We start from the raw sequence: 72089 nt of genomic DNA, 5'->3' as shown, positions 1-72089 counted from the left end.
TCAGACGTCAAGGGCTAATTCTGTTTCCGATGATAAAAACCCATCTGTTTCCACCTAAAAATATTTCAGGGGATCACTTGAAACAGTTTGCCAACATTTTTGAGTGAATTGCAGAACGTCAGATTTGAGCAGAAATTGTGACCGTGCGGCTTAGGGATTTTTTCAAAAAAAGTTGTTCAGACGTCGAGGGCTAATTCTGTTTCCGAAGATAAAAACCCATCTGTTTCCACCGAAAAACATTTCAGGGGATCACTTGCAACAGTTTGCCAACATTTTTGAGTGAATTGCAGAACGTCAGATTTTGAGAAGAAATTGTGACCGCGCGGCTTAGGGATTTTTTCAAAAAAAGTTGTTCAGACGTCGAGGGCTAATTCTGTTTCCGATGATAAAAACCCATCTGTTACCACCTAAAAATATTTCAGCGGATCACTTGAAACAGTTTGCCAACATTTTTGAGTGAATTGCAGAACGTCAGATTTTGAGAAGAAATTGTGACCGCGCGGCTTAGGGATTTTTTCAAAAAAAGTTGTTCAGACGTCAAGGGCTATTTCTGTTTCCGATGATAAAAACCCATCTGTTTCCACCGAAAAACATTTCAGGGGATCACTTGCAACAGTTTGCCAACATTTTTCAGTGAATTGCAGAACGTCAGATTTTGAGAAGAAATTGTGACCGCGCGGCTTAGGGATTTTTTCAAAAAAAGTTGTTCAGACCTCGAGGGCTAATTCTGTTTCCGATGATAAAAACCCATCTGTTTCCACCGAAAAACATTTCAGGGGATCGTTTGCAACAGTTTGGCACCATTTTTGAGTGAATTGCAGAACGTCATATTTTCAGAAGAAATTGTGACCGCGCGGCTTAGGGATTTTTTCAAAAAAAGTTGTTCAGACCTCGAGGGCTAATTCTGTTTCCGATGATAAAAACCCATCTGTTTCCACCGAAAAACATTTCAGGGGATCGTTTGCAACAGTTTGCCAACATTTTTCAGTGGATTGCAGAACGTCATATTTTCAGAAGAAATTGTGACCGCGCGGCTTAGGGATTTTTTCAAAAAAAGTTGTTCAGACGTCGAGGGCTAATTCTGTTTCCGATGATAAAACCCATCTGTTTCCACCGAAAAACATTTCAGGGGATCACTTGCAACAGTTTGCCAACACTTTTGAGTGAATTGCAGGACGTCAGATTTTGAGAAGAAATTGTGAACGCGCGGCTTAGGGATTTTTTCAAAAAAAGTTGTTCAGACGTCGACGGCTAATTCTGTTTCCGATGTTAAAAACCCATCTGTTTCCACCGAAAAACATTTCAGGAGATCACTTGCAACACTTTGCCAACATTTTTGAGTGAATTGCAGAACGTCATATTTTCAGAAGAAATTGTGACCGCGGTGCTTAGGGATTTTTTCAAAAAAAGTTGTTCAGACGTCGCGGGCTAATTCTGTTTCCGATGTTAAAAACCCATCTGTTTCCACCGAAAAAACATTTCAGGGGATCACTTGAAACTGTTTGCCAACATTTTTGAGTGAATTGCAGAACGTCAGATTTTAAGAAGAAATTGTGACCGCGCGGCTTAGGGATTTTTTCAAAAAAAGTTGTTCAGACGTCGCGGGCTAATTCTGTTTCCGATGTTAAAAACCCATCTGTTTCCACCGAAAAACATTTCAGGGGATCGTTTGCAACAGTTTGGCACCATTTTTGAGTGAATTGCAGAACGTCATATTTTTGCTGGAATTGTGACCGCGCGGCTTAGGGATTTTTTCAAAAAAAGTTTTTAAGACGTCGAGGGCTAATTCTGTTCCCGATGATAAAAACCCATCTGTTTCCACCGAAAAACATTTCAGGAGATCACTTGCAACACTTTGCCAACATTTTTCAGTGAATTGCAGAACGTCAGATTTTGAGAAGAAATTGTAACCGCGCGGCTTAGGGATTTTTTCAAAAAAAGTTGTTCAGACCTCGAGGGCTAATTCTGTTTCCGATGATAAAAACCCATCTGTTTCCACCGAAAAACATTTCAGGGGATCACTTGCAACAGTTTGCCAACATTTTTGAGTGAATTGCAGAACGTCAGATTTTTAGCAGAAATTGTGACCGCGCGGCTTAGGGATTTTTTCAAAAAAAGTTGTTCAGACGTCAAGGGCTAATTCTGTTTCCGATGATAAAAACCCATCTGTTTCCACCTAAAAATATTTCAGGGGATCACTTGAAACAGTTTGCCAACATTTTTGAGTGAATTGCAGAACGTCAGATTTGAGCAGAAATTGTGACCGTGCGGCTTAGGGATTTATTCCAAAAAAGTTGTTCTGACGTCGAGGGCTAATTCTGTTTCCGATGATAAAAACCCATCTGTTTCCACCGAAAAACATTTCAGGGGATCACTTGCAACAGTTTGCCAACATTTTTGAGTTAATTGCAGAACGTCAGATTTTGAGAAGAAATTGTATCCGCGCGGCTTAGGGATTTTTTCAAAAAAAGTTGTTCAGACGTCAAGGGCTAATTCTGTTTCCGATGATAAAAACCCATCTGTTTCCACCGAAAAACATTTCAGGGGATCACTTGCAACAGTTTGCCAACATTTTTGAGTCAATTGCAGAACGTCAGATTTTTGCTGAAATTGGGACCGCGCGGCTTAGGGATTTTTTCAAAAAAAGTTGTTAAGACGTCGAGGGCTGATTCTGTTTCCGATGATAAAAACCCATCTGTTTCCACTGAAAAAACATTTAAGGGGATCCCTTGAAACAGTTTGCCAACATTTTTGAGTGAATTGCAGAACGTCAGATTTTTGCTGAAATTGTGACCGCGCGGCTTAGGGATTTTTTCAAAAAAAGTTGTTCAGACGTCAAGGGCTAATTCTGTTTCCGATGGTAAAAACCCATCTGTTTCCACCGAAAAACATTTCAGGGGATCACTTGCAACAGTTTGGCACCATTTTTGAGTGAATTGCAGAACGTCATATTTTTGCTGAAGTTGTGACCGCGCGGCTTAGGGATTTTTTCAAAAAAAGTTGTTCAGACGTCGAGGGCTAATTCTGTTTCCGAAGATAAAAACCCATCTGTTTCCACCGAAAAACATTTCAGGGGATCACTTGCAACAGTTTGCCAACATTTTTGAGTGAATTGCAGAACGTCAGATTTTGAGAAGAAATTGTGACCGCGCGGCTTAGGGATTTTTTCAAAAAAAGTTGTTCAGACGTCGAGGGCTAATTCTGTTTCCGATGATAAAAACCCATCTGTTACCACCTAAAAATATTTCAGCGGATCACTTGAAACAGTTTGCCAACATTTTTGAGTGAATTGCAGAACGTCAGATTTTGAGCAGAAATTGTGACCGCGCGGCTTAGGGATTTTTTCGAAAAAAAGTTGTTCAGATGTCAAGGGCTATTTCTGTTTCCGATGATAAAAACCCATCTGTTTCCACCGAAAAACATTTCAGGGGATCACTTGCAACAGTTTGCCAACATTTTTCAGTGAATTGCAGAACGTCAGATTTTGAGAAGAAATTGTGACCGCGCGGCTTAGGGATTTTTTCAAAAAAAGTTGTTCAGACCTCGAGGGCTAATTCTGTTTCCGATGATAAAAACCCATCTGTTTCCACCGAAAAACATTTCAGGGGATCGTTTGCAACAGTTTGGCACCATTTTTGAGTGAATTGCAGAGCGTCATATTTTTGCTGAAATTGTGACCGCGCGGCTTAGGGATTTTTTCAAAAAAAGTTGTTCAGACGTCAAGGGCTAATTCTGTTTCCGAAGATAAAAACCCATCTGTTTCCACCGAAAAACATTTCAGGGGATCACTTGCAACAGTTTGCCAACATTTTTGAGTGAATTGCAGAACGTCAGATTTTGAGAAGAAATTGTGACCGCGCGGCTTAGGGATTTTTTCAAAAAAAGTTGTTCAGACGTCGCGGGCTAATTCTGTTTCCGATGTTAAAAACCCATCTGTTTCCACCGAAAAACATTTCAGGAGATCACTTGCAACACTTTGCCAACATTTTTCAGTGGATTGCAGAACGTCATATTTTCAGAAGAAATTGTGACCGCGCGGCTTAGGGATTTTTTCAAAAAAAGTTGTTCAGACGTCGCGGGCTAATTCTGTTTCCGATGTTAAAAACCCATCTGTTTCCACCGAAAAAACATTTCAGGGGATCACTTGAAACTGTTTGCCAACATTTTTGAGTGAATTGCAGAACGTCAGATTTTGAGAAGAAATTGTGACCGCGCGGCTTAGGGATTTTTTCAAAAAAAGTTGTTCAGACGTCGCGGGCTAATTCTGTTTCCGATGTTAAAAACCCATCTGTTTCCACCGAAAAACATTTCAGGGGATCGTTTGCAACAGTTTGGCACCATTTTTGAGTGAATTGCAGAACGTCATATTTTTGCTGGAATTGTGACCGCGCGGCTTAGGGATTTTTTCAAAAAAAGTTTTTAAGACGTCGAGGGCTAATTCTGTTCCCGATGATAAAAACCCATCTGTTTCCACCGAAAAACATTTCAGGGGATCACTTGCAACAGTTTGCCAACATTTTTGAGTGAATTGCAGAACGTCAGATTTTTAGCAGAAATTGTGACCGCGCGGCTTAGGGATTTTTTCAAAAAAAGTTGTTCAGACGTCAAGGGCTAATTCTGTTTCCGATGATAAAAACCCATCTGTTTCCACCTAAAAACATTTCAGGGGATCACTTGCAACAGTTTGCCAACATTTTTGAGTCAATTGCAGAACGTCAGATTTTTGCTGAAATTGTGACCGCGCGGCTTAGGGATTTTTTCAAAAAAAGTTGTTAAGACGTCGAGGGCTGATTCTGTTTCCGATGATAAAAACCCATCTGTTTCCACCGAAAAAACATTTCAGGGGATCCCTTGAAACAGTTTGCCAACATTTTTGAGTGAATTGCAGAACGTCAGATTTTTGCTGAAATTGTGACCGCGCGGCTTAGGGATTTTTTCAAAAAAAGTTGTTCAGACGTCAAGGGCTAATTCTGTTTCCGATGGTAAAAACCCATCTGTTTCCACCGAAAAACATTTCAGGGGATCACTTGCAACAGTTTGGCACCATTTTTGAGTGAATTGCAGAACGTCATATTTTTGCTGAAGTTGTGACCGCGCGGCTTAGGGATTTTTTCAAAAAAAGTTGTTCAGACGTCGAGGGCTAATTCTGTTTCCGAAGATAAAAACCCATCTGTTTCCACCGAAAAACATTTCAGGGGATCACTTGCAACAGTTTGCCAACATTTTTGAGTGAATTGCAGAACGTCAGATTTTGAGAAGAAATTGTGACCGCGCGGCTTAGGGATTTTTTCAAAAAAAGTTGTTCAGATGTCGAGGGCTAATTCTGTTTCCGATGATAAAAACCCATCTGTTACCACCTAAAAATATTTCAGCGGATCACTTGAAACAGTTTGCCAACATTTTTGAGTGAATTGCAGAACGTCAGATTTTGAGCAGAAATTGTGACCGCGCGGCTTAGGGATTTTTTCAAAAAAAGTTGTTCAGACGTCAAGGGCTATTTCTGTTTCCGATGATAAAAACCCATCTGTTTCCACCGAAAAACATTTCAGGGGATCACTTGCAACAGTTTGCCAACATTTTTCAGTGAATTGCAGAACGTCAGATTTTGAGAAGAAATTGTGACCGCGCGGCTTAGGGATTTTTTCAAAAAAAGTTGTTCAGACCTCGAGGGCTAATTCTGTTTCCGATGATAAAAACCCATCTGTTTCCACCGAAAAACATTTCAGGGGATCGTTTGCAACAGTTTGCCAACATTTTTGAGTGAATTGCAGAACGTCAGATTTTTGCTGAAATTGTGACCGCGCGGCTTAGGGATTTTTTCAAAAAAAGTTGTTCAGACGTCAAGGGCTAATTCTGTTTCCGATGGTAAAAACCCATCTGTTTCCACCGAAAAACATTTCAGGGGATCACTTGCAACAGTTTGGCACCATTTTTGAGTGAATTGCAGAACGTCATATTTTTGCTGAAGTTGTGACCGCGCGGCTTAGGGATTTTTTCAAAAAAAGTTGTTCAGACGTCGAGGGCTAATTCTGTTTCCGAAGATAAAAACCCATCTGTTTCCACCGAAAAACATTTCAGGGGATCACTTGCAACAGTTTGCCAACATTTTTGAGTGAATTGCAGAACGTCAGATTTTGAGAAGAAATTGTGACCGCGCGGCTTAGGGATTTTTTCAAAAAAAGTTGTTCAGACGTCGAGGGCTAATTCTGTTTCCGATGATAAAAACCCATCTGTTACCACCTAAAAATATTTCAGCGGATCACTTGAAACAGTTTGCCAACATTTTTGAGTGAATTGCAGAACGTCAGATTTTGAGCAGAAATTGTGACCGCGCGGCTTAGGGATTTTTTCAAAAAAAGTTGTTCAGACGTCAAGGGCTATTTCTGTTTCCGATGATAAAAACCCATCTGTTTCCACCGAAAAACATTTCAGGGGATCACTTGCAACAGTTTGCCAACATTTTTCAGTGAATTGCAGAACGTCAGATTTTGAGAAGAAATTGTGACCGCGCGGCTTAGGGATTTTTTCAAAAAAAGTTGTTCAGACCTCGAGGGCTAATTCTGTTTCCGATGATAAAAACCCATCTGTTTCCACCGAAAAACATTTCAGGGGATCGTTTGCAACAGTTTGGCACCATTTTTGAGTGAATTGCAGAACGTCAGATTTTGAGAAGAAATTGTGACCGCGCGGCTTAGGGAATTTTTCAAAAAAAGTTGTTCAGACCTCGAGGGCTAATTCTGTTTCCGATGATAAAAACCCATCTGTTTCCACCGAAAAACATTTCAGGGGATCGTTTGCAACAGTTTGCCAACATTTTTCAGTGGATTGCAGAACGTCATATTTTCAGAAGAAATTGTGACCGCGCGGCTTAGGGATTTTTTCAAAAAAAGTTGTTCAGACGTCGAGGGCTAATTCTGTTTCCGATGATAAAAACCCATCTGTTTCCACCGAAAAACATTTCAGGGGATCACTTGCAACAGTTTGCCAACATTTTTGAGTGAATTGCAGAACGTCAGATTTTGAGAAGAAATTGTGACCGCGCGGCTTAGGGATTTTTTCAAAAAAAGTTGTTCAGACGTCGCGGGCTAATTCTGTTTCCGATGATAAAAACCCATCTGTTTCCACCGAAAAACATTTCAGGGGATCACTTGCAACACTTTGCCAACAATTTTGAGTGAATTGCAGAACGTCAGATTTTTGCTGAAATTGTGACCGCGCGGCTTAGGGATTTTTTCAAAAAAAGTTGTTCAGACGTCAAGGGCTAATTCTGTTTCCGATGATAAAAACCCATCTGTTTCCACCGAAAAACATTTCAGGGGATCGTTTGCAACAGTTTGGCACCATATTTGAGTGAATTGCAGAACGTCATATTTTTGCTGGAATTGTGACCGCGCGGCTTAGGGATTTTTTCAAAAAAAGTTTTTCAGACTTCGAGGGCTAATTCTGTTTCCGATGATAAAAACCCATCTGTTTCCACCTAAAAATATTTCAGGGGATCACTTGAAACAGTTTGCCAACATTTTTGAGTGAATTGCAGAACGTCAGATTTTGAGCTGAAATTGTGACCGCGCGGCTTAGGGATTTTTTCAAAAAAAGTTGTTCTGACGTCGAGGGCTAATTCTGTTTCCGATGATAAAAACCCATCTGTTTCCACCGGAAAACATTTCAGGGGATCACTTGCAACAGTTTGCCAACATTTTTGAGTGAATTGCAGAACGTCAGATTTTGAGAAGAAATTGTGACCGCGCGGCTTAGGGATTTTTTCAAAAAAAGTTGTTCAGACGTCGCGGGCTAATTCTGTTTCCGATGTTAAAAACCCATCTGTTTCCACCGAAAAACATTTCAGGGGATCACTTGCAACACTTTGCCAACATTTTTCAGTGGATTGCAGAACGTCATATTTTCAGAAGAAATTGTGACCGCGCGGCTTAGGGATTTTTTCAAAAAAAGTTGTTCAGACGTCGCGGGCTAATTCTGTTTCCGATGTTAAAAACCCATCTGTTTCCACCGAAAAAACATTTCAGGGGATCACTTGAAACTGTTTGCCAACATTTTTGAGTGAATTGCAGAACGTCAGATTTTGAGAAGAAATTGTGACCGCGCGGCTTAGGGATTTTTTCAAAAAAAGTTGTTCAGACGTCGCGGGCTAATTCTGTTTCCGATGTTAAAAACCCATCTGTTTCCACCGAAAAACATTTCAGGGGATCGTTTGCAACAGTTTGGCACCATTTTTGAGTGAATTGCAGAACGTCATATTGTTGCTGGAATTGTGACCGCGCGGCTTAGGGATTTTTTCAAAAAAAGTTTTTAAGACGTCGAGGGCTAATTCTGTTCCCGATGATAAAAACCCATCTGTTTCCACCGAAAAACATTTCAGGAGATCACTTGCAACACTTTGCCAACATTTTTCAGTGAATTGCAGAACGTCAGATTTTGAGAAGAAATTGTGACCGCGCGGCTTAGGGATTTTTTCAAAAAAAGTTGTTCAGACCTCGAGGGCTAATTCTGTTTCCGATGATAAAAACCCATCTGTTTCCACCGAAAAACATTTCAGGGGATCACTTGCAACAGTTTGCCAACATTTTTGAGTGAATTGCAGAACGTCAGATTTTTAGCAGAAATTGTGACCGCCCGGCTTAGGGATTTTTTCAAAAAAAGTTGTTCAGACGTCAAGGGCTAATTCTGTTTCCGATGATAAAAACCCATCTGTTTCCACCGAAAAACATTTCAGGGGATCACTTGCAACAGTTTGCCAACATTTTTGAGTCAATTGCAGAATGTCAGATTTTTGCTGAAATTGTGACCGCGCGGCTTAGGGATTTTTTCAAAAAAAGTTGTTCAGACGTCGAGGGCTAATTCTGTTTCCGAAGATAAAAACCCATCTGTTTCCACCGAAAAACATTTCAGGGGATCACTTGCAACAGTTTGCCAACATTTTTGAGTGAATTGCAGAACGTCAGATTTTGAGAAGAAAATGTGACCGCGCGGCTTAGGGATTTTTTCAAAAAAAGTTGTTCAGACGTCGAGGGCTAATTCTGTTTCTGATGATAAAAACCCATCTGTTACCACCTAAAAATATTTCAGCGGTTCACTTGAAACAGTTTGCCAACATTTTTGAGTGAATTGCAGAACGTCAGATTTTGAGCAGAAATTGTGACCGCGCGGCTTAGGGATTTTTTCGAAAAAAAGTTGTTCAGACGTCAAGGGCTATTTCTGTTTCCGATGATAAAAACCCATCTGTTTCCACTGAAAAACATTTCAGGGGATCACTTGCAACAGTTTGCCAACATTTTTCAGTGAATTGCAGAACGTCAGATTTTGAGAAGAAATTGTGACCGCGCGGCTTAGGGATTTTTTCAAAAAAAGTTGTTCAGACCTCGAGGGCTAATTCTGTTTCCGATGATAAAAACCCATCTTTTTCCACCGAAAAACATTTCAGGGGATCGTTTGCAACAGTTTGGCACCATTTTTGAGTGAATTGCAGAACGTCATATTTTCAGAAGAAATTGTGACCGCGCGGCTTAGGGATTTTTTCAAAAAAAGTTGTTCAGACCTCGAGGGCTAATTCTGTTTCCGATGATAAAAACCCATCTGTTTCCACCGGAAAAAATTTCAGGGGATCGTTTTCAACAGTTTGCCAACATTTTTCAGTGGATTGCAGAACGTCATATTTTCAGAAGAAATTGTGACCGCGCGGCTTAGGGATTTTTTCAAAAAAAGTTGTTCAGACGTCGCGGGCTAATTCTGTTTCCGATGTTAAAAACCCATCTGTTTCCACCGAAAAAACATTTCAGGGGATCACTTGAAACTGTTTGCCAACATTTTTGAGTGAATTGCAGAACGTCAGATTTTGAGAAGAAATTGTGACCGCGCGGCTTAGGGATTTTTTCAAAAAAAGTTTTTAAGACTTCGAGGGCTAATTCTGTTTCCGATGATAAAAACCCATCTGTTTCCACCTAAAAATATTTCAGGGGATCACTTGAAACAGTTTGCCAACATTTTTGAGTGAATTGCAGAACGTCAGATTTTGAGCAGAAATTGTGACCGCGCGGCTTAGGGATTTTTTCAAAAAAAGTTGTTCAGACGTCAAGGGCTAATTCTGTTTCCGATGATAAAAACCCATCTGTTTCCACCGAAAAACATTTCAGGGGATCACTTGCAACAGTTTGCCAACATTTTTGAGTGAATTGCAGAACGTCAGATTTTGAGAAGAAATTGTGACCGCGCGGCTTAGGGATTTTTTCAAAAAAAGTTGTTCAGACGTCGCGGGCTAATTCTGTTTCCGATGTTAAAAACCCATCTGTTTCCACCGAAAAACATTTCAGGAGATCACTTGCAACACTTTGCCAACATTTTTCAGTGGATTGCAGAACGTCATATTTTCAGAAGAAATTGTGACCGCGCGGCTTAGGGATTTTTTCAAAAAAAGTTGTTCAGACGTCGCGGGCTAATTCTGTTTCCGATGATAAAAACCCATCTGTTTCCACCGAAAAACATTTCAGGGGATCACTTGCAACAGTTTGCCAACATTTTTGAGTCAATTGCAGAACGTCAGATTTTTGCTGAAATTGTGACCGCGCGGCTTAGGGATTTTTTCAAAAAAAGTTGTTAAGACGTCGAGGGCTGATTCTGTTTCCGATGATAAAAACCCATCTGTTTCCACCGAAAAAACATTTCAGGGGATCCCTTGAAACAGTTTGCCAACATTTTTGAGTGAATTGCAGAACGTCAGATTTTTGCTGAAATTGTGACCGCGCGGCTTAGGGATTTTTTCAAAAAAAGTTGTTCAGACGTCAAGGGCTAATTCTGTTTCCGATGGTAAAAACCCATCTGTTTCCACTGAAAAACATTTCAGGGGATCACTTGCAACAGTTTGGCACCATTTTTGAGTGAATTGCAGAACGTCATATTTTTGCTGAAGTTGTGACCGCGCGGCTTAGGGATTTTTTCAAAAAAAGTTGTTCAGACGTCGAGGGCTAATTCTTTTTCCGAAGATAAAAACCCATCTGTTTCCACCGAAAAACATTTCAGGGGATCACTTGCAACAGTTTGCCAACATTTTTGAGTGAATTGCAGAACGTCAGATTTTGAGAAGAAATTGTGACCGCGCGGCTTAGGGATTTTTTCAAAAAAAGTTATTCAGACGTTGAGGGCTAATTCTGTTTCCGATGATAAAAACCCATCTGTTACCACCTAAAAATATTTCAGCGGATCACTTGAAACAGTTTGCCAACATTTTTGAGTGAATTGCAGAACGTCAGATTTTGAGCAGAAATTGTGACCGCGCGGCTTAGGGATTTTTTCGAAAAAAAGTTGTTCAGACGTCAAGGGCTATTTCTGTTTCCGATGATAAAAACCCATCTGTTTCCACCGAAAAACATTTCAGGGGATCACTTGCAACAGTTTGCCAACATTTTTCAGTGTATTGCAGAACGTCAGATTTTGAGAAGAAATTGTGACCGCGCGGCTTAGGGATTTTTTCAAAAAAAGTTGTTCAGACCTCGAGGGCTAATTCTGTTTCCGATGATAAAAACCCATCTGTTTCCACCGAAAAACATTTCAGGGGATCGTTTGCAACAGTTTGGCACCATTTTTGAGTGAATTGCAGAACGTCATATTTTTGCTGAAATTGTGACCGCGCGGCTTAGGGATTTTTTCAAAAAAAGTTGTTCAGACGTCAAGGGCTAATTCTGTTTCCGAAGATAAAAACCCATCTGTTTCCACCGAAAAACATTTCAGGGGATCACTTGCAACAGTTTGCCAACATTTTTGAGTCAATTGCAGAACGTCAGATTTTTGCTGAAATTGTGACCGCGCGGCTTAGGGATTTTTTCAAAAAAAGTTGTTCAGACGTCGAGGGCTAATTCTGTTTCCGAAGATAAAAACCCATCTGTTTCCACCGAAAAACATTTCAGGGGATCACTTGCAACAGTTTGCCAACATTTTTGAGTGAATTGCAGAACGTCAGATTTTGAGAAGAAATTGTGACCGCGCGGCTTAGGGATTTTTTCAAAAAAAGTTGTTCAGACGTCGAGGGCTAATTCTGTTTCTGATGATAAAAACCCATCTGTTACCACCTAAAAATATTTCAGCGGATCACTTGAAACAGTTTGCCAACATTTTTGAGTGAATTGCAGAACGTCAGATTTTGAGCAGAAATTGTGACCGCGCGGCTTAGGGATTTTTTCGAAAAAAAGTTGTTCAGACGTCAAGGGCTATTTCTGTTTCCGATGATAAAAACCCATCTGTTTCCACCGAAAAACATTTCAGGGGATCACTTGCAACAGTTTGCCAACATTTTTCAGTGAATTGCAGAACGTCAGATTTTGAGAAGAAATTGTGACCGCGCGGCTTAGGGATTTTTTCAAAAAAAGTTGTTCAGACCTCGAGGGCTAATTCTGTTTCCGATGATAAAAACCCATCTGTTTCCACCGAAAAACATTTCAGGGGATCGTTTGCAACAGTTTGGCACCATTTTTGAGTGAATTGCAGAACGTCATATTTTCAGAAGAAATTGTGACCGCGCGGCTTAGGGATTTTTTCAAAAAAAGTTGTTCAGACCTCGAGGGCTAATTCTGTTTCCGATGATAAAAACCCATCTGTTTCCACCGAAAAACATTTCAGGGGATCGTTTTCAACAGTTTGCCAACATTTTTCAGTGGATTGCAGAACGTCATATTTTCAGAAGAAATTGTGACCGCGCGGCTTAGGGATTTTTTCAAAAAAAGTTGTTCAGACGTCGCGGGCTAATTCTGTTTCCGATGGTAAAAACCCATCTGTTTCCACCGAAAAAACATTTCAGGGGATCACTTGAAACTGTTTGCCAACATTTTTGAGTGAATTGCAGAACGTCAGATTTTGAGAAGAAATTGTGACCGCGCGGCTTAGGGATTTTTTCAAAAAAAGTTTTTAAGACTTCGAGGGCTAATTCTGTTTCCGAAGATAAAAACCCATCTGTTTCCACCTAAAAATATTTCAGCGGATCACTTGAAACAGTTTGCCAACATTTTTGAGTGAATTGCAGAACGTCAGATTTTGAGCAGAAATTGTGACCGCGCGGCTTAGGGATTTTTTCGAAAAAAAGTTGTTCAGACGTCAAGGGCTATTTCTGTTTCCGATGATAAAAACCCATCTGTTTCCACCGAAAAACATTTCAGGGGATCGTTTGCAACAGTTTGGCACCATTTTTCAGTGAATTGCAGAACGTCAGATTTTGAGAAGAAATTGTGACCGCGCGGCTTAGGGATTTTTTCAAAAAAAGTTGTTCAGACGTCGACAGCTAATTCTGTTTCCGATAATAAAAACCCATCTGTTTCCACCGAAAAACATTTCAGGGGATCGTTTGCAACAGTTTGCCAACATTTTTCAGTGGATTGCAGAACGTCATATTTTCAGAAGAAATTGTGACCGCGCGGCTTAGGGATTTTTTCAAAAAAAGTTGTTCAGACGTCGCGGGCTAATTCTGTTTCCGATGTTAAAAACCCATCTGTTTCCACCGAAAAAACATTTCAGGGGATCACTTGAAACTGTTTGCCAACATTTTTGAGTGAATTGCAGAACGTCAGATTTTGAGAAGAAATTGTGACCGCGCGGCTTAGGGATTTTTTCAAAAAAAGTTGTTCAGACGTCGAGGGCTAATTCTGTTTCCGAAGATAAAAACCCATCTGTTTCCACCGAAAAACATTTCAGGGGATCACTTGCAACAGTTTGCCAACATTTTTGAGTGAATTGCAGAACGTCAGATTTTGAGAAGAAATTGTGACCGCGCGGCTTAGGGATTTTTTCAAAAAAAGTTGTTCAGACGTTGAGGGCTAATTCTGTTTCCGATGATAAAAACCCATCTGTTACCACCTAAAAATATTTCAGCGGATCACTTGAAACAGTTTGCCAACATTTTTGAGTGAATTGCAGAACGTCAGATTTTGAGCAGAAATTGTGACCGCGCGGCTTAGGGATTTTTTCGAAAAAAAGTTGTTCAGACGTCAAGGGCTATTTCTGTTTCCGATGATAAAAACCCATCTGTTTCCACCGAAAAACATTTCAGGGGATCACTTGCAACAGTTTGCCAACATTTTTCAGTGTATTGCAGAACGTCAGATTTTGAGAAGAAATTGTGACCGCGCGGCTTAGGGATTTTTTCAAAAAAAGTTGTTCAGACCTCGAGGGCTAATTCTGTTTCCGATGATAAAAACCCATCTGTTTCCACCGAAAAACATTTCAGGGGATCGTTTGCAACAGTTTGGCACCATTTTTGAAAGAATTGCAGAACGTCATATTTTTGCTGAAATTGTGACCGCGCGGCTTAGGGATTTTTTCAAAAAAAGTTGTTCAGACGTCAAGGGCTAATTCTGTTTCCGAAGATAAAAACCCATCTGTTTCCACCGAAAAACATTTCAGGGGATCACTTGCAACAGTTTGCCAACATTTTTGAGTGAATTGCAGAACGTCAGATTTTGAGAAGAAATTGTGACCGCGCGGCTTAGGGATTTTTTCAAAAAAAGTTGTTCAGACGTCGAGGGCTAATTCTGTTTCCGATGATAAAAACCCATCTGTTACCACCTAAAAATATTTCAGCGGATCACTTGAAACAGTTTGCCAACATTTTTGAGTGAATTGCAGAACGTCAGATTTTGAGCAGAAATTGTGACCGCGCGGCTTAGGGATTTTTTCGAAAAAAAGTTGTTCAGACGTCAAGGGCTATTTCTGTTTCCGATGATAAAAACCCATCTGTTTCCACCGAAAAACATTTCAGGGGATCACTTGCAACAGTTTGCCAACATTTTTCAGTGAATTGCAGAACGTCAGATTTTGAGAAGAAATTGTGACCGCGCGGCTTAGGGATTTTTTCAAAAAAAGTTGTTCAGACGTCGACGGCTAATTCTGTTTCCGATAATAAAAACCCATCTGTTTCCACCGAAAAACATTTCAGGGGATCGTTTGCAACAGTTTGCCAACATTTTTCAGTGGATTGCAGAACGTCATATTTTCAGAAGAAATTGTGACCGCGCGGCTTAGGGATTTTTTCAAAAAAAGTTGTTCAGACGTCGCGGGCTAATTCTGTTTCCGATGTTAAAAACCCATCTGTTTCCACCGAAAAAACATTTCAGGGGATCACTTGAAACTGTTTGCCAACATTTTTGAGTGAATTGCAGAACGTCAGATTTTGAGAAGAAATTGTGACCGCGCGGCTTAGGGATTTTTTCAAAAAAAGTTGTTCAGACGTCGAGGGCTAATTCTGTTTCCGAAGATAAAAACCCATCTGTTTCCACCGAAAAACATTTCAGGGGATCACTTGCAACAGTTTGCCAACATTTTTGAGTGAATTGCAGAACGTCAGATTTTGAGAAGAAATTGTGACCGCGCGGCTTAGGGATTTTTTCAAAAAAAGTTGTTCAGACGTCGAGGGCTAATTCTGTTTCCGATGATAAAAACCCATCTGTTACCACCTAAAAATATTTCAGCGGATCACTTGAAACAGTTTGCCAACATTTTTGAGTGAATTGCAGAACGTCAGATTTTGAGCAGAAATTGTGACCGCGCGGCTTAGGGATTTTTTCGAAAAAAAGTTGTTCAGACGTCAAGGGCTATTTCTGTTTCCGATGATAAAAACCCATCTGTTTCCACCGAAAAACATTTCAGGGGATCACTTGCAACAGTTTGCCAACATTTTTCAGTGAATTGCAGAACGTCAGATTTTGAGAAGAAATTGTGACCGCGCGGCGTAGGGATTTTTTCAAAAAAAGTTGTTCAAACGTCGACGGCTAATTCTGTTTCCGATAATAAAAACCCATCTGTTTCCACCGAAAAACATTTCAGGGGATCGTTTGCAACAGTTTGCCAACATTTTTCAGTGGATTGCAGAACGTCATATTTTCAGAAGAAATTGTGACCGCGCGGCTTAGGGATTTTTTCAAAAAAAGTTGTTCAGACGTCGCGGGCTAATTCGGTTTCCGATGTTAAAAACCCATCTGTTTCCACCGAAAAAACATTTCAGGGGATCACTTGAAACTGTTTGCCAACATTTTTGAGTGAATTGCAGAACGTCAGATTTTGAGAAGAAATTGTGACCGCGCGGCTTAGGGATTTTTTCAAAAAAAGTTGTTCAGACGTCGAGGGCTAATTCTGTTTCCGAAGATAAAAACCCATCTGTTTCCACCGAAAAACATTTCAGGGGATCACTTGCAACAGTTTGCCAACATTTTTGAGTGAATTGCAGAACGTCAGATTTTGAGAAGAAATTGTGACCGCGCGGCTTAGGGATTTTTTCAAAAAAAGTTGTTCAGACGTTGAGGGCTAATTCTGTTTCCGATGATAAAAACCCATCTGTTACCACCTAAAAATATTTCAGCGGATCACTTGAAACAGTTTGCCAACATTTTTGAGTGAATTGCAGAACGTCAGATTTTGAGCAGAAATTGTGACCGCGCGGCTTAGGGATTTTTTCGAAAAAAAGTTGTTCAGACGTCAAGGGCTATTTCTGTTTCCGATGATAAAAACCCATCTGTTTCCACCGAAAAACATTTCAGGGGATCACTTGCAACAGTTTGCCAACATTTTTCAGTGTATTGCAGAACGTCAGATTTTGAGAAGAAATTGTGACCGCCCTGCTTAGGGATTTTTTCAAAAAAAGTTGTTCAGACCTCGAGGGCTAATTCTGTTTCCGATGATAAAAACCCATCTGTTTCCACCGAAAAACATTTCAGGGGATCGTTTGCAACAGTTTGGCACCATTTTTGAGTGAATTGCAGAACGTCATATTTTTGCTGAAATTGTGACCGCGCGGCTTAGGGATTTTTTCAAAAAAAGTTGTTCAGACGTCAAGGGCTAATTCTGTTTCCGAAGATAAAAACCCATCTGTTTCCACCGAAAAACATTTCAGGGGATCACTTGCAACAGTTTGCCAACATTTTTGAGTGAATTGCAGAACGTCAGATTTTGAGAAGCAATTGTGACAGCGCGGCTTAGGGATTTTTTCAAAAAAAGTTGTTCAGACGTCGAGGGCTATTTCTGTTTCCGATGATAAAAACCCATCTGTTTCCACCGAAAAAACATTTCAGGGGATCCCTTGAAACTGTTTGCCAACATTTTTGAGTGAATTGCAGAACGTCAGATTTTTGCTGAAATTGTGACCGCGCGGCTTAGGGATTTTTTCAAAAAAAGTTGTTCAGACGTCAAGGGCTAATTCTGTTTCCGATGGTAAAAACCCATCTGTTTCCACCGAAAAACATTTCAGGGGATCACTTGCAACAGTTTGGCACCATTTTTGAGTGAATTGCAGAACGTCATATTTTTGCTGAAATTGTGACCGCGCGGCTTAGGGATTTTTTCAAAAAAAGTTGTTCAGACGTCGAGGGCTAATTCTGTTTCCGAAGATAAAAACCCATCTGTTTCCACCGAAAAACATTTCAGGGGATCACTTGCAACAGTTTGCCAACATTTTTGAGTGAATTGCAGAACGTCAGATTTTGAGAAGAAAATGTGACCGCGCGGCTTAGGGATTTTTTCAAAAAAAGTTGTTCAGACGTCGAGGGCTAATTCTGTTTCTGATGATAAAAACCCATCTGTTACCACCTAAAAATATTTCAGCGGTTCACTTGAAACAGTTTGCCAACATTTTTGAGTGAATTGCAGAACGTCAGATTTTGAGCAGAAATTGTGACCGCGCGGCTTAGGGATTTTTTCGAAAAAAAGTTGTTCAGACGTCAAGGGCTATTTCTGTTTCCGATGATAAAAACCCATCTGTTTCCACTGAAAAACATTTCAGGGGATCACTTGCAACAGTTTGCCAACATTTTTCAGTGAATTGCAGAACGTCAGATTTTGAGAAGAAATTGTGACCGCGCGGCTTAGGGATTTTTTCAAAAAAAGTTGTTCAGACCTCGAGGGCTAATTCTGTTTCCGATGATAAAAACCCATCTGTTTCCACCGAAAAACATTTCAGGGGATCGTTTGCAACAGTTTGGCACCATTTTTGAGTGAATTGCAGAACGTCATATTTTCAGAAGAAATTGTGACCGCGCGGCTTAGGGATTTTTTCAAAAAAAGTTGTTCAGACCTCGAGGGCTAATTCTGTTTCCGATGATAAAAACCCATCTGTTTCCACCGAAAAAAATTTCAGGGGATCGTTTTCAACAGTTTGCCAACATTTTTCAGTGGATTGCAGAACGTCATATTTTCAGAAGAAATTGTGACCGCGCGGCTTAGGGATTTTTTCAAAAAAAGTTGTTCAGACGTCGCGGGCTAATTCTGTTTCCGATGTTAAAAACCCATCTGTTTCCACCGAAAAAACATTTCAGGGGATCACTTGAAACTGTTTGCCAACATTTTTGAGTGAATTGCAGAACGTCAGATTTTGAGAAGAAATTGTGACCGCGCGGCTTAGGGATTTTTTCAAAAAAAGTTTTTAAGACTTCGAGGGCTAATTCTGTTTCCGATGATAAAAACCCATCTGTTTCCACCTAAAAATATTTCAGGGGATCACTTGAAACAGTTTGCCAACATTTTTGAGTGAATTGCAGAACGTCAGATTTTGAGCAGAAATTGTGACCGCGCGGCTTAGGGATTTTTTCAAAAAAAGTTGTTCAGACGTCAAGGGCTAATTCTGTTTCCGATGATAAAAACCCATCTGTTTCCACCGAAAAACATTTCAGGGGATCACTTGCAACAGTTTGCCAACATTTTTGAGTGAATTGCAGAACGTCAGATTTTGAGAAGAAATTGTGACCGCGCGGCTTAGGGATTTTTTCAAAAAAAGTTGTTCAGACGTCGCGGGCTAATTCTGTTTCCGATGTTAAAAACCCATCTGTTTCCACCGAAAAACATTTCAGGAGATCACTTGCAACACTTTGCCAACATTTTTCAGTGGATTGCAGAACGTCATATTTTCAGAAGAAATTGTGACCGCGCGGCTTAGGGATTTTTTCAAAAAAAGTTGTTCAGACGTCGCGGGCTAATTCTGTTTCCGATGATAAAAACCCATCTGTTTCCACCGAAAAACATTTCAGGGGATCACTTGCAACAGTTTGCCAACATTTTTGAGTCAATTGCAGAACGTCAGATTTTTGCTGAAATTGTGACCGCGCGGCTTAGGGATTTTTTCAAAAAAGTTGTTAAGACGTCGAGGGCTGATTCTGTTTCCGATGATAAAAACCCATCTGTTTCCACCGAAAAAACATTTCAGGGGATCCCTTGAAACAGTTTGCCAACATTTTTGAGTGAATTGCAGAACGTCAGATTTTTGCTGAAATTGTGACCGCGCGGCTTAGGGATTTTTTCAAAAAAAGTTGTTCAGACGTCGCGGGCTAATTCTGTTTCCGATGGTAAAAACCCATCTGTTTCCACCGAAAAAACATTTCAGGGGATCACTTGAAACTGTTTGCCAACATTTTTGAGTGAATTGCAGAACGTCAGATTTTGAGAAGAAATTGTGACCGCGCGGCTTAGGGATTTTTTCAAAAAAAGTTTTTAAGACTTCGAGGGCTAATTCTGTTTCCGATGATAAAAACCCATCTGTTTCCACCTAAAAATATTTCAGGGGATCACTTGAAACAGTTTGCCAACATTTTTGAGTGAATTGCAGAACGTCAGATTTTGAGCAGAAATTGTGACCGCGCGGCTTAGGGATTTTTTCAAAAAAAGTTGTTCAGACGTCAAGGGCTAATTCTGTTTCCGATGATAAAAACCCATCTGTTTCCACCGAAAAACATTTCAGGGGATCACTTGCAACAGTTTGCCAACATTTTTGAGTGAATTGCAGAACGTCAGATTTTGAGAAGAAATTGTGACCGCGCGGCTTAGGGATTTTTTCAAAAAAAGTTGTTCAGACGTCGCGGGCTAATTCTGTTTCCGATGTTAAAAACCCATCTGTTTCCACCGAAAAACATTTCAGGAGATCACTTGCAACACTTTGCCAACATTTTTCAGTGGATTGCAGAACGTCATATTTTCAGAAGAAATTGTGACCGCGCGGCTTAGGGATTTTTTCAAAAAAAGTTGTTCAGACGTCGCGGGCTAATTCTGTTTCCGATGATAAAAACCCATCTGTTTCCACCGAAAAACATTTCAGGGGATCACTTGCAACAGTTTGCCAACATTTTTGAGTCAATTGCAGAACGTCAGATTTTTGCTGAAATTGTGACCGCGCGGCTTAGGGATTTTTTCAAAAAAAGTTGTTAAGACGTCGAGGGCTGATTCTGTTTCCGATGATAAAAACCCATCTGTTTCCACCGAAAAAACATTTCAGGGGATCCCTTGAAACAGTTTGCCAACATTTTTGAGTGAATTGCAGAACGTCAGATTTTTGCTGAAATTGTGACCGCGCGGCTTAGGGATTTTTTCAAAAAAAGTTGTTCAGACGTCAAGGGCTAATTCTGTTTCCGATGGTAAAAACCCATCTGTTTCCACTGAAAAACATTTCAGGGGATCACTTGCAACAGTTTGGCACCATTTTTGAGTGAATTGCAGAACGTCATATTTTTGCTGAAGTTGTGACCGCGCGGCTTAGGGATTTTTTCAAAAAAAGTTGTTCAGACGTCGAGGGCTAATTCTTTTTCCGAAGATAAAAACCCATCTGTTTCCACCGAAAAACATTTCAGGGGATCACTTGCAACAGTTTGCCAACATTTTTGAGTGAATTGCAGAACGTCAGATTTTGAGAAGAAATTGTGACCGCGCGGCTTAGGGATTTTTTCAAAAAAAGTTATTCAGACGTTGAGGGCTAATTCTGTTTCCGATGATAAAAACCCATCTGTTACCACCTAAAAATATTTCAGCGGATCACTTGAAACAGTTTGCCAACATTTTTGAGTGAATTGCAGAACGTCAGATTTTGAGCAGAAATTGTGACCGCGCGGCTTAGGGATTTTTTCGAAAAAAAGTTGTTCAGACGTCAAGGGCTATTTCTGTTTCCGATGATAAAAACCCATCTGTTTCCACCGAAAAACATTTCAGGGGATCACTTGCAACAGTTTGCCAACATTTTTCAGTGTATTGCAGAACGTCAGATTTTGAGAAGAAATTGTGACCGCGCGGCTTAGGGATTTTTTCAAAAAAAGTTGTTCAGACCTCGAGGGCTAATTCTGTTTCCGATGATAAAAACCCATCTGTTTCCACCGAAAAACATTTCAGGGGATCGTTTGCAACAGTTTGGCACCATTTTTGAGTGAATTGCAGAACGTCATATTTTTGCTGAAATTGTGACCGCGCGGCTTAGGGATTTTTTCAAAAAAAGTTGTTCAGACGTCAAGGGCTAATTCTGTTTCCGAAGATAAAAACCCATCTGTTTCCACCGAAAAACATTTCAGGGGATCACTTGCAACAGTTTGCCAACATTTTTGAGTCAATTGCAGAACGTCAGATTTTTGCTGAAATTGTGACCGCGCGGCTTAGGGATTTTTTCAAAAAAAGTTGTTCAGACGTCGAGGGCTAATTCTGTTTCCGAAGATAAAAACCCATCTGTTTCCACCGAAAAACATTTCAGGGGATCACTTGCAACAGTTTGCCAACATTTTTGTGTGAATTGCAGAACGTCAGATTTTGAGAAGAAATTGTGACCGCGCGGCTTAGGGATTTTTTCAAAAAAAGTTGTTCAGACGTCGAGGGCTAATTCTGTTTCTGATGATAAAAACCCATCTGTTACCACCTAAAAATATTTCAGCGGATCACTTGAAACAGTTTGCCAACATTTTTGAGTGAATTGCAGAACGTCAGATTTTGAGCAGAAATTGTGACCGCGCGGCTTAGGGATTTTTTCGAAAAAAAGTTGTTCAGACGTCAAGGGCTATTTCTGTTTCCGATGATAAAAACCCATCTGTTTCCACCGAAAAACATTTCAGGGGATCACTTGCAACAGTTTGCCAACATTTTTCAGTGAATTGCAGAACGTCAGATTTTGAGAAGAAATTGTGACCGCGCGGCTTAGGGATTTTTTCAAAAAAAGTTGTTCAGACCTCGAGGGCTAATTCTGTTTCCGATGATAAAAACCCATCTGTTTCCACCGAAAAACATTTCAGGGGATCGTTTGCAACAGTTTGGCACCATTTTTGAGTGAATTGCAGAACGTCATATTTTCAGAAGAAATTGTGACCGCGCGGCTTAGGGATTTTTTCAAAAAAAGTTGTTCAGACCTCGAGGGCTAATTCTGTTTCCGATGATAAAAACCCATCTGTTTCCACCGAAAAACATTTCAGGGGATCGTTTTCAACAGTTTGCCAACATTTTTCAGTGGATTGCAGAACGTCATATTTTCAGAAGAAATTGTGACCGCGCGGCTTAGGGATTTTTTCAAAAAAAGTTGTTCAGACGTCGCGGGCTAATTCTGTTTCCGATGGTAAAAACCCATCTGTTTCCACCGAAAAAACATTTCAGGGGATCACTTGAAACTGTTTGCCAACATTTTTGAGTGAATTGCAGAACGTCAGATTTTGAGAAGAAATTGTGACCGCGCGGCTTAGGGATTTTTTCAAAAAAAGTTTTTAAGACTTCGAGGGCTAATTCTGTTTCCGAAGATAAAAACCCATCTGTTTCCACCTAAAAATATTTCAGCGGATCACTTGAAACAGTTTGCCAACATTTTTGAGTGAATTGCAGAACGTCAGATTTTGAGCAGAAATTGTGACCGCGCGGCTTAGGGATTTTTTCGAAAAAAAGTTGTTCAGACGTCAAGGGCTATTTCTGTTTCCGATGATAAAAACCCATCTGTTTCCACCGAAAAACATTTCAGGGGATCGTTTGCAACAGTTTGGCACCATTTTTCAGTGAATTGCAGAACGTCAGATTTTGAGAAGAAATTGTGACCGCGCGGCTTAGGGATTTTTTCAAAAAAAGTTGTTCAGACGTCGACAGCTAATTCTGTTTCCGATAATAAAAACCCATCTGTTTCCACCGAAAAACATTTCAGGGGATCGTTTGCAACAGTTTGCCAACATTTTTCAGTGGATTGCAGAACGTCATATTTTCAGAAGAAATTGTGACCGCGCGGCTTAGGGATTTTTTCAAAAAAAGTTGTTCAGACGTCGCGGGCTAATTCTGTTTCCGATGTTAAAAACCCATCTGTTTCCACCGAAAAAACATTTCAGGGGATCACTTGAAACTGTTTGCCAACATTTTTGAGTGAATTGCAGAACGTCAGATTTTGAGAAGAAATTGTGACCGCGCGGCTTAGGGATTTTTTCAAAAAAAGTTGTTCAGACGTCGAGGGCTAATTCTGTTTCCGAAGATAAAAACCCATCTGTTTCCACCGAAAAACATTTCAGGGGATCACTTGCAACAGTTTGCCAACATTTTTGAGTGAATTGCAGAACGTCAGATTTTGAGAAGAAATTGTGACCGCGCGGCTTAGGGATTTTTTCAAAAAAAGTTGTTCAGACGTTGAGGGCTAATTCTGTTTCCGATGATAAAAACCCATCTGTTACCACCTAAAAATATTTCAGCGGATCACTTGAAACAGTTTGCCAACATTTTTGAGTGAATTGCAGAACGTCAGATTTTGAGCAGAAATTGTGACCGCGCGGCTTAGGGATTTTTTCGAAAAAAAGTTGTTCAGACGTCAAGGGCTATTTCTGTTTCCGATGATAAAAACCCATCTGTTTCCACCGAAAAACATTTCAGGGGATCACTTGCAACAGTTTGCCAACATTTTTCAGTGTATTGCAGAACGTCAGATTTTGAGAAGAAATTGTGACCGCGCGGCTTAGGGATTTTTTCAAAAAAAGTTGTTCAGACCTCGAGGGCTAATTCTGTTTCCGATGATAAAAACCCATCTGTTTCCACCGAAAAACATTTCAGGGGATCGTTTGCAACAGTTTGGCACCATTTTTGAAAGAATTGCAGAACGTCATATTTTTGCTGAAATTGTGACCGCGCGGCTTAGGGATTTTTTCAAAAAAAGTTGTTCAGACGTCAAGGGCTAATTCTGTTTCCGAAGATAAAAACCCATCTGTTTCCACCGAAAAACATTTCAGGGGATCACTTGCAACAGTTTGCCAACATTTTTGAGTGAATTGCAGAACGTCAGATTTTGAGAAGCAATTGTGACCGCGCGGCTTAGGGATTTTTTCAAAAAAAGTTGTTCAGACGTCGAGGGCTATTTCTGTTTCCGATGATAAAAACCCATCTGTTTCCACCGAAAAAACATTTCAGGGGATCCCTTGAAACTGTTTGCCAACATTTTTGAGTGAATTGCAGAACGTCAGATTTTTGCTGAAATTGTGACCGCGCGGCTTAGGGATTTTTTCAAAAAAAGTTGTTCAGACGTCGAGGGCTAATTCTGTTTCCGAAGATAAAAACCCATCTGTTTCCACCGAAAAACATTTCAGGGGATCACTTGCAACAGTTTGCCAACATTTTTGAGTGAATTGCAGAACGTCAGATTTTGAGAAGAAATTGTGACCGCGCGGCTTAGGGATTTTTTCAAAAAAAGTTGTTCAGACGTCGAGGGCTAATTCTGTTTCCGATGATAAAAACCCATCTGTTACCACCTAAAAATATTTCAGCGGATCACTTGAAACAGTTTGCCAACATTTTTGAGTGAATTGCAGAACGTCAGATTTTGAGCAGAAATTGTGACCGCGCGGCTTAGGGATTTTTTCGAAAAAAAGTTGTTCAGACGTCAAGGGCTATTTCTGTTTCCGATGATAAAAACCCATCTGTTTCCACCGAAAAACATTTCAGGGGATCACTTGCAACAGTTTGCCAACATTTTTCAGTGAATTGCAGAACGTCAGATTTTGAGAAGAAATTGTGACCGCGCGGCTTAGGGATTTTTTCAAAAAAAGTTGTTCAGACGTCGACGGCTAATTCTGTTTCCGATAATAAAAACCCATCTGTTTCCACCGAAAAACATTTCAGGGGATCGTTTGCAACAGTTTGCCAACATTTTTCAGTGGATTGCAGAACGTCATATTTTCAGAAGAAATTGTGACCGCGCGGCTTAGGGATTTTTTCAAAAAAAGTTGTTCAGACGTCGCGGGCTAATTCTGTTTCCGATGTTAAAAACCCATCTGTTTCCACCGAAAAAACATTTCAGGGGATCACTTGAAACTGTTTGCCAACATTTTTGAGTGAATTGCAGAACGTCAGATTTTGAGAAGAAATTGTGACCGCGCGGCTTAGGGATTTTTTCAAAAAAAGTTGTTCAGACGTCGAGGGCTAATTCTGTTTCCGAAGATAAAAACCCATCTGTTTCCACCGAAAAACATTTCAGGGGATCACTTGCAACAGTTTGCCAACATTTTTGAGTGAATTGCAGAACGTCAGATTTTGAGAAGAAATTGTGACCGCGCGGCTTAGGGATTTTTTCAAAAAAAGTTGTTCAGACGTCGAGGGCTAATTCTGTTTCCGATGATAAAAACCCATCTGTTACCACCTAAAAATATTTCAGCGGATCACTTGAAACAGTTTGCCAACATTTTTGAGTGAATTGCAGAACGTCAGATTTTGAGCAGAAATTGTGACCGCGCGGCTTAGGGATTTTTTCGAAAAAAAGTTGTTCAGACGTCAAGGGCTATTTCTGTTTCCGATGATAAAAACCCATCTGTTTCCACCGAAAAACATTTCAGGGGATCACTTGCAACAGTTTGCCAACATTTTTGAGTGAATTGCAGAACGTCAGATTTTGAGAAGAAATTGTGACCGCGCGGCGTAGGGATTTTTTCAAAAAAAGTTGTTCAGACGTCGACGGCTAATTCTGTTTCCGATAATAAAAACCCATCTGTTTCCACCGAAAAACATTTCAGGGGATCGTTTGCAACAGTTTGCCAACATTTTTCAGTGGATTGCAGAACGTCATATTTTCAGAAGAAATTGTGACCGCGCGGCTTAGGGATTTTTTCAAAAAAAGTTGTTCAGACGTCGCGGGCTAATTCTGTTTCCGATGTTAAAAACCCATCTGTTTCCACCGAAAAAACATTTCAGGGGATCACTTGAAACTGTTTGCCAACATTTTTGAGTGAATTGCAGAACGTCAGATTTTGAGAAGAAATTGTGACCGCGCGGCTTAGGGATTTTTTCAAAAAAAGTTGTTCAGACGTCGAGGGCTAATTCTGTTTCCGAAGATAAAAACCCATCTGTTTCCACCGAAAAACATTTCAGGGGATCACTTGCAACAGTTTGCCAACATTTTTGAGTGAATTGCAGAACGTCAGATTTTGAGAAGAAATTGTGACCGCGCGGCTTAGGGATTTTTTCAAAAAAAGTTGTTCAGACGTTGAGGGCTAATTCTGTTTCCGATGATAAAAACCCATCTGTTACCACCTAAAAATATTTCAGCGGATCACTTGAAACAGTTTGCCAACATTTTTGAGTGAATTGCAGAACGTCAGATTTTGAGCAGAAATTGTGACCGCGCGGCTTAGGGATTTTTTCGAAAAAAAGTTGTTCAGACGTCAAGGGCTATTTCTGTTTCCGATGATAAAAACCCATCTGTTTCCACCGAAAAACATTTCAGGGGATCACTTGCAACAGTTTGCCAACATTTTTCAGTGTATTGCAGAACGTCAGATTTTGAGAAGAAATTGTGACCGCCCTGCTTAGGGATTTTTTCAAAAAAAGTTGTTCAGACCTCGAGGGCTAATTCTGTTTCCGATGATAAAAACCCATCTGTTTCCACCGAAAAACATTTCAGGGGATCGTTTGCAACAGTTTGGCACCATTTTTGAGTGAATTGCAGAACGTCATATTTTTGCTGAAATTGTGACCGCGCGGCTTAGGGATTTTTTCAAAAAAAGTTGTTCAGACGTCAAGGGCTAATTCTGTTTCCGAAGATAAAAACCCATCTGTTTCCACCGAAAAACATTTCAGGGGATCACTTGCAACAGTTTGCCAACATTTTTGAGTGAATTGCAGAACGTCAGATTTTGAGAAGCAATTGTGACAGCGCGGCTTAGGGATTTTTTCAAAAAAAGTTGTTCAGACGTCGAGGGCTATTTCTGTTTCCGATGATAAAAACCCATCTGTTTCCACCGAAAAAACATTTCAGGGGATCCCTTGAAACTGTTTGCCAACATTTTTGAGTGAATTGCAGAACGTCAGATTTTTGCTGAAATTGTGACCGCGCGGCTTAGGGATTTTTTCAAAAAAAGTTGTTCAGACGTCAAGGGCTAATTCTGTTTCCGATGGTAAAAACCCATCTGTTTCCACCGAAAAACATTTCAGGGGATCACTTGCAACAGTTTGGCACCATTTTTGAGTGAATTGCAGAACGTCATATTTTTGCTGAAATTGTGACCGCGCGGCTTAGGGATTTTTTCAAAAAAAGTTGTTCAGACGTCGAGGGCTAATTCTGTTTCCGAAGATAAAAACCCATCTGTTTCCACCGAAAAACATTTCAGGGGATCACTTGCAACAGTTTGCCAACATTTTTGAGTGAATTGCAGAACGTCAGATTTTGAGAAGAAATTGTGACCGCGCGGCTTAGGGATTTTTTCAAAAAGAGTTGTTCAGACGTCGAGGGCTAATTCTGTTTCCGATGATAAAAACCCATCTGTTACCACCTAAAAATATTTCAGCGGATCACTTGAAACAGTTTGCCAACATTTTTGAGTGAATTGCAGAACGTCAGATTTTGAGCAGAAATTGTGACCGCGCGGCTTAGGGATTTTTTCGAAAAAAAGTTGTTCAGACGTCAAGGGCTATTTCTGTTTCCGATGATAAAAACCCATCTGTTTCCACCGAAAAACATTTCAGGGGATCACTTGCAACAGTTTGCCAACATTTTTCAGTGAATTGCAGAACGTCAGATTTTGAGAAGAAATTGTGACCGCGCGGCTTAGGGATTTTTTCAAAAAAAGTTGTTCAGACGTCGACGGCTAATTCTGTTTCCGATGATAAAAACCCATCTGTTTCCACCGAAAAACATTTCAGGGGATCGTTTGCAACAGTTTGCCAACATTTTTCAGTGGATTGCAGAACGTCATATTTTCAGAAGAAATTGTGACCGCGCGGCTTAGGGATTTTTTCAAAAAAAGTTGTTCAGACGTCGCGGGCTAATTCTGTTTCCGATGTTAAAAACCCATCTGTTTCCACCGAAAAAACATTTCAGGGGATCACTTGAAACTGTTTGCCAACATTTTTGAGTGAATTGCAGAACGTCAGATTTTGAGAAGAAATTGTGACCGCGCGGCTTAGGGATTTTTTCAAAAAAAGTTTTTAAGACTTCGAGGGCTAATTCTGTTTCCGATGATAAAAACCCATCTGTTTCCACCTAAAAATATTTCAGGGGATCACTTGAAACAGTTTGCCAACATTTTTGAGTGAATTGCAGAACGTCAGATTTTGAGCTGAAATTGTGACCGCGCGGCTTAGGGATTTTTTCAAAAAAAGTTGTTCAGACGTCGACGGCTAATTCTGTTTCCGATGATAAAAACCCATCTGTTTCCACCGAAAAACATTTCAGGGGATCACTTGCAACAGTTTGCCAACATTTTTGAGTGAATTGCAGAACGTCAGATTTTGAGAAGAAATTGTGACCGCGCGGCTTAGGGATTTTTTCAAAAAAAGTTGTTCAGACGTCGCGGGCTAATTCTGTTTCCGATGTTAAAAACCCATCTGTTTCCACCGAAAAACATTTCAGGAGATCACTTGCAACACTTTGCCAACATTTTTCAGTGGATTGCAGAAAGTCATATTTTCAGAAGAAATTGTGACCGCGCGGCTTAGGGATTTTTTCAAAAAAAGTTGTTCAGACGTCGCGGGCTAATTCTGTTTCCGATGTTAAAAACCCATCTGTTTCCACCGAAAAAACATTTCAGGAGATCACTTGAAACTGTTTGCCAACATTTTTGAGTGAATTGCAGAACGTCAGATTTTGAGAAGAAATTGTGACCGCGCGGCTTAGGGATTTTTTCAAAAAAAGTTGTTCAGACGTCGCGGGCTAATTCTGTTTCCGATGTTAAAAACCCATCTGTTTCCACCGAAAAACATTTCAGGGGATCGTTTGCAACAGTTTGGCACCATTTTTGAGTGAATTGCAGAACGTCATATTTTTGCTGGAATTGTGACCGCGCGGCTTAGGGATTTTTTCAAAAAAAGTTTTTAAGACGTCGAGGGCTAATTCTGTTCCCGATGATAAAAACCCATCTGTTTCCACCGAAAAACATTTCAGGAGATCACTTGCAACACTTTGCCAACATTTTTCAGTGAATTGCAGAACGTCAGATTTTGAGAAGAAATTGTGACCGCGCGGCTTAGGGATTTTTTCAAAAAAAGTTGTTCAGACCTCGAGGGCTAATTCTGTTTCCGATGATAAAAACCCATCTGTTTCCACCGAAAAACATTTCAGGGGATCACTTGCAACAGTTTGCCAACATTTTTCAGTGGATTGCAGAACGTCAGATTTTGAGAAGAAATTGTGACCGCGCGGCTTAGGGATTTTTTCAAAAAAAGTTGTTCAGACGTCGCGGGCTAATTCTGTTTCCGATGTTAAAAACCCATCTGTTTCCACCGAAAAACATTTCAGGAGATCACTTGCAACACTTTGCCAACATTTTTCAGTGGATTGCAGAACGTCATATTTTCAGAAGAAATTGTGACCGCGCGGCTTAGGGATTTTTTCAAAAAAAGTTGTTCAGACGTCGCGGGCTAATTCTGTTTCCGATGTTAAAAACCCATCTGTTTCCACCGAAAAAACATTTCAGGAGATCACTTGAAACTGTTTGCCAACATTTTTGAGTGAATTGCAGAACGTCAGATTTTGAGAAGAAATTGTGACCGCGCGGCTTAGGGATTTTTTCAAAAAAAGTTGTTCAGACGTCGCGGGCTAATTCTGTTTCCGATGTTAAAAACCCATCTGTTTCCACCGAAAAACATTTCAGGGGATCGTTTGCAACAGTTTGGCACCATTTTTGAGTGAATTGCAGAACGTCATATTTTTGCTGGAATTGTGACCGCGCGGCTTAGGGATTTTTTCAAAAAAAGTTTTTAAGACGTCGAGGGCTAATTCTGTTCCCGATGATAAAAACCCATCTGTTTCCACCGAAAAACATTTCAGGAGATCACTTGCAACACTTTGCCAACATTTTTCAGTGAATTGCAGAACGTCAGATTTTGAGAAGAAATTGTGACCGCGCGGCTTAGGGATTTTTTCAAAAAAAGTTGTTCAGACCTCGAGGGCTAATTCTGTTTCCGATGATAAAAACCCATCTGTTTCCACCGAAAAACATTTCAGGGGATCACTTGCAACAGTTTGCCAACATTTTTGAGTGAATTGCAGAACGTCAGATTTTTAGCAGAAATTGTGACCGCGCGGCTTAGGGATTTTTTCAAAAAAAGTTGTTAAGACGTCAAGGGCTAATTCTGTTTCCGATGATAAAAACCCATCTGTTTCCACCTAAAAATATTTCAGGGGATCACTTGAAACAGTTTGCCAACATTTTTGAGTGAATTGCAGAACGTCAGATTTGAGCAGAAATTGTGACCGTGCGGCTTAGGGATTTATTCCAAAAAAGTTGTTCTGACGTCGAGGGCTAATTCTGTTTCCGATGATAAAAACCCATCTGTTTCCACCGAAAAACATTTCAGGGGATCACTTGCAACAGTTTGCCAACATTTTTGAGTTAATTGCAGAACGTCAGATTTTGAGAAGAAATTGTGACCGCGCGGCTTAGGGATTTTTTCAAAAAAAGTTGTTCAGACGTCAAGGGCTAATTCTGTTTCCGATGATAAAAACCCATCTGTTTCCACCGAAAAACATTTCAGGGGATCACTTGCAACAGTTTGCCAACATTTTTGAGTCAATTGCAGAACGTCAGATTTTTGCTGAAATTGTGACCGCGCGGCTTAGGGATTTTTTCAAAAAAAGTTGTTAAGACGTCGAGGGCTGATTCTGTTTCCGATGATAAAAACCCATCTGTTTCCACCGAAAAAACATTTCAGGGGATCCCTTGAAACAGTTTGCCAACATTTTTGAGTGAATTGCAGAACGTCAGATTTTTGCTGAAATTGTGACCGCGCGGCTTAGGGATTTTTTCAAAAAAAGTTGTTCAGACGTCAAGGGCTAATTCTGTTTCCGATGGTAAAAACCCATCTGTTTCCACCGAAAAACATTTCAGGGGATCACTTGCAACAGTTTGGCACCATTTTTGAGTGAATTGCAGAACGTCATATTTTTGCTGAAGTTGTGACCGCGCGGCTTAGGGATTTTTTCAAAAAAAGTTGTTCAGACCTCGAGGGCTAATTCTGTTTCCGATGATAAAAACCCATCTGTTTCCACCGAAAAACATTTCAGGGGATCACTTGCAACAGTTTGCCAACATTTTTCAGTGGATTGCAGAACGTCAGATTTTGAGAAGAAATTGTGACCGCGCGGCTTAGGGATTTTTTCAAAAAAAGTTGTTCAGACGTCGCGGGCTAATTCTGTTTCCGATGTTAAAAACCCATCTGTTTCCACCGAAAAACATTTCAGGAGATCACTTGCAACACTTTGCCAACATTTTTCAGTGGATTGCAGAACGTCATATTTTCAGAAGAAATTGTGACCGCGCGGCTTAGGGATTTTTTCAAAAAAAGTTGTTCAGACGTCGCGGGCTAATTCTGTTTCCGATGTTAAAAACCCATCTGTTTCCACCGAAAAAACATTTCAGGAGATCACTTGAAACTGTTTGCCAACATTTTTGAGTGAATTGCAGAACGTCAGATTTTGAGAAGAAATTGTGACCGCGCGGCTTAGGGATTTTTTCAAAAAAAGTTGTTCAGACGTCGCGGGCTAATTCTGTTTCCGATGTTAAAAACCCATCTGTTTCCACCGAAAAACATTTCAGGGGATCGTTTGCAACAGTTTGGCACCATTTTTGAGTGAATTGCAGAACGTCATATTTTTGCTGGAATTGTGACCGCGCGGCTTAGGGATTTTTTCAAAAAAAGTTTTTAAGACGTCGAGGGCTAATTCTGTTCCCGATGATAAAAACCCATCTGTTTCCACCGAAAAACATTTCAGGAGATCACTTGCAACACTTTGCCAACATTTTTCAGTGAATTGCAGAACGTCAGATTTTGAGAAGAAATTGTGACCGCGCGGCTTAGGGATTTTTTCAAAAAAAGTTGTTCAGACCTCGAGGGCTAATTCTGTTTCCGATGATAAAAACCCATCTGTTTCCACCGAAAAACATTTCAGGGGATCACTTGCAACAGTTTGCCAACATTTTTGAGTGAATTGCAGAACGTCAGATTTTTAGCAGAAATTGTGACCGCGCGGCTTAGGGATTTTTTCAAAAAAAGTTGTTAAGACGTCAAGGGCTAATTCTGTTTCCGATGATAAAAACCCATCTGTTTCCACCTAAAAATATTTCAGGGGATCACTTGAAACAGTTTGCCAACATTTTTGAGTGAATTGCAGAACGTCAGATTTGAGCAGAAATTGTGACCGTGCGGCTTAGGGATTTATTCCAAAAAAGTTGTTCTGACGTCGAGGGCTAATTCTGTTTCCGATGATAAAAACCCATCTGTTTCCACCGAAAAACATTTCAGGGGATCACTTGCAACAGTTTGCCAACATTTTTGAGTTAATTGCAGAACGTCAGATTTTGAGAAGAAATTGTGACCGCGCGGCTTAGGGATTTTTTCAAAAAAAGTTGTTCAGACGTCAAGGGCTAATTCTGTTTCCGATGATAAAAACCCATCTGTTTCCACCGAAAAACATTTCAGGGGATCACTTGCAACAGTTTGCCAACATTTTTGAGTCAATTGCAGAACGTCAGATTTTTGCTGAAATTGTGACCGCGCGGCTTAGGGATTTTTTCAAAAAAAGTTGTTAAGACGTCGAGGGCTGATTCTGTTTCCGATGATAAAAACCCATCTGTTTCCACCGAAAAAACATTTCAGGGGATCCCTTGAAACAGTTTGCCAACATTTTTGAGTGAATTGCAGAACGTCAGATTTTTGCTGAAATTGTGACCGCGCGGCTTAGGGATTTTTTCAAAAAAAGTTGTTCAGACGTCAAGGGCTAATTCTGTTTCCGATGGTAAAAACCCATCTGTTTCCACCGAAAAACATTTCAGGGGATCACTTGCAACAGTTTGGCACCATTTTTGAGTGAATTGCAGAACGTCATATTTTTGCTGAAGTTGTGACCGCGCGGCTTAGGGATTTTTTCAAAAAAAGTTGTTCAGACGTCGAGGGCTAATTCTGTTTCCGAAGATAAAAACCCATCTGTTTCCACCGAAAAACATTTCAGGGGATCACTTGCAACAGTTTGCCAACATTTTTGAGTGAATTGCAGAACGTCAGATTTTGAGAAGAAATTGTGACCGCGCGGCTTAGGGATTTTTTCAAAAAAAGTTTTTAAGACGTCGAGGGCTAATTCTGTTTCCGATGATAAAAACCCATCTGTTACCACCTAAAAATATTTCAGCGGATCACTTGAAACAGTTTGCCAACATTTTTGAGTGAATTGCAGAACGTCAGATTTTGAGAAGAAATTGTGACCGCGCGGCTTAGGGATTTTTTCAAAAAAAGTTGTTCAGACCTCGAGGGCTAATTCTGTTTCCGATGATAAAAACCCATCTGTTTCCAGCGAAAAACATTTCAGGGGATCGTTTGCAACAGTTTGGCACCATTTTTGAGTGAATTGCAGAACGTCATATTTTTGCTGAAATTGTGACCGCGCGGCTTAGGGATTTTTTCAAAAAAAGTTGTTCAGACGTCAAGGGCTATTTCTGTTTCCGATGATAAAAACCCATCTGTTTCCACCGAAAAACATTTCAGGGGATCACTTGCAACAGTTTGCCAACATTTTTCAGTGAATTGCAGAACGTCAGATTTTGAGAAGAAATTGTGACCGCGCGGCTTAGGGATTTTTTCAAAAAAAGTTGTTCAGACGTCGACGGCTAATTCTGTTTCCGATGATAAAAACCCATCTGTTTCCACCGAAAAACATTTCAGGGGATCGTTTGCAACAGTTTGCCAACATTTTTCAGTGGATTGCAGAACGTCATATTTTCAGAAGAAATTGTGACCGCGCGGCTTAGGGATTTTTTCAAAAAAAGTTGTTCAGACGTCGCGGGCTAATTCTGTTTCCGATGTTAAAAACCCATCTGTTTCCACCGAAAAAACATTTCAGGGGATCACTTGAAACTGTTTGCCAACATTTTTGAGTGAATTGCAGAACGTCAGATTTTGAGAAGAAGTTGTGACCGCGCGGCTTAGGGATTTTTTCAAAAAAAGTTTTTAAGACTTCGAGGGCTAATTCTGTTTCCGATGATAAAAACCCATCTGTTTCCACCTAAAAATATTTCAGGGGATCACTTGAAACAGTTTGCCAACATTTTTGAGTGAATTGCAGAACGTCAGATTTTGAGCTGAAATTGTGACCGCGCGGCTTAGGGATTTTTTCAAAAAAAGTTGTTCAGACGTCGACGGCTAATTCTGTTTCCGATGATAAAAACCCATCTGTTTCCACCGAAAAACATTTCAGGGGATCACTTGCAACAGTTTGCCAACATTTTTGAGTGAATTGCAGAACGTCAGATTTTGAGAAGAAATTGTGACCGCGCGGCTTAGGGATTTTTTCAAAAAAAGTTGTTCAGACGTCGCGGGCTAATTCTGTTTCCGATGTTAAAAACCCATCTGTTTCCACCGAAAAACATTTCAGGAGATCACTTGCAACACTTTGCCAACATTTTTCAGTGGATTGCAGAACGTCATATTTTCAGAAGAAATTGTGACCGCGCGGCTTAGGGATTTTTTCAAAAAAAGTTGTTCAGACGTCGCGGGCTAATTCTGTTTCCGATGTTAAAAACCCATCTGTTTCCACCGAAAAAACATTTCAGGAGATCACTTGAAACTGTTTGCCAACATTTTTGAGTGAATTGCAGAACGTCAGATTTTGAGAAGAAATTGTGACCGCGCGGCTTAGGGATTTTTTCAAAAAAAGTTGTTCAGACGTCGCGGGCTAATTCTGTTTCCGATGTTAAAAACCCATCTGTTTCCACCGAAAAACATTTCAGGGGATCGTTTGCAACAGTTTGGCACCATTTTTGAGTGAATTGCAGAACGTCATATTTTTGCTGGAATTGTGACCGCGCGGCTTAGGGATTTTTTCAAAAAAAGTTTTTAAGACGTCGAGGGCTAATTCTGTTCCCGATGATAAAAACCCATCTGTTTCCACCGAAAAACATTTCAGGAGATCACTTGCAACACTTTGCCAACATTTTTCAGTGAATTGCAGAACGTCAGATTTTGAGAAGAAATTGTGACCGCGCGGCCTAGGGATTTTTTCAAAAAAAGTTGTTCAGACCTCGAGGGCTAATTCTGTTTCCGATGATAAAAACCCATCTGTTTCCACCGAAAAACATTTCAGGGGATCACTTGCAACAGTTTGCCAACATTTTTGAGTGAATTGCAGAAAGTCAGTTTTTTTTGCAGAAATTGTGACCGCGCGGCTTAGGGATTTTTTCAAAAAAAGTTGTTCAGACGTCAAGGGCTAATTCTGTTTCCGATGATAAAAACCCATCTGTTTCCACCTAAAAATATTTCAGGGGATCACTTGAAACAGTTTGCCAACATTTTTGAGTGAATTGCAGAACGTCAGATTTGAGCAGAAATTGTGACCGTGCGGCTTAGGGATTTATTCCAAAAAAGTTGTTCTGACGTCGAGGGCTAATTCTGTTTCCGATGATAAAAACCCATCTGTTTCCACCGAAAAACATTTCAGGGGATCACTTGCAACAGTTTGCCAACATTTTTGAGTTAATTGCAGAACGTCAGATTTTGAGAAGAAATTGTGACCGCGCGGCTTAGGGATTTTTTCAAAAAAAGTTGTTCAGACGTCAAGGGCTAATTCTGTTTCCGATGATAAAAACCCATCTGTTTCCACCGAAAAACATTTCAGGGGATCACTTGCAACAGTTTGCCAACATTTTTGAGTCAATTGCAGAACGTCAGATTTTTGCTGAAATTGTGACCGCGCGGCTTAGGGATTTTTTCAAAAAAAGTTGTTAAGACGTCGAGGGCTGATTCTGTTTCCGATGATAAAAACCCATCTGTTTCCACCGAAAAAACATTTCAGGGGATCCCTTGAAACAGTTTGCCAACATTTTTGAGTGAATTGCAGAACGTCAGATTTTTGCTGAAATTGTGACCGCGCGGCTTAGGGATTTTTTCAAAAAAAGTTGTTCAGACGTCAAGGGCTAATTCTGTTTCCGATGGTAAAAACCCATCTGTTTCCACCGAAAAACATTTCAGGGGATCACTTGCAACAGTTTGGCACCATTTTTGAGTGAATTGCAGAACGTCATATTTTTGCTGAAGTTGTGACCGCGCGGCTTAGGGATTTTTTCAAAAAAAGTTGTTCAGACGTCGAGGGCTAATTCTGTTTCCGAAGATAAAAACCCATCTGTTTCCACCGAAAAACATTTCAGGGGATCACTTGCAACAGTTTGCCAACATTTTTGAGTGAATTGCAGAACGTCAGATTTTGAGAAGAAATTGTGACCGCGCGGCTTAGGGATTTTTTCAAAAAAAGTTGTTCAGACGTCGAGGGCTAATTCTGTTTCCGATGATAAAAACCCATCTGTTACCACCTAAAAATATTTCAGCGGATCACTTGAAACAGTTTGCCAACATTTTTGAGTGAATTGCAGAACGTCAGATTTTGAGAAGAAATTGTGACCGCGCGGCTTAGGGATTTTTTCAAAAAAAGTTGTTCAGACCTCGAGGGCTAATTCTGTTTCCGATGATAAAAACCCATCTGTTTCCACCGAAAAACATTTCAGGGGATCGTTTGCAACAGTTTGGCACCATTTTTGAGTGAATTGCAGAACGTCATATTTTTGCTGAAATTGTGACCGCGCGGCTTAGGGATTTTTTCAAAAAAAGTTGTTCAGACGTCAAGGGCTAATTCTGTTTCCGATGGTAAAAACCCATCTGTTTCCACCGAAAAACATTTCAGGGGATCACTTGCAACAGTTTGCCAACATTTTTGAGTTAATTGCAGAACGTCAGATTTTGAGAAGAAATTGTGACCGTGCGGCTTAGGGATTTATTCCAAAAAAGTTGTTCTGACGTCGAGGGCTAATTCTGTTTCCGATGATAAAAACCCATCTGTTTCCACCGAAAAACATTTCAGGGGATCACTTGCAACAGTTTGCCAACATTTTTGAGTTAATTGCAGAACGTCAGATTTTGAGAAGAAATTGTGACCGCGCGGCTTAGGGATTTTTTCAAAAAAAGTTGTTCAGACGTCAAGGGCTAATTCTGTTTCCGATGATAAAAACCCATCTGTTTCCACCGAAAAACATTTCAGGGGATCACTTGCAACAGTTTGCCAACATTTTTGAGTCAATTGCAGAACGTCAGATTTTTGCTGAAATTGTGACCGCGCGGCTTAGGGATTTTTTCAAAAAAAGTTGTTAAGACGTCGAGGGCTGATTCTGTTTCCGATGATAAAAACCCATCTGTTTCCACCGAAAAAACATTTCAGGGGATCCCTTGAAACAGTTTGCCAACATTTTTGAGTGAATTGCAGAACGTCAGATTTTTGCTGAAATTGTGACCGCGCGGCTTAGGGATTTTTTCAAAAAAAGTTGTTCAGACGTCAAGGGCTAATTCTGTTTCCGATGGTAAAAACCCATCTGTTTCCACCGAAAAACATTTCAGGGGATCACTTGCAACAGTTTGGCACCATTTTTGAGTGAATTGCAGAACGTCATATTTTTGCTGAAGTTGTGACCGCGCGGCTTAGGGATTTTTTCAAAAAAAGTTGTTCAGACGTCGAGGGCTAATTCTGTTTCCGAAGATAAAAACCCATCTGTTTCCACCGAAAAACATTTCAGGGGATCACTTGCAACAGTTTGCCAACATTTTTGAGTGAATTGCAGAACGTCAGATTTTGAGAAGAAATTGTGACCGCGCGGCTTAGGGATTTTTTCAAAAAAAGTTGTTCAGACGTCGAGGGCTAATTCTGTTTCCGATGATAAAAACCCATCTGTTACCACCTAAAAATATTTCAGCGGATCACTTGAAACAGTTTGCCAACATTTTTGAGTGAATTGCAGAACGTCAGATTTTGAGAAGAAATTGTGACCGCGCGGCTTAGGGATTTTTTCAAAAAAAGTTGTTCAGACCTCGAGGGCTAATTCTGTTTCCGATGATAAAAACCCATCTGTTTCCACCGAAAAACATTTCAGGGGATCGTTTGCAACAGTTTGGCACCATTTTTGAGTGAATTGCAGAACGTCATATTTTTGCTGAAATTGTGACCGCGCGGCTTAGGGATTTTTTCAAAAAAAGTTGTTCAGACGTCAAGGGCTAATTCTGTTTCCGAAGATAAAAACCCATCTGTTTCCACCGAAAAACATTTCAGGGGATCACTTGCAACAGTTTGCCAACATTTTTGAGTGAATTGCAGAACGTCAGATTTTGAGAAGCAATTGTGACCGCGCGGTTTAGGGATTTTTTCAAAAAAAGTTGTTCAGACGTCGAGGGCTATTTCTGTTTCCGATGATAAAAACCCATCTGTTTCCACCGAAAAAACATTTCAGGGGATCCCTTGAAACTGTTTGCCAACATTTTTGAGTGAATTGCAGAACGTCAGATTTTTGCTGAAATTGTGACCGCGCGGCTTAGGGATTTTTTCAAAAAAAGTTGTTCAGACGTCAAGGGCTAATTCTGTTACCGATGGTAAAAACCCATCTGTTTCCACCGAAAAACATTTCAGGGGATCACTTGCAACAGTTTGGCACCATTTTTGAGTGAATTGCAGAACGTCATATTTTTGCTGAAATTGTGACCGCGCGGCTTAGGGATTTTTTCAAAAAAAGTTGTTCAGACGTCGAGGGCTAATTCTGTTTCCGAAGATAAAAACCCATCTGTTTCCACCGAAAAACATTTCAGGGGATCACTTGCAACAGTTTGCCAACATTTTTGAGTGAATTGCAGAACGTCAGATTTTGAGAAGAAATTGTGACCGCGCGGCTTAGGGATTTTTTCAAAAAAAGTTGTTCAGACGTCGAGGGCTGATTCTGTTTCCGATGATAAAAACCCATCTGTTTCCACCGAAAAAACATTTCAGGGGATCCCTTGAAACTGTTTGCCAACATTTTTGAGTGAATTGCAGAACGTCAGATTTTTGCTGAAATTGTGACCGCTCGGCTTAGGGATTTTTTCAAAAAAAGTTGTTCAGACGTCAAGGGCTAATTCTGTTTCCGAAGATAAAAACCCATCTGTTTCCACCGAAAAACATTTCAGGGGATCACTTGCAACAGTTTGCCAACATTTTTGAGTGAATTGCAGAACGTCAGATTTTGAGAAGCAATTGTGACCGCGCGGCTTAGGGATTTTTTCAAAAAAAGTTGTTCAGACGTCGAGGGCTGATTCTGTTTCCGATGATAAAAACCCATCTGTTTCCACCGAAAAAACATTTCAGGGGATCCCTTGAAACTGTTTGCCAACATTTTTGAGTGAATTGCAGAACGTCAGATTTTGAGAAGAAATTGTGACCGCGCGGCTTAGGGATTTTTTCAAAAAAAGTTGTTCAGACCTCGAGGGCTAATTCTGTTTCCGATGATAAAAACCCATCTGTTTCCACCGAAAAACATTTCAGGGGATCGTTTGCAACAGTTTGGCACCAGTTTTGAGTGAATTGCAGAACGTCATATTTTTGCTGAAATTGTGACCGCGCGGCTTAGGGATTTTTTCAAAAAAAGTTGTTCAGACGTCAAGGGCTAATTCTGTTTCCGAAGATAAAAACCCATCTGTTTCCACCGAAAAACATTTCAGGGGATCACTTGCAACAGTTTGCCAACATTTTTGAGTGAATTGCAGAACGTCAGATTTTGAGAAGCAATTGTGACCGTGCGGCTTAGGGATTTTTTCAAAAAAAGTTGTTCAGACGTTGCGGGCTAATTCTGTTTCCGATGTTAAAAACCCATCTGTTTCCACCGAAAAACATTTCAGGAGATCACTTGCAACACTTTGCCAACATTTTTCAGTGGATTGCAGAACGTCATATTTTCAGAAGAAATTGTGACCGCGCGGCTTAGGGATTTTTTCAAAAAAAGTTGTTCAGACGTCGCGGGCTAATTCTGTTTCCGATGTTAAAAACCCATCTGTTTCCACCGAAAAAACATTTCAGGAGATCACTTGAAACTGTTTGCCAACATTTTTGAGTGAATTGCAGAACGTCAGATTTTGAGAAGAAATTGTGACCGCGCGGCTTAGGGATTTTTTCAAAAAAAGTTGTTCAGACGTCGCGGGCTAATTCTGTTTCCGATGTTAAAAACCCATCTGTTTCCACCGAAAAACATTTCAGGGGATCGTTTGCAACAGTTTGGCACCATTTTTGAGTGAATTGCAGAACGTCATATTTTTGCTGGAATTGTGACCGCGCGGCTTAGGGATTTTTTCAAAAAAAGTTTTTAAGACGTCGAGGGCTAATTCTGTTCCCGATGATAAAAACCCATCTGTTTCCACCGAAAAACATTTCAGGAGATCACTTGCAACACTTTGCCAACATTTTTCAGTGAATTGCAGAACGTCAGATTTTGAGAAGAAATTGTGACCGCGCGGCTTAGGGATTTTTTCAAAAAAAGTTGTTCAGACCTCGAGGGCTAATTCTGTTTCCGATGATAAAAACCCATCTGTTTCCACCGAAAAACATTTCAGGGGATCACTTGCAACAGTTTGCCAACATTTTTGAGTGAATTGCAGAAAGTCAGTTTTTTTTGCAGAAATTGTGACCGCGCGGCTTAGGGATTTTTTCAAAAAAAGTTGTTCAGACGTCAAGGGCTAATTCTGTTTCCGATGATAAAAACCCATCTGTTTCCACCTAAAAATATTTCAGGGGATCACTTGAAACAGTTTGCCAACATTTTTGAGTGAATTGCAGAACGTCAGATTTGAGCAGAAATTGTGACCGTGCGGCTTAGGGATTTATTCCAAAAAAGTTGTTCTGACGTCGAGGGCTAATTCTGTTTCCGATGATAAAAACCCATCTGTTTCCACCGAAAAACATTTCAGGGGATCACTTGCAACAGTTTGCCAACATTTTTGAGTTAATTGCAGAACGTCAGATTTTGAGAAGAAATTGTGACCGCGCGGCTTAGGGATTTTTTCAAAAAAAGTTGTTCAGACGTCAAGGGCTAATTCTGTTTCCGATGATAAAAACCCATCTGTTTCCACCGAAAAACATTTCAGGGGATCACTTGCAACAGTTTGCCAACATTTTTGAGTCAATTGCAGAACGTCAGATTTTTGCTGAAATTGTGACCGCGCGGCTTAGGGATTTTTTCAAAAAAAGTTGTTAAGACGTCGAGGGCTGATTCTGTTTCCGATGATAAAAACCCATCTGTTTCCACCGAAAAAACATTTCAGGGGATCCCTTGAAACAGTTTGCCAACATTTTTGAGTGAATTGCAGAACGTCAGATTTTTGCTGAAATTGTGACCGCGCGGCTTAGGGATTTTTTCAAAAAAAGTTGTTCAGACGTCAAGGGCTAATTCTGTTTCCGATGGTAAAAACCCATCTGTTTCCACCGAAAAACATTTCAGGGGATCACTTGCAACAGTTTGGCACCATTTTTGAGTGAATTGCAGAACGTCATATTTTTGCTGAAGTTGTGACCGCGCGGCTTAGGGATTTTTTCAAAAAAAGTTGTTCAGACGTCGAGGGCTAATTCTGTTTCCGAAGATAAAAACCCATCTGTTTCCACCGAAAAACATTTCAGGGGATCACTTGCAACAGTTTGCCAACATTTTTGAGTGAATTGCAGAACGTCAGATTTTGAGAAGAAATTGTGACCGCGCGGCTTAGGGATTTTTTCAAAAAAAGTTGTTCAGACGTCGAGGGCTAATTCTGTTTCCGATGATAAAAACCCATCTGTTACCACCTAAAAATATTTCAGCGGATCACTTGAAACAGTTTGCCAACATTTTTGAGTGAATTGCAGAACGTCAGATTTTGAGAAGAAATTGTGACCGCGCGGCTTAGGGATTTTTTCAAAAAAAGTTGTTCAGACGTCAAGGGCTAATTCTGTTTCCGATGATAAAAACCCATCTGTTTCCACCTAAAAATATTTCAGGGGATCACTTGAAACAGTTTGCCAACATTTTTGAGTGAATTGCAGAACGTCAGATTTGAGCAGAAATTGTGACCGTGCGGCTTAGGGATTTATTCCAAAAAAGTTGTTCTGACGTCGAGGGCTAATTCTGTTTCCGATGATAAAAACCCATCTGTTTCCACCGAAAAACATTTCAGGGGATCACTTGCAACAGTTTGCCAACATTTTTGAGTTAATTGCAGAACGTCAGATTTTGAGAAGAAATTGTGACCGCGCGGCTTAGGGATTTTTTCAAAAAAAGTTGTTCAGACGTCAAGGGCTAATTCTGTTTCCGATGATAAAAACCCATCTGTTTCCACCGAAAAACATTTCAGGGGATCACTTGCAACAGTTTGCCAACATTTTTGAGTCAATTGCAGAACGTCAGATTTTTGCTGAAATTGTGACCGCGCGGCTTAGGGATTTTTTCAAAAAAAGTTGTTAAGACGTCGAGGGCTGATTCTGTTTCCGATGATAAAAACCCATCTGTTTCCACCGAAAAAACATTTCAGGGGATCCCTTGAAACAGTTTGCCAACATTTTTGAGTGAATTGCAGAACGTCAGATTTTTGCTGAAATTGTGACCGCGCGGCTTAGGGATTTTTTCAAAAAAAGTTGTTCAGACGTCAAGGGCTAATTCTGTTTCCGATGGTAAAAACCCATCTGTTTCCACCGAAAAACATTTCAGGGGATCACTTGCAACAGTTTGGCACCATTTTTGAGTGAATTGCAGAACGTCATATTTTTGCTGAAGTTGTGACCGCGCGGCTTAGGGATTTTTTCAAAAAAAGTTGTTCAGACGTCGAGGGCTAATTCTGTTTCCGAAGATAAAAACCCATCTGTTTCCACCGAAAAACATTTCAGGGGATCACTTGCAACAGTTTGCCAACATTTTTGAGTGAATTGCAGAACGTCAGATTTTGAGAAGAAATTGTGACCGCGCGGCTTAGGGATTTTTTCAAAAAAAGTTGTTCAGACGTCGAGGGCTAATTCTGTTTCCGATGATAAAAACCCATCTGTTACCACCTAAAAATATTTCAGCGGATCACTTGAAACAGTTTGCCAACATTTTTGAGTGAATTGCAGAACGTCAGATTTTGAGAAGAAATTGTGACCGCGCGGCTTAGGGATTTTTTCAAAAAAAGTTGTTCAGACCTCGAGGGCTAATTCTGTTTCCGATGATAAAAACCCATCTGTTTCCACCGAAAAACATTTCAGGGGATCGTTTGCAACAGTTTGGCACCATTTTTGAGTGAATTGCAGAACGTCATATTTTTGCTGAAATTGTGACCGCGCGGCTTAGGGATTTTTTCAAAAAAAGTTGTTCAGACGTCAAGGGCTAATTCTGTTTCCGAAGATAAAAACCCATCTGTTTCCACCGAAAAACATTTCAGGGGATCACTTGCAACAGTTTGCCAACATTTTTGAGTGAATTGCAGAACGTCAGATTTTGAGAAGCAATTGTGACCGCGCGGCTTAGGGATTTTTTCAAAAAAAGTTGTTCAGACGTCGAGGGCTATTTCTGTTTCCGATGATAAAAACCCATCTGTTTCCACCGAAAAAACATTTCAGGGGATCCCTTGAAACTGTTTGCCAACATTTTTGAGTGAATTGCAGAACGTCAGATTTTTGCTGAAATTGTGACCGCGCGGCTTAGGGATTTTTTCAAAAAAAGTTGTTCAGACGTCAAGGGATAATTCTGTTGCCGATGGTAAAAACCCATCTGTTTCCACCGAAAAACATTTCAGGGGATCACTTGCAACAGTTTGGCACCATTTTTGAGTGAATTGCAGAACGTCATATTTTTGCTGAAATTGTGACCGCGCGGCTTAGGGATTTTTTCAAAAAAAGTTGTTCAGACGTCGAGGGCTAATTCTGTTTCCGAAGATAAAAACCCATCTGTTTCCACCGAAAAACATTTCAGGGGATCACTTGCAACAGTTTGCCAACATTTTTGAGTGAATTGCAGAACGTCAGATTTTGAGAAGAAATTGTGACCGCGCGGCTTAGGGATTTTTTCAAAAAAAGTTGTTCAGACGTCGAGGGCTGATTCTGTTTCCGATGATAAAAACCCATCTGTTTCCACCGAAAAAACATTTCAGGGGATCCCTTGAAACTGTTTGCCAACATTTTTGAGTGAATTGCAGAACGTCAGATTTTTGCTGAAATTGTGACCGCTCGGCTTAGGGATTTTTTCAAAAAAAGTTGTTCAGACGTCAAGGGCTAATTCTGTTTCCGAAGATAAAAACCCATCTGTTTCCACCGAAAAACATTTCAGGGGATCACTTGCAACAGTTTGCCAACATTTTTGAGTGAATTGCAGAACGTCAGATTTTGAGAAGCAATTGTGACCGCGCGGCTTAGGGATTTTTTCAAAAAAAGTTGTTCAGACGTCGAGGGCTGATTCTGTTTCCGATGATAAAAACCCATCTGTTTCCACCGAAAAAACATTTCAGGGGATCCCTTGAAACTGTTTGCCAACATTTTTGAGTGAATTGCAGAACGTCAGATTTTGAGAAGAAATTGTGACCGCGCGGCTTAGGGATTTTTTCAAAAAAAGTTGTTCAGACCTCGAGGGCTAATTCTGTTTCCGATGATAAAAACCCATCTGTTTCCACCGAAAAACATTTCAGGGGATCGTTTGCAACAGTTTGGCACCATTTTTGAGTGAATTGCAGAACGTCATATTTTTGCTGAAATTGTGACCGCGCGGCTTAGGGATTTTTTCAAAAAAAGTTGTTCAGACGTCAAGGGCTAATTCTGTTTCCGAAGATAAAAACCCATCTGTTTCCACCGAAAAACATTTCAGGGGATCACTTGCAACAGTTTGCCAACATTTTTGAGTGAATTGCAGAACGTCAGATTTTGAGAAGCAATTGTGACCGCGCGGCTTAGGGATTTTTTCAAAAAAAGTTGTTCAGACGTCGAGGGCTGATTCTGTTTCCGATGATAAAAACCCATCTGTTTCCACCGAAAAAACATTTCAGGGGATCCCTTGAAACTGTTTGCCAACATTTTTGAGTGAATTGCAGAACGTCAGATTTTGAGAAGAAATTGTGACCGCGCGGCTTAGGGATTTTTTCAAAAAAAGTTGTTCAGACCTCGAGGGCTAATTCTGTTTCCGATGATAAATACCCATCTGTTTCCACCGAAAAACATTTCAGGGGATCGTTTGCAACAGTTTGGCACCATTTTTGAGTGAATTGCAGAACGTCATATTTTTGCTGAAATTGTGACCGCGCGGCTTAGGGATTTTTTCAAAAAAAGTTGTTCAGACGTCAAGGGCTAATTCTGTTTCCGAAGATAAAAACCCATCTGTTTCCACCGAAAAACATTTCAGGGGATCACTTGCAACAGTTTGCCAACATTTTTGAGTGAATTGCAGAACGTCAGATTTTGAGAAGCAATTGTGACCGTGCGGCTTAGGGATTTTTTCAAAAAAAGTTGTTCAGACGTCGAGGGCTGATTCTGTTTCCGATGATAAAAACCCATCTGTTTCCACCGAAAAAACATTTCAGGGGATCCCTTGAAACTGTTTGCCAACATTTTTGAGTGAATTGCAGAACGTCAGATTTTGAGAAGAAATTGTGACCGCGCGGCTTAGGGATTTTTTCAAAAAAAGTTGTTCAGACCTCGAGGGCTAATTCTGTTTCCGATGATAAAAACCCATCTGTTTCCACCGAAAAACATTTCAGGGGATCGTTTGCAACAGTTTGGCACCATTTTTGAGTGAATTGCAGAACGTCAGATTTTTGCTGAAATTGTGACCGAGCGGCTTAGGGATTTTTTCAAAAAAAGTTGTTCAGACGTCAAGGGCTAATTCTGTTTCCGAAGATAAAAACCCATCTGTTTCCACCGAAAAACATTTCAGGGGATCACTTGCAACAGTTTGCCAACATTTTTGAGTGAATTGCAGAACGTCAGATTTTTGCTGAAATTGTGACCGCGCGGCTTAGGGATTTTTTCAAAAAAAGTTGTTCAGACGTCGAGGGCTGATTCTGTTTCCGATGATAAAAACCCATCTGTTTCCACCGAAAAAACATTTCAGGGGATCCCTTGAAACTGTTTGCCAACATTTTTGAGTGAATTGCAGAACGTCAGATTTTTGCTGAAATTGTGACCGCGCGGCTTAGGGATTTTTTCAAAAAAAGTTGTTCAGACGTCAAGGGCTAATTCTCTTTCCGAAGATAAAAACCCATCTGTTTCCACCGAAAAACATTTCAGGGGATCACTTGCAACAGTTTGCCAACATTTTTGAGTGAATTGCAGAACGTCAGATTTTGAGAAGCAATTGTGACCGCGCGGCTTAGGGATTTTTTCAAAAAAAGTTGTTCAGACCTCGAGGGCTAATTCTGTTTCCGATGATAAAAACCCATCTGTTTCCACCGAAAAACATTTCAGGGGATCGTTTGCAACAGTTTGGCACCATTTTTGAGTGAATTGCAGAACGTCATATTTTTGCTGAAATTGTGACCGCGCGGCTTAGGGATTTTTTCAAAAAAAGTTGTTCAGACGTCAAGGGCTAATTCTGTTTCCGAAGATCAAAACCCATCTGTTTCCACCGAAAAACATTTCAGGGGATCACTTGCAACAGTTTGCCAACATTTTTGAGTGAATTGCAGAACGTCAGATTTTGAGAAGCAATTGTGACCGCGCGGCTTAGGGATTTTTTCAAAAAAAGTTGTTCAGACGTCGAGGGCTGATTCTGTTTCCGATGATAAAAACCCATCTGTTTCCACCGAAAAAACATTTCAGGGGATCCCTTGAAACTGTTTGCCAACATTTTTGAGTGAATTGCAGAACGTCAGATTTTTGCTGAAATTGTGACCGCGCGGCTTAGGGATTTTTTCAAAAAAAGTTGTTCAGACGTCAAGGGCTAATTCTGTTTCCGAAGATAAAAACCCATCTGTTTCCACCGAAAAACATTTCAGGGGATCACTTGCAACAGTTTGCCAACATTTTTGAGTGAATTGCAGAACGTCAGATTTTGAGAAGCAATTGTGACCGCGCGGCTTAGGGATTTTTTCAAAAAAAGTTGTTCAGACGTCGAGGGCTGATTCTGTTTCCGATGATAAAAACCCATCTGTTTCCACCGAAAAAACATTTCAGGGGATCCCTTGAAACTGTTTGCCAACATTTTTGAGTGAATTGCAGAACGTCAGATTTTTGCTGAAATTGTGACCGCGCGGCTTAGGGATTTTTTCAAAAAAACTTGTTCAGACGTCAAGGGCTAATTCTGTTTCCGAAGATAAAAACCCATCTGTTTCCACCGAAAAACATTTCAGGGGATCACTTGCAACAGTTTGCCAACATTTTTGAGTGAATTGCAGAACGTCAGATTTTGAGAAGCAATTGTGACCGCGCGGCTTAGGGATTTTTTCAAAAAAAGTTGTTCAGACCTCGAGGGCTAATTCTGTTTCCGATGATAAAAACCCATCTGTTTCCACCGAAAAACATTTCAGGGGATCGTTTGCAACAGTTTGGCACCATTTTTGAGTGAATTGCAGAACGTCATATTTTTGCTGAAATTGTGACCGCGCGGCTTAGGGATTTTTTGAAAAAAAGTTGTTCAGACGTCAAGGGCTAATTCTGTTTCCGAAGATAAAAACCCATCTGTTTCCACCGAAAAACATTTCAGGGGATCACTTGCAACAGTTTGCCAACATTTTTGAGTGAATTGCAGAACGTCAGATTTTGAGAAGCAATTGTGACCGCGCGGCTTAGGGATTTTTTCAAAAAAAGTTGTTCAGACGTCGAGGGCTGATTCTGTTTCCGATGATAAAAACCCATCTGTTTCCACCGAAAAAACATTTCAGGGGATCCCTTGAAACTGTTTGCCAACATTTTTGAGTGAATTGCAGAACGTCAGATTTTTGCTGAAATTGTGACCGCGCGGCTTAGGGATTTTTTCAAAAAAAGTTGTTCAGACGTCAAGGGCTAATTCTGTTTCCGAAGATAAAAACCCATCTGTTTCCACCGAAAAACATTTCAGGGGATCACTTGCAACAGTTTGCCAACATTTTTGAGTGAATTGCAGAACGTCAGATTTTGAGAAGCAATTGTGACCGCGCGGCTTAGGGATTTTTTCAAAAAAAGTTGTTCAGACGTCGAGGGCTGATTCTGTTTCCGATGATAAAAACCCATCTGTTTCCACCGAAAAAACATTTCAGGGGATCCCTTGAAACTGTTTGCCAACATTTTTGAGTGAATTGCAGAACGTCAGATTTTTGCTGAAATTGTGACCGCGCGGCTTAGGGATTTTTTCAAAAAAAGTTGTTCAGACGTCGCGGGCTAATTCTGTTTCCGAAGATAAAAACCCATCTGTTTCCACCGAAAAACATTTCAGGGGATCACTTGCAACAGTTTGGCACCATTTTTGAGTGAATTGCAGAACGTCAGATTTTGAGAAGCAATTGTGACCGCGCGGCTTAGGGATTTTTTCAAAAAAAGTTGTTCAGACGTCGAGGGCTGATTCTGTTTCCGATGATAAAAACCCATCTGTTTCCACCGAAAAAAATTTCAGGGGATCCCTTGAAACTGTTTGCCAACATTTTTGAGTGAATTGCAGAACGTCAGATTTTTGCTGAAATTGTGACCGCGCGGCTTAGGGATTTTTTCAAAAAAAGTTGTTCAGACGTCAAGGGCTAATTCTATTTCCGATGGTAAAAACCCATCTGTTTCCACCGAAAAACATTTCAGGGGATCACTTGCAACAGTTTGGCACCATTTTTGAGTGAATTGCAGAACGTCATATTTTTGCTGAAATTGTGACCGCGCGGCTTAGGGATTTTTTCAAAAAAAGTTGTTCAGACGTCGAGGGCTAATTCTGTTCCCGATGATAAAAACCCATCTGTTTCCACCGAAAAACATTTCAGGGGATCACTTGCAACAGTTTGGCACCATTTTTGAGTGAATTGCAGAACGTCAGATTTTGAGAAGCAATTGTGACCGCGCGGCTTAGGGATTTTTTCAAAAAAAGTTGTTCAGACGTCGAGGGCTGATTCTGTTTCCGATGATAAAAACCCATCTGTTTCCACCGAAAAAAATTTCAGGGGATCCCTTGAAACTGTTTGCCAACATTTTTGAGTGAATTGCAGAACGTCAGATTTTTGCTGAAATTGTGACCGCGCGGCTTAGGGATTTTTTCAAAAAAAGTTGTTCAGACGTCAAGGGCTAATTCTATTTCCGATGGTAAAAACCCATCTGTTTCCACCGAAAAACATTTCAGGGGATCACTTGCAACAGTTTGGCACCATTTTTGAGTGAATTGCAGAACGTCATATTTTTGCTGAAATTGTGACCGCGCGGCTTAGGGATTTTTTCAAAAAAAGTTGTTCAGACGTCGAGGGCTAATTCTGTTTCCGAAGATAAAAACCCATCTGTTTCCACCGAAAAACATTTCAGGGGATCACTTGCAACAGTTTGCCAACATTTTTGAGTGAATTGCAGAACGTCAGATTTTGAGAAGAAATTGTGACCGCGCGGCTTAGGGATTTTTTCAAAAAAAGTTGTTCAGACGTCAAGGGTTAATTCTGTTTCCGATGATAAAAACCCATCTGTATCCACCGAAAAACATTTCAGGGGATCACTTGCAACAGTTTGGCACCATTTTTGAGTGAATTGCAGAACGTCATATTTTTGCTGAAATTGTGACCGCGCGGCTTAGGGATTTTTTCAAAAAAAGTTGTTCAGACGTCGAGGGCTGATTCTGTTTCCGATGATAAAAACCCATCTGTTTCCACCGAAAAAACATTTCAGGGGATCCCTTGAAACTGTTTGCCAACATTTTTGAGTGAATTGCAGAACGTCAGATTTTTGCTGAAATTGTGACCGCGCGGCTTAGGGATTTTTTCAAAAAAAGTTGTTCAGACGTCGCGGGCTAATTCTGTTTCCGATGTTAAAAACCCATCTGTTTCCACCGAAAAACATTTCAGGGGATCACTTGCAACAGTTTGGCACCATTTTTGAGTGAATTGCAGAACGTCATATTTTTGCTGAAGTTGTGACCGCGCGGCTTAGGGATTTTTTCAAAAAAAGTTGTTCAGACGTTGAGGGCTAATTCTGTTTCCGAAGATAAAAACCCATCTGTTTCCACCGAAAAACATTTCAGGGGATCACTTGCAACACTTTGGCAACATTTTTGAGTGAATTGCAGAACGTCAGATTTTGAGAAGAAATTGTGACCGCGCGGCTTAGGCATTTTTTCAAAAAAAGTTGTTCAGACGTCGAGGGCTAATTCTGTTTCCGATGATAAAAACCCATCTGTTTCCACCGAAAAACATTTCAGGGGATCGTTTGCAACAGTTTGCCAACATTTTTGAGTGAATTGCAGAACGTCAGATTTTTGGCAGAAATTGTGACCGCGCGGCTTACGGATTTTTTCAAAAAAAGTTGTTCAGACGTCAAGGGCTATTTCTGTTTCCGATGATAAAAACCCATCTGTTTCCACCGAAAAACATTTCAGGGGATCACTTGAAACACTTTTCCAACATTTTTCAGTGAATTGCAGAACGTCAGATTTTGAGCAGAAATTGTGACCGCGCGGCTTAGGGATTTTTTCGAAAAAAAGTTGTTCAGACGTCAAGGGCTATTTCTGTTTCCGATGATAAAAACCCATCTGTTTCCACCGAAAAACATTTCAGGGGATCACTTGAAACAGTTTGCCAACATTTTTGAGTGAATTGCAGAACGTCATATTTTTGCTGAAATTGTGACCGCGCGGCTTACGGAATTTTTCAAAAAAAGTTGTTCAGACGTCGAGGGCTAATTCTGTTCCCGATGATAAAAACCCATCTGTTTCCTCCGAAAAACATTTCAGGAGATCACTTGCAACACTTTGCCAACATTTTTCAGTGAATTGCAGAACGTCAGATTTTGAGAAGAAATTGTGACCGCGCGGCTTAGGGATTTTTTCAAAAAAAGTTGTTCAGACCTCGAGGGCTAATTCTGTTTCCGATGATAAAAACCCATCTGTTTCCACCGAAAAACATTTCAGGGGATCACTTGCAACAGTTTGCCAACATTTTTGAGTGAATTGCAGAACGTCAGATTTTGAGAAGAAAATGTGACCGAGCGGCTTAGGGCTTTTTTCAAAAAAAGTTGTTCAGACGTCAAGGGCTATTTCTGTTTCCGATGATAAAAACCCATCTGTTACCACCTAAAAATATTTCAGCGGATCACTTGAAACAGTTTGCCAACATTTTTGAGTGAATTGCAGAACGTCAGATTTTTAGCAGAAATTGTGACCGCGCGGCTTAGGGATTTTTTCAAAAAAAGTTTTTAAGACGTCGAGGGCTAATTCTGTTCCCGACGATAAAAACCCATCTGTTTCCACCGAAAAACATTTCAGGAGATCACTTGCAACACTTTGCTAAGATTTTTCAGTGAATTGCAGAACGTCAGATTTTGAGAAGAAATTGTGACCGCGCGGCTTAGGGATTTTTTCAAAAAAAGTTGTTCAGACCTCGAGGGCTAATTCTGTTTCCGATGATAAAAACCCATCTGTTTCCACCGAAAAACATTTCAGGGGATCACTTGCAACAGTTTGCCAACATTTTTGAGTGAATTGCAGAACGTCAGATTTTGAGAAGAAAATGTGACCGCGCGGCTTAGGGATTTTTTCAAAAAAAGTTATTAAGACGTCAAGGGCTAATTCTGTTTCCGATGATAAAAACCCATCTGTTTCCACCTAAAAATATTTCAGGGGATCACTTGAAACAGTTTGCCAACATTTTTGAGTGAATTGCAGAACGTCAGATTTGAGCAGAAATTGTGACCGCGCGGCTTAGGGATTTTTTCAAAAAAAGTTGTTCAGACGTCAAGGGCTAATTCTGTTTCCGAAGATAAAAACCCATCTGTTTCCACCGAAAAACATTTCAGGGGATCACTTGCAACAGTTTGCCAACATTTTTGAGTGAATTGCAGAACGTCAGATTTTGAGAAGAAAATGTGACCGCGCGGCTTAGGGATTTTTTCAAAAAAAGTTTTTAAGACGTCAAGGGCTAATTCTGTTTCCGATGATAAAAACCCATCTGTTTCCACCTAAAAATATTTCAGGGGATCACTTGAAACAGTTTGCCAACATTTTTGAGTGAATTGCAGAACGTCAGATTTGAGCAGAAATTGTGACCGCGCGGCTTAGGGATTTTTTCAAAAAAAGTTGTTCAGACGTCAAGGGCTAATTCTGTTTCCGAAGATAAAAACCCATCTGTTTCCACCGAAAAACATTTCAGGGGATCACTTGCAACAGTTTGCCAACATTTTTGAGTGAATTGCAGAACGTCAGATTTTGAGAAGCAATTGTGACCGCGCGGCTTAGGGATTTTTTCAAAAAAAGTTGTTCAGACGTCGAGGGCTGATTCTGTTTCCGATGATAAAAACCCATCTGTTTCCACCGAAAAAACATTTCAGGGGATCCCTTGAAACTGTTTGCCAACATTTTTGAGTGAATTGCAGAACGTCAGATTTTTGCTGAAATTGTGACCGCGCGGCTTAGGGATTTTTTCAAAAAAAGTTGTTCAGACGTCAAGGGCTAATTCTGTTTCCGAAGATAAAAACCCATCTGTTTCCACCGAAAAACATTTCAGGGGATCACTTGCAACAGTTTGCCAACATTTTTGAGTGAATTGCAGAACGTCAGATTTTGAGAAGCAATTGTGACCGCGCGGCTTAGGGACTTTTTCAAAAAAAGTTGTTCAGACGTCGAGGGCTGATTCTGTTTCCGATGATAAAAACCCATCTGTTTCCACCGAAAAAAATTTCAGGGGATCCCTTGAAACTGTTTGCCAACATTTTTGAGTGAATTGCAGAACGTCAGATTTTTGCTGAAATTGTGACCGCGCTGCTTAGGGATTTTTTCAAAAAAAGTTGTTCAGACGTCAAGGGCTAATTCTGTTCCCGATGATAAAAACCCATCTGTTTCCACCGAAAAACATTTCAGGAGATCACTTGCAACACTTTGCTAACATTTTTCAGTGAATTGCAGAACGTCAGATTTTGAGAAGAAATTGTGACCGCGCGGCTTAGGGATTTTTTCAAAAAAAGTTGTTCAGACCTCGAGGGCTAATTCTGTTTCCGATGATAAAAACCCATCTGTTTCCACCGAAAAACATTTCAGGGGATCACTTGCAACAGTTTGCCAACATTTTTGAGTGAATTGCAGAACGTCAGATTTTGAGAAGAAAATGTGACCGCGCGGCTTAGGGATTTTTTCAAAAAAAGTTTTTAAGACGTCAAGGGCTAATTCTGTTTCCGATGATAAAAACCCATCTGCTTCCACCTAAAAATATTTCAGGGGATCACTTGAAACAGTTTGCCAACATTTTTGAGTGAATTGCAGAACGTCAGATTTGAGCAGAAATTGTGACCGCGCGGCTTAGGGATTTTGTCAAAAAAAGTTGTTCAGACGTCAAGGGCTAATTCTGTTTCCGAAGATAAAAACCCATCTGTTTCCACCGAAAAACATTTCAGGGGATCACTTGCAACAGTTTGCCAACATTTTTGAGTGAATTGCAGAACGTCAGATTTTGAGAAGCAATTGTGACCGCGCGGCTTAGGGATTTTTTCAAAAAAAGTTGTTCAGACGTCGAGGGCTGATTCTGTTTCCGATGATAAAAACCCATCTGTTTCCACCGAAAAAAAATTCAGGGGATCCCTTGAAACTGTTTGCCAACATTTTTGAGTGAATTGCAGAACGTCAGATTTTTGCTGAAATTGTGACCGCGCGGCTTAGGGATTTTTTCAAAAAAAGTTGTTCAGACGTCAAGGGCTAATTCTGTTTCCTATGGTAAAAACCCATCTGTTTCCACCGAAAAACATTTCAGGGGATCACTTGCAACAGTTTGGCACCATTTTTGAGTGAATTGCAGAACGTCATATTTTTGCTGAAATTGTGACCGCGCGGCTTAGGGATTTTTTCAAAAAAAGTTGTTCAGACGTCGCGGGCTAATTCTGTTTCCGAAGATAAAAACCCATCTGTTTCCACCGAAAAACATTTCAGGGGATCACTTGCAACAGTTTGCCAACATTTTTGAGTTAATTGCAGAACGTCAGATTTTGAGAAGAAATTGTGACCGCGCGGCTTAGGGATTTTTTCAAAAAAAGTTGTTCAGACGTCAAGGGCTAATTCAGTTTCCGATGATAAAAACCCATCTGTTTCCACCGAAAAACATTTCAGGGGATCACTTGCAACAGTTTGGCACCATTTTTGAGTGAATTGCAGAACGTCATATTTTTGCTGAAATTGTGACCGCGCGGCTTAGGGATTTTTTCAAAAAAAGTTGTTCAGACGTCGAGGGCTGATTCTGTTTCCGATGATAAAAACCCATCTGTTTCCACCGAAAAAAATTTCAGGGGATCCCTTGAAACTGTTTGCCAACATTTTTGAGTGAATTGCAGAACGTCAGATTTTTGCTGAAATTGTGACCGCGCGGCTTAGGGATTTTTTCAAAAAAAGTTGTTCAGACGTCGCGGGCTAATTCTGTTTCCGATGTTAAAAACCCATCTGTTTCCACCGAAAAACATTTCAGGGGATCACTTGCAACAGTTTGCCAACATTTTTGAGTGAATTGCAGAACGTCATATTTTTGCTGAAGTTGTGACCGCGCGGCTTAGGGATTTTTTCAAAAAAAGTTGTTCAGACGTCGAGGGCTAATTCTGTTTCCGAAGATAAAAACCCATCTGTTTCCACCGAAAAACATTTCAGGGGATCACTTGCAACACTTTGGCAACATTTTTGAGTGAATTGCAGAACGTCAGATTTTGAGAAGAAATTGTGACCGCGCGGCTTAGGCATTTTTTCAAAAAAAGTTGTTCAGACGTCGAGGGCTAATTCTGTTTCCGATCATAAAAACCCATCTGTTTCCACCGAAAAACATTTCAGGGGATCGTTTGCAACAGTTTGCCAACATTTTTGAGTGAATTGCAGAACGTCAGATTTTTGGCAGAAATTGTGACCGCGCGGCTTACGGATTTTTTCAAAAAAAGTTGTTCAGACGTCAAGGGCTATTTGTGTTTCCGATGATAAAAACCCATCTGTTACCACGTAAAAATATTTCAGCGGATCACTTGAAACAGTTTGCCAACATTTTTGAGTGAATTGCAGAACGTCAGATTTTGAGCAGAAATTGTGACCGCGCGGCTTAGGGATTTTTTTCGAAAAAAAGTTGTTCAGACGTCAAGGGCTAATTCTGTTTCCGATGATAAAAACCCATCTGTTTCCACCGAAAAACATTTCAGGAGATCACTTGCAACACTTTGCTAACATTTTTCAGTGAATTGCAGAACGTCAGATTTTGAGAAGAAATTGTGACCGCGCGGCTTAGGGATTTTTTCAAAAAAAGTTGTTCAGACCTCGAGGGCTAATTCTGTTTCCGATGATAAAAACCCATCTGTTTCCACCGAAAAACATTTCAGGGGATCACTTGCAACAGTTTGCCAACATTTTTGAGTGAATTGCAGAACGTCAGATTTTGAGAAGAAAATGTGACCGCGCGGCTTAGGGATTTTTTCAAAAAAAGTTTTTAAGACGTCAAGGGCTAATTATGTTTCCGATGATATAAACCCATCTGTTTCCACCTAAAAATATTTCAGGGGATCACTTGAAACAGTTTGCCAACATTTTTGAGTGAATTGCAGAACGTCAGATTTGAGCAGAAATTGTGACCGCGCGGCTTAGGGATTTTTTCAAAAAAGGTTGTTCAGACGTCAAGGGCTAATTCTGTTTCCGAAGATAAAAACCCATCTGTTTCCACCGAAAAACATTTCAGGGGATCACTTGCAACAGTTTGCCAACATTTTTGAGTGAATTGCAGAACCTCAGATTTTGAGCTGAAATTGTGACCGTGCGGTTTAGGGATTTTTTCAAAAATTTGTTCTGACGTCGAGGGCTAATTCTGTTTCCGATGATAAAAACCCATCTGTTTCCACCGAAAAATATTTCAGGGGATCACTTGAAACAGTTTGCCAACATTTTTGAGTGAATTGCAGAACGTCAGATTTGAGCAGAAATTGTGACCGTGCGGCTTAGGGATTTTTTCAAAAAAAGTTGTTCAGACCTCGAGGGCTAATTCTGTTTCCGATGATAAAAACCCATCTGTTTCCACCGAAAAACATTTCAGGGGATCGTTTGCAACAGTTTGGCACCATTTTTGAGTGAATTGCAGAACGTCATATTTTTGCTGAAATTGTGACCGCGCGGCTTAGGGATTTTTTCAAAAAAAGTTGTTCAGACGTCGAGGGCTAATTCTGTTTCCGATGATAAAAACCCATCTGTTTCCACCGAAAAACATTTCAGGGGATCACTTGCAACAGTTTGCCAACATTTTTGAGTGAATTGCAGAACGTCAGATTTTTGCTGAAATTGTGACCGCGCGGCTTAGGGATTTTTTCAAAAAAAGTTGTTAGGACGTCGAGGGCTGATTCTGTTTCCGATGATAAAAACCCATCTGTTTCCACCGAAAAAACATTTCAGGGGATCCCTTGAAACTGTTTGCCAACATTTTTGAGTGAATTGCAGAACGTCAGATTTTTGCTGAAATTGTGACCGCGCGGCTTAGGGATTTTTTCAAAAAAAGTTGTTCAGACCTCGAGGGTTAATTCTGTTTCCGATGATAAAAACCCATCTGTTTCCACCGAAAAAACATTTCAGGGGATCGTTTGCAACAGTTTGGCACCATTTTTGAGTGAATTGCAGAACGTCAGATTTTGAGCAGAATTTGTGACCGCGCGGCTTAGGGATTTTTTCAAAAAAAGTTGTTCAGACGTCGAGGGCTAATTCTGTTTCCGATGTTAAAAACCCATCTGTTTCCACCGAAAAATATTTCAGGGGATCACTTGCAACAGTTTGCCAACATTTTTGAGTGAATTGCAGAACGTCAGATTTTGAGAAGAAATTGTGACCGCGCGGCTTAGGGATTTTTTCAAAAAAAGTTGTTCAGACGTCAAGGGCTATTTCTGTTTCCGATGATAAAAACCCATCTGTTACCACCTAAAAATATTTCAGTGTATCACTTGAAACAGTTTGCCAACATTTTTGAGTGAATTGCAGAACGTCAGATTTTGAGAAGAAATTGTGACCGCGCGGCTTAGGGATATTTTCAAAAAAAGTTTTTAAGACGTCGAGGGCTAATTCTGTTCCCGATGATAAAAACCCATCTGTTTCCACCTAAAAATATTTCAGCGGATCACTTGAAACAGTTTGCCAACATTTTTGAGTGAATTGCAGAACGTCAGATTTTGAGAAGAAATTGTGACCGCGCGGCTTAGGGATTTTTTCGAAAAAAAAGTTGTTCAGACGTCAAGGGCTATTTCTGTTTCCGATGATAAAAACCCATCTGTTTCCACCGAAAAACATTTCAGGGGATCACTTGCAACACTTTGCCAACATTTTTCAGTGAATTGCAGAACGTCAGATTTTGAGAAGAAATTGTGACCGCGCGGCTTAGGGATTTTTTCAAAAAAAGTTGTTCAGACGTCAAATGCTATTTCTGTTTCCGATGATAAAAATGCATCTGTTACCACCTAAAAATATTTCAGCGGATCACTTGAAACAGTTTGTCAACATTTTTGAGTGAATTGCAGAACGTCAGATTTTTAGCAGAAATTGTGACCGCGCGGCTTAGGGATTTTTTCAAAAAAAGTTTTTAAGACGTCGAGGGCTAATTCTGTTCCCGAGGATAAAAACCCATCTGTTTCCACCGAAAAACATTTCAGGAGATCACTTGCAACACTTTGCCAACATTTTTCAGTGAATTGCAGAACGTCAGATTTTGAGAAGAAATTGTGACCGCGCGGCTTAGGGATTTTTTCAAAAAAAGTTGTTCAGACCTCGAGGGCTAATTCTGTTTCCGATGATAAAAACCCATCTGTTTCCACCTGAAAATATTTCAGGGGATCACTTGCAACAGTTTGCCAACATTTTTGAGTGAATTGCAGAACGTCAGATTTTGAGCAGAAATTGTGACCGCGCGGCTTAGGGATTTTTTCAAAAAAAGTTTTTAAGACGTCAAGGGCTAATTCTGTTTCCGATGATAAAAACCCATCTGTTTCCACCGAAAAACATTTCAGGGGATCACTTGCAACAGTTTGCCAACATTTTTGAGTGAATTGCAGAACGTCAGATTTTGAGAAGAAATTGTGACCGCGCGGCTTAGGGATTTTTTCAAAAAAAGTTGATCTGACGTCGAGGGCTAATTCTGTTTCCGATGATAAAAACCCATCTGTTTCCACCGAAAAATATTTCAGGGGATCACTTGAAACAGTTTGCCAACATTTTTGAGTGAATTGCAGAACGTCAGATTTGAGCAGAAATTGTGACCGTGCGGCTTAGGGATTTTTTCCAAAAAAGTTGTTCTGACGTCGAGGGCTAATTCTGTTTCCGATGATAAAAGCCCATCTGTTTCCACCGAAAAATATTTCAGGGGATCACTTGCAACAGTTTGCCAACATTTTTGAGTTAATTGCAGAACGTCAGATTTTTAGCAGAAATTGTGACCGCGCGGCTTAGGGATTTTTTCAAAAAAAGTTGTTCAGACGTCAAGGGCTAATTCTGTTTCCGATGATAAAAACCCATCTGTTTCCACCGAAAAAACATTTCAGGGGATCCCTTGAAACTGTTTGCCAACATTTTTGAGTGAATTGCAGAACGTCAGATTTTTGCTGAAATTGTGACCGCGCGGCTTAGGGATTTTTTCAAAAAAAGTTGTTCAGACGTCGAGGGCTAATTCTGTTTCCGATGATAAAAACCCATCTGTTTCCACCGAAAAACATTTCAGGGGATCACTTGCAACAGTTTGCCAACATTTTTGAGTGAATTGCAGAACGTCAGATTTTTGCTGAAATTGTGACCGCGCGGCTTAGGGATTTTTTCAAAAAAAGTTGTTAGGACGTCGAGGGCTGATTCTGTTTCCGATGATAAAAACCCATCTGTTTCCACCGAAAAAACATTTCAGGGGATCCCTTGAAACTGTTTGCCAACATTTTTGAGTGAATTGCAGAACGTCAGATTTTTGCTGAAATTGTGACCGCGCGGCTTTGGGATTTTTTCAAAAAAAGTTGTTCAGACCTCGAGGGTTAATTCTGTTTCCGATGATAAAAACCCATCTGTTTCCACCGAAAAAACATTTCAGGGGATCGTTTGCAACAGTTTGGCACCATTTTTGAGTGAATTGCAGAACGTCAGATTTTGAGCAGAATTTGTGACCGCGCGGCTTAGGGATTTTTTCAAAAAAAGTTGTTCAGACGTCGAGGGCTAATTCTGTTTCCGATGTTAAAAACCCATCTGTTTCCACCGAAAAATATTTCAGGGGATCACTTGCAACAGTTTGCCAACATTTTTGAGTGAATTGCAGAACGTCAGATTTTGAGAAGAAATTGTGACCGCGCGGCTTAGGGATTTTTTCAAAAAAAGTTGTTCAGACGTCAAGGGCTATTTCTGTTTCCGATGATAAAAACCCATCTGTTACCACCTAAAAATATTTCAGCGGATCACTTGAAACAGTTTGCCAACATTTTTGAGTGAATTGCAGAACGTCAGATTTTGAGAAGAAATTGTGACCGCGCGGCTTAGGGATATTTTCAAAAAAAGTTTTTAAGACGTCGAGGGCTAATTCTGTTCCCGATGATAAAAACCCATCTGTTTCCACCTAAAAATATTTCAGCGGATCACTTGAAACAGTTTGCCAACATTTTTGAGTGAATTGCAGAACGTCAGATTTTGAGAAGAAATTGTGACCGCGCGGCTTAGGGATTTTTTCGAAAAAAAAGTTGTTCAGACGTCAAGGGCTATTTCTGTTTCCGATGATAAAAACCCATCTGTTTCCACCGAAAAACATTTCAGGGGATCACTTGCAACACTTTGCCAACATTTTTCAGTGAATTGCAGAACGTCAGATTTTGAGAAGAAATTGTGACCGCGCGGCTTAGGGATTTTTTCAAAAAAAGTTGTTCAGACGTCAAGGGCTATTTCTGTTTCCGATGATAAAAATGCATCTGTTACCACCTAAAAATATTTCAGCGGATCACTTGAAACAGTTTGCCAACATTTTTGAGTGAATTGCAGAACGTCAGATTTTTAGCAGAAATTGTTACCGCGCGGCTTAGGGATTTTTTCAAAAAAAGTTTTTAAGACGTCGAGGGCTAATTCTGTTCCCGATGATAAAAACCCATCTGTTTCCACCGAAAAACATTTCAGGAGATCACTTGCAACACTTTGCCAACATTTTTCAGTGAATTGCAGAACGTCAGATTTTGAGAAGAAATTGTGACCGCGCGGCTTAGGGATTTTTTCAAAAAAAGTTGTTCAGACCTCGAGGGCTAATTCTGTTTCCGATGATAAAAACCCATCTGTTTCCACCTGAAAATATTTCAGGGGATCACTTGCAACAGTTTGCCAACATTTTTGAGTGAATTGCAGAACGTCAGATTTTGAGCAGAAATTGTGACCGCGCGGCTTAGGGATTTTTTCAAAAAAAGTTTTTAAGACGTCAAGGGCTAATTCTGTTTCCGATGATAAAAACCCATCTGTTTCCACCGAAAAACATTTCAGGGGATCACTTGCAACAGTTTGCCAACATTTTTGAGTGAATTGCAGAACGTCAGATTTTGAGCTGAAATTGTGACCGCGCGGCTTAGGGATTTTTTCAAAAAAAGTTGATCTGACGTCGAGGGCTAATTCTGTTTCCGATGATAAAAACCCATCTGTTTCCACCGAAAAATATTTCAGGGGATCACTTGAAACAGTTTGCCAACATTTTTGAGTGAATTGCAGAACGTCAGATTTGAGCAGAAATTGTGACCGTGCGGCTTAGGGATTTTTTCCAAAAAAGTTGTTCTGACGTCGAGGGCTAATTCTGTTTCCGATGATAAAAGCCCATCTGTTTCCACCGAAAAATATTTCAGGGGATCACTTGCAACAGTTTGCCAACATTTTTGAGTTAATTGCAGAACGTCAGATTTTTAGCAGAAATTGTGACCGCGCGGCTTAGGGATTTTTTCAAAAAAAGTTGTTCAGACGTCAAGGGCTAATTCTGTTCCCGATGACAAAAACCCATCTGTTTCCACCGAAAAACATTTCAGGAGATCACTTGCAACACTTTGCCAACATTTTTGAGTGAATTGCAGAACGTCAGATTTTTGCTGAAATTGTGACCGCGCGGCTTAGGGATTTTTTCAAAAAAAGTTGTTGAGACGTCGAGGGCTAATTCTGTTTCCGAAGATAAAAACCCATCTGTTTCCACCGAAAAACATTTCTCGGGATCACTTGCAACAGTTTGCCAACATTTTTCTGTGAATTGCAGAACGTCAGATTTTTAGCAGAAATTGTGACCGCGCGGCTTAGGGATATTTTCAAAAAAAGTTTTTAAGACGTCGAGGGCTAATTCTGTTCCCGATGACAAAAACCCATCTGTTTCCACCGAAAAACATTTCAGGAGATCACTTGCAACACTTTGCCAACATTTTTGAGTGAATTGCAGAACGTCAGATTTTTGCTGAAATTGTGACCGCGCGGCTTAGGGATTTTTTCAAAAAAAGTTGTTAGGACGTCGAGGGCTAATTCTGTTTCCGATGATAAAAACCCATCTGTTTCCACCGAAAAAACATTTCACGGGATCCCTTGAAACTGTTTGCCAACATTTTTGAGTGAATTGCAGAACGTCAGATTTTTGCTGAAATTGTGACCGCGCGGCTTAGGGATTTTTTCAAAAAAAGTTGTTCAGACCTCGAGGGCTAATTCTGTTTCCGATGATAAAAACCCATCTGTTTCCACCCAAAAACATTTCAGGGGATCGTTTGCAACAGTTTGGCACCATTTTTGAGTGAATAGCAGAACGTCAGATTTTGAGCAGAATTTGTGACCGCGCGGCTTAGGGATTTTTTCAAAAAAAGTTGTTCAGACCTTGAGGGCTAATTCTGTTTCCGATGATAAAAACCCATCTGTTTCCACTGAAAAACATTTCAGGGGATCACTTGCAACAGTTTGGCACCATTTTTGAGTGAATTGCAGAACGTCATATTTTTGCTGAAGTTGTGACCGCGCGGCTTAGGGATATTTTCAAAAAAGGTTGTTCAGACGTCGAGGGCTAATTCTGTTTCCGAAGATAAAAACCCATCTGTTTCCACCGAAAAACATTTCAGGGGATCACTTGCAACACTTTGCCAACATTTTTGAATGAATTGCAGAACGTCAGATTTTGAGAAGAAATTGTGACCGCGCGGCTTAGGGATTTTTTCAAAAAAAGTTGTTCAGACGTCGAGGGCTAATTCTGTTTCCGATGAAAAAAACCCATCTGTTTCCACCGAAAAACATTTCAGGGGATCGTTTGCAACAGTTTGCCAACATTTTTGAGTGAATTGCAGAACGTCAGATTTTTGGCAGAAATTGTGACCGCGCGGCTTAGGGATTTTTTCGAAAAAAAGTTGTTCAGACGTCAAGGGCTATTTCTGTTTCCAATGATAAAAACCCATCTGTTTCCACCGAAAAACATTTCAGGGGATCACTTGCAACAGTTTGCCAACATTTTTGAGTGAATTGCAGAACGTCAGATTTTTGCTGAAATTGTGACCGCGCGGCTTAGGGATTTTTTCAAAAAAAGTTCTTCAGACGTCAAGGGCTATTTCTGTTTCCGATGATAAAAACCCATCTGTTACCACCTAAAAATATTTCAGCGGATCACTTGAAACAGTTTGCCAACATTTTTGAGTGAATTGCAGAACGTCAGATTTTTAGCAGAAATTGTGACCGCGCGGCTTAGGGATTTTTTCAAAAAAAGTTTTTAAGACGTCGAGGGCTAATTCTGTTCCCGATGATAAAAACCCATCTGTTTCCACCGAAAAACATTTCAGGAGATCACTTGCAACAGTTTGCCAACATTTTTCAGTGAATTGCAGAACGTCAGATTTTGAGAAGAAATTGTGACCGCGCGGCTTAGGGATTTTTTCAAAAAAAGTTGTTCAGACCTCGAGGGCTAATTCTGTTTCCGATGATAAAAACGCATCTGTTTCCACCTGAAAATATTTCAGGGGATCACTTGCAACAGTTTGCCAACATTTTTGAGTGAATTGCAGAACGTCAGATTTTGAGAAGAAATTGTGACCGCGCGGCTTAGGGATTTTTTCAAAAAAAGTTTTTAAGACGTCAAGGGCTAATTCTGTTTCCGATGATAAAAACCCATCTGTTTCCACCGAAAAACATTTCAGGGGATCACTTGCAACAGTTTGCCAACATTTTTGAATGAATTGCAGAACGTCAGATTTTGAGCTGAAATTGTGACCGCGCGGCTTAGGGATTTTTTCAAAAAAAGTTGTTCTGACGTCGAGGGCTAATTCTGTTTCCGATGATAAAAACCCATCTGTTTCCACCGAAAAATATTTCAGGGGATCACTTGAAACAGTTTGCCAACATTTTTGAGTGAATTGCAGAACGTCAGATTTGAGCAGAAATTGTGACCGTGCGGCTTAGGGATTTTTTCCAAAAAAGTTGTTCTGACGTCGAGGGCTAATTCTGTTTCCGATGATAAAAGCCCATCTGTTTCCACCGAAAAATATTTCAGGGGATCACTTGCAACAGTTTGCCAACATTTTTGAGTTAATTGCAGAACGTCAGATTTTTAGCAGAAATTGTAACCGCGCGGCTTAGGGATTTTTTCAAAAAAAGTTGTTCAGACGTCAAGGGCTAATTCTGTTTCCGATGATAAAAACCCATCTGTTTCCACCGAAAAAACATTTCAGGGGATCCCTTGAAACTGTTTGCCAACATTTTTGAGTGAATTGCAGAACGTCAGATTTTTGCTGAAATTGTGACCGCGCGGCTTAGGGATTTTTTCAAAAAAAGTTGTTCAGACGTCGAGGGCTAATTCTGTTTCCGATGATAAAAACCCATCTGTTTCCACTGAAAAACATTTCAGGGGATCACTTGCAACAGTTTGCCAACATTTTTGAGTGAATTGCAGAACGTCAGATTTTTGCTGAAATTGTGACCGCGCGGCTTAGGGATTTTTTCAAAAAAAGTTGTTGAGACGTCGAGGGCTAATTCTGTTTCCGAAGATAAAAACCCATCTGTTTCCACCGAAAAAACATTTCTCGGGATCACTTGCAACAGTTTGCCAACATTTTTCTGTGAATTGCAGAACGTCAGATTTTTAGCAGAAATTGTGACCGCGCGGCTTAGGGATATTTTCAAAAAATGTTTTTAAGACGTCGAGGGCTAATTCTGTTCCCGATGATAAAAACCCATCTGTTTCCACCGAAAAACATTTCAGGAGATCACTTGCAACACTTTGCCAACATTTTTGAGTGAATTGCAGAACGTCTGATTTTTGCTGAAATTGTGACCGCGCGGCTTAGGGATTTTTTCAAAAAAAGTTGTTAGGACGTCGAGGGCTGATTCTGTTTCCGATGATAAAAACCCATCTGTTTCCACCGAAAAAACATTTCAGGGGATCCCTTGAAACTGTTTGCCAACATTTTTGAGTGAATTGCAGAACGTCAGATTTTTGCTGAAATTGTGACCGCGCGGCTTAGGGATTTTTTCAAAAAAAGTTGTTCAGACCTCGAGGGCTAATTCTGTTTCCGATGATAAAAACCCATCTGTTTCCACCCAAAAACATTTCAGGGGATCGTTTGCAACAGTTTGGCACCATTTTTGAGTGAATAGCAGAACGTCAGATTTTGAGCAGAATTTGTGACCGCGCGGCTTAGGGATTTTTTCAAAAAAAGTTGTTCATACGTCAAGGGCTATTTCTGTTTCCGAAGATAAAAACCCATCTGTTTCCACCGAAAAACATTTCAGGGGATCACTTGCAACAGTTTGGCACCATTTTTGAGTGAATTGCAGAACGTCAGATTTTTGGCAGAAATTGTGACCGCGCGGCTTAGGGATATTTTCAAAAAAGGTTGTTCAGACGTCGAGGGCTAATTCTGTTTCCGAAGATAAAAACCCATCTGTTTCCACCGAAAAATATTTCAGGGGATCGTTTGCAACAGTTTGCCAACATTTTTGAGTGAATTGCAGAACGTCAGATTTTTGGCAGAAATTGTGACCGCGCGGCTTAGGGATTTTTTCGAAAAAAAGTTGTTCAGACGTCAAGGGCTATTTCTGTTTCCAATGATAAAAACCCATCTGTTTCCACCGAAAAACATTTCAGGGGATCACTTGCAACACTTTGCCAACATTTTTCAGTGAATTGCAGAACGTCAGATTTTGAGAAGAAATTGTGACCGCGCGGCTTAGGGATTTTTTCAAAAAAAGTTCTTCAGACGTCAAGGGCTATTTCTGTTTCCGATGATAAAAACCCATCTGTTACCACCTAAAAATATTTCAGCGGATCACTTGAAACAGTTTGCCAACATTTTTGAGTGAATTGCAGAACGTCAGATTTTGAGAAGAAATTGTGACCGAGCGGCTTAGGGATTTTTTCAAAAAAAGTTGTTCAGACGTCGAGGGCTAATTCTGTTTCCGAAGATAAAAACCCATCTGTTTCCACCGAAAAACATTTCAGGGGATCACTTGCAACAGTTTGCCAACATTTTTGAGTGAAGTGCAGAACGTCAGATTTTGAGAAGCAATTGTGACCGCGCGGCTTAGGGATTTTTTCAAAAAAAGTTGTTCAGACGTCGAGGGCTGATTCTGTTTCCGATTATAAAAACCCATCTGTTTCCACCGAAAAAACATTTCAGGGGATCCCTTGAAACTGTTTGCCAACATTTTTGAGTGAATTGCAGAACGTCAGATTTTTGCTGAAATTGTGACCGCGCGGCTTAGGGATTTTTTCAAAAAAAGTTGTTCAGACGTCAAGGGCTAATTTTGTTTCCGATGGTAAAAACCCATCTGTTTCCACCGAAAAACATTTCAGGGGATCACTTGCAACAGTTTGGCAGCATTTTTGAGTGAATTGCAGAACGTCAGATTTTGAGCAGAAATTGTGACCGCGCGGCTTAGGGATTTTTTCAAAAAAAGTTGTTCAGACGTCAAAGGCTATTTCTGTTTCCGATGATAAAAACCCATCTGTTTCCACCGAAAAACATTTCAGGGGATCACTTGCAACAGTTTGCCAACATTTTTGAGTGAATTGCAGAACGTCAGATTTTTGCTGAAATTGTGACCGCGCGGCTTAGGGATTTTTTCAAAAAAAGTTGTTCAGACGTCAAGGGCTAATTCTGTTTCCGATGGTAAAAACCCATCTGTTTCCACCGAAAAACATTTCAGGGGATCACTTGCAACACTTTGCCGACATTTTTGAGTGAATTGCAGAACGTCAGATTTTGAGAAGAAATTGTGACCGCGCGGCTTAGGGATTTTTTCAAAAAAAGTTTTTAAGACGTCGAGGGCTAATTCTGTTCCCGATGATAAAAACCCATCTGTTTCCACCGAAAAACATTTCAGGAGATCACTTGCAACACTTTGCCAACATTTTTCAGTGAATTGCAGAACGTCAGATTTTGAGAAGAAATTGTGACCGCGCGGCTTAGGGATTTTTTCAAAAAAAGTTGTTCAGACGTCAAGGGCTAATTCTGTTTCCGAAGATAAAAACCCATCTGTTTCCACCGAAAAACATTTCAGGGGATCACTTGCAACAGTTTGCCAACATTTTTGAGTGAATTGCAGAACGTCAGATTTTTGCTGAAATTGTGACCGCGCGGCTTAGGGATTTTTTCAAAAAAAGTTGTTCAGACGTCAAGGGCTAATTCTGTTTCCGATGGTAAAAACCCATCTGTTTCCACCGAAAAACATTTCAGGGGATCACTTGCAACAGTTTTCCAACATTTTTGAGTGAATTGCAGAACGTCAGATTTTGAGAAGCAATTGTGACCGCGCGGCTTAGGGATTTTTTCAAAAAAAGTTGTTCAGACGTCGTGGGCTGATTCTGTTTCCGATGATAAAAACCCATCTGTTTCCACCGAAAAAACATTTCAGGGGATCCCTTGAAACTGTTTGCCAACATTTTTGAGTGAATTGCAGAACGTCAGATTTTTGCTGAAATTGTGACCGCGCGGCTTAGGGATTTTTTCAAAAAAAGTTGTTCAGGCGTCGAGGGCTAATTCTGTTTCCGAAGGTAAAAACCCATCTGTTTCCACCGAAAAACATTTCAGGGGATCACTTGCAACAGTTTGCCAACATTTTTGAGTGAATTGCAGAACGTCAGATTTTGAGAAGAAATTGTGACCGCGCGGCTTAGGGATTTTTTCAAAAAAAGTTGTTAAGACGTCGAGGGCTGATTCTGTTTCCGATGATAAAAACCCATCTGTTTCCACCGAAAAAACATTTCAGGGGATCCCTTGAAACTGTTTGCCAACATTTTTGAGTGAATTGCAGAACGTCAGATTTTTGCTGAAATTGTGACCGCGCGGCTTAGGGATTTTTTCAAAAAAAGTTGTTCAGACGTCGAGGGCTAATTCTGTTTCCGAAGATAAAAACCCATCTGTTTCCACCGAAAAACATTTCAGGGGATCACTTGCAACACTTTGCCAACATTTTTGAGTGAATTGCAGAACGTCAGATTTTGAGAAGAAATTGTGACCGCGCGGCTTAGGGATTTTTTCAAAAAAAGTTGTTCAGACGTCGAGGGCTAATTCTGTTTCCGATGATAAAAACCCATCTGTTTCCACCGAAAAACATTTCAGGGGATCGTTTGCAACAGTTTGCCAACATTTTTGAGTGAATTGCAGAACGTCAGATTTTTGGCAGAAATTGTGACCGCGCGGCTTAGGGATTTTTTCAAAAAAAGTTGTTCAGACGTCAAGGGCTAATTCTGTTTCCGATGATAAAAACCCATCTGTTACCACCTAAAAATATTTCAGCGGATCACTTGAAACAGTTTGCCAACATTTTTGAGTGAATTGCAGAACGTCAGATTTTTGCTGAAATTGTGACCGCGCTGCTTAGGGATTTTTTCAAAAAAAGTTGTTCAGACGTCAAGGGCTAATTCTGTTTCCGATGGTAAAAACCCATCTGTTTCCACCGAAAAACATTTCAGGGGATCACTTGCAACAGTTTGGCACCATTTTTGAGTGAATTGCAGAACGTCATATTTTTGCTGAAGTTGTGACCGCGCGGCTTAGGGATATTTTCAAAAAAAGTTGTTCAGACGTCGAGGGCTATTTCTGTTTCCGAAGATAAAAACCCATCTGTTTCCACCGAAAAACATTTCAGGGGATCACTTGCAACACTTTGCCAACATTTTTGAGTGAATTGCAGAACGTCAGATTTTGAGAAGAAATTGTGACCGCGCGGCTTAGGGATTTTTTCAAAAAAAGTTGTTCAGACGTCAAGGGCTAATTCTGTTTCCGATGGTAAAAACCCATCTGTTTCCACCGAAAAACATTTCAGGGGATCACTTGCAACAGTTTGGCACCATTTTTGAGTGAATTGCAGAACGTCAGATTTTTGCTGAAGTTGTGACCGCGCGGCTTAGGGATATTTTCAAAAAAAGTTGTTCAGACGTCGAGGGCTAATTCTGTTTCCGATGATAAAAACCCATCTGTTTCCACCGAAAAACATTTCAGGGGATCACTTGCAACACTTTGCCAACATTTTTCAGTGAATTGCAGAACGTCAGATTTTGAGAAGAAATTGTGACCGCGCGGCTTAGGGATTTTTTCAAAAAAAGTTGTTCAGACGTCGAGGGCTAATTCTGTTTCCGATGATAAAAACCCATCTGTTTCCACCGAAAAACATTTCAGGGGATCGTTTGCAACAGTTTGCCAACATTTTTGAGTGAATTGCAGAACGTCAGATTTTGAGAAGCAATTGTGACCGCGCGGCTTAGGGATTTTTTCAAAAAAAGTTGTTCAGACGTCGAGGGCTGATTCTGTTTCCGATGATAAAAACCCATCTGTTTCCACCGAAAAAACATTTCAGGGGATCCCTTGAAACTGTTTGCCCACATTTTTGAGTGAATTGCAGAACGTCAGATTTTTGCTGAAATTGTGACCGCGCGGCTTAGGGATTTTTTCAAAAAAAGTTGTTCAGACGTCGAGGGCTGATTCTGTTTCCGAGGATAAAAACCCATCTGTTTCCACCGAAAAAACATTTCAGGGGATCCCTTGAAACTGTTTGCCAACATTTTTGAGTGAATTGCAGAACGTCAGATTTTTGCTGAAATTGTGACCGCACGGCTTAGGGATTTTTTCAAAAAAAGTTGTTCAGACGTCGAGGGCTAATTCTGTTTCCGAGATTAAAAACCCATCTGTTTCCACCGAAAATATTTCAGGGGATCACTTGCAACAGTTTGCCAACATTTTTGAGTTAATTGCAGAACGTCAGATTTTGAGAAGAAATTGTGACCGCGCGGCTTAGGGATTTTTTCAAAAAAAGTTGTTCAGACGTCAAGGGCTAATTCTGTTTCCGATGATAAAAACCCATCTGTTTCCACCGAAAAACATTTCAGGGGATCACTTGCAACAGTTTGGCACCATTTTTGAGTGAATTGCAGAACGTCATATTTTTGCTGAAATTGTGACCGCGCGGCTTAGGGATTTTTTCAAAAAAAGTTGTTCAGGCGTCGAGGGCTAATTCTGTTTCCGAAGATAAAAACCCATCTGTTTCCACCGAAAAACATTTCACGGGATCACTTGCAACAGTTTGCCAACATTTTTGAGTGAATTGCAGAACGTCAGATTTTGAGAAGAAATTGTGACCGCGCGGCTTAGGGATTTTTTCAAAAAAAGTTGTTAAGACATCGAGGGCTGATTCTGTTTCCGATGATAAAAACCCATCTGTTTCCACCGAAAAAACATTTCAGGGGTTCCCTTGCAACAGTTTGCCAACATTTTTGAGTGAATTGCAGAACGTCAGATTTTGAGCAGAAATTGTGACCGCGCGGCTTAGGGATTTTTTCAAAAAAAGTTGTTCAGACGTCGAGGGCTAATTCTGTTTCCGATGATAAAAACCCATCTGTTTCCACCGAAAAACATTTCAGGGGATCACTTGCAACACTTTGCCAACATTTTTGAGTGAATTGCAGAACGTCAGATTTTGAGAAGAAATTGTGACCGCGCGGCTTAGGGATTTTTTCAAAAAAAGTTTTTAAGACGTCGAGGGCTAATTCTGTTCCCGATGATAAAAACCCATCTGTTTCCACCGAAAAACATTTCAGGAGATCACTTGCAACACTTTGCCAACATTTTTCAGTGAATTGCAGAACATCAGATTTTGAGAAGAAATTGTGACCGCGCGGCTTAGGGATTTTTTCAAAAAAAGTTTTTAAGACGTCAAGGGCTAATTCTGTTTCCGATGATAAAAACCCATCTGTTTCCACCTAAAAATATTTCAGGGGATCACTTGAAACAGTTTGCCAACATTTTTGAGTGAATTGCAGAACATCAGATTTGAGCAGAAATTGTGACCGCGCGGCTTAGGGATTTTTTCAAAAAAAGTTGTTCAGACGTCAAGGGCTAATTCTGTTTCCGAAGATAAAAACCCATCTGTTTCCACCGAAAAACATTTCAGGGGATCACTTGCAACAGTTTGCCAACATTTTTGAGTGAATTGCAGAACGTCAGATTTTGAGAAGCAATTGTGACCGCGCGGCTTAGGGATTTTTTCAAAAAAAGTTGTTCAGACGTCGAGGGCTGATTCTGTTTCCGATGATAAAAACCCATCTGTTTCCACCGAAAAAACATTTCAGGGGATCCCTTGAAACTGTTTGCCCACATTTTTGAGTGAATTGCAGAACGTCAGATTTTTGCTGAAATTGTGACCGCGCGGCTTAGGGATTTTTTCAAAAAAAGTTGTTCAGACGTCGAGGGCTAATTCTGTTTCCGATGATAAAAACCCATCTGTTTCCACCGAAAAACATTTCAGGGGATCACTTGCAACACTTTGCCAACATTTTTGAGTGAATTGCAGAACGTCAGATTTTGAGAAGAAATTGTGACCGCGCGGCTTAGGGATTTTTTCAAAAAAAGTTTTTAAGACGTCAAGGGCTAATTCTGTTTCCGATGATAAAAACCCATCTGTTTCCACCTAAAAATATTTCAGGGGATCACTTGAAACAGTTTGCCAACATTTTTGAGTGAATTGCAGAACATCAGATTTGAGCAGAAATTGTGACCGCGCGGCTTAGGGATTTTTTCAAAAAAAGTTGTTCAGACGTCAAGGGCTAATTCTGTTTCCGAAGATAAAAACCCATCTGTTTCCACCGAAAAACATTTCAGGGGATCACTTGCAACAGTTTGCCAACATTTTTGAGTGAATTGCAGAACGTCAGATTTTGAGAAGCAATTGTGACCGCGCGGCTTAGGGATTTTTTCAAAAAAAGTTGTTCAGACGTCGAGGGCTGATTCTGTTTCCGATGATAAAAACCCATCTGTTTCCACCGAAAAAACATTTCAGGGGATCCCTTGAAACTGTTTGCCCACATTTTTGAGTGAATTGCAGAACGTCAGATTTTTGCTGAAATTGTGACCGCGCGGCTTAGGGATTTTTTCAAAAAAAGTTGTTCAGACGTCAAGGGCTAATTCTGTTTCCGATGGTAAAAACCCATCTGTTTCCACCGAAAAACATTTCAGGGGATCACTTGCAACAGTTTGCCAACATTTTTGAGTGAATTGCAGAACGTCAGATTTTGAGAAGAAATTGTGACCGCGCGGCTTAGGGATTTTTTCAAAAAAAGTTGTTCAGACGTCGAGGGCTGATTCTGTTTCCGATGACAAAAACCCATCTGTTTCCACCGAAAAAACATTTCAGGGGATCCCTTGAAACTGTTTGCCAACATTTTTGAGTGAATTGCAGAACGTCAGATTTTTGCTGAAATTGTGACCGCGCGGCTTAGGGATTTTTTCAAAAAAAGTTGTTCAGACGTCGAGGGCTAATTCTGTTTCCGAAGATAAAAACCCATCTGTTTCCACCGAAAAACATTTCAGGGGATCACTTGCAACAGTTTGCCAACATTTTTGAGTGAATTGCAGAACGTCAGATTTTGAGCAGAAATTGTGACCGCGCGGCTTAGGGATTTTTTCAAAAAAAGTTGTTCAGACGTCAAGGGCTAATTCTGTTTCCGATGATAAAAACCCATCTGTTTCCACCGAAAAACATTTCAGGGGATCACTTGCAACACTTTGCCAACATTTT

This window comes from Podarcis vaucheri, assembly GCF_965113315.1.
Source record: "Podarcis vaucheri genome assembly, chromosome: 2".
NCBI classification, from domain to species: domain Eukaryota; kingdom Metazoa; phylum Chordata; class Lepidosauria; order Squamata; family Lacertidae; genus Podarcis; species Podarcis vaucheri.
Note: the sequence above shows the minus strand (reverse complement) of the source record.